The 72,089-nt window shown below is 37.0% G+C and overlaps 3 protein-coding genes across 3 annotated transcripts; 2 read left to right on the forward strand and 1 right to left on the reverse strand.

The window, feature by feature from the left end:
• Positions 1-43: 43 nt before the first annotated feature.
• LOC116031604 (nuclear transcription factor Y subunit A-7-like) lies at positions 44-4,340 on the forward strand. The gene is made up of 7 exons (XM_031273845.1): positions 44-207; positions 354-389; positions 667-740; positions 1,481-1,608; positions 2,932-3,030; positions 3,104-3,268; positions 3,744-4,340. The coding sequence occupies exons 3-7, from the start codon at positions 713-715 to the stop codon at positions 3,927-3,929; spliced, it is 606 nt and encodes a 201-aa protein (XP_031129705.1). The 5' UTR covers positions 44-207; positions 354-389; positions 667-712; the 3' UTR covers positions 3,930-4,340.
• Positions 4,341-18,444: 14,104 nt separating this feature from the next.
• Positions 18,445-54,310, reverse strand: LOC116032644 (callose synthase 10). Its single transcript, XM_031275310.1, has 51 exons — positions 53,881-54,310; positions 53,470-53,567; positions 52,943-53,106; positions 51,836-51,959; positions 51,503-51,613; positions 51,040-51,165; positions 49,844-49,933; positions 49,027-49,124; positions 48,819-48,936; positions 48,066-48,194; positions 44,832-44,908; positions 44,671-44,752; positions 42,549-42,641; positions 42,316-42,418; positions 42,092-42,215; positions 41,821-42,007; positions 41,675-41,727; positions 40,512-40,572; positions 40,341-40,422; positions 39,633-39,682; positions 38,905-38,991; positions 38,702-38,787; positions 38,212-38,239; positions 37,936-38,033; positions 37,736-37,817; positions 37,485-37,645; positions 36,681-36,801; positions 35,550-35,647; positions 35,373-35,463; positions 35,089-35,249; positions 34,803-34,912; positions 34,398-34,532; positions 34,220-34,288; positions 33,954-34,125; positions 33,198-33,303; positions 30,351-30,470; positions 28,977-29,092; positions 28,778-28,861; positions 27,692-27,804; positions 24,123-24,175; positions 23,826-24,002; positions 23,695-23,742; positions 22,199-22,357; positions 21,927-22,040; positions 21,747-21,835; positions 21,461-21,619; positions 21,221-21,323; positions 20,431-20,550; positions 19,583-19,633; positions 19,264-19,446; positions 18,445-19,031 (listed from the first exon to the last, which is right to left on the reverse strand). The coding sequence occupies exons 1-51, from the start codon at positions 54,086-54,088 to the stop codon at positions 18,786-18,788; spliced, it is 5,718 nt and encodes a 1,905-aa protein (XP_031131170.1). The 5' UTR covers positions 54,089-54,310; the 3' UTR covers positions 18,445-18,785.
• A 4,320-nt stretch (positions 54,311-58,630) lies between these two features.
• LOC116033071 lies at positions 58,631-59,020 on the forward strand. The gene is made up of 2 exons (XM_031275825.1): positions 58,631-58,826; positions 58,893-59,020. The coding sequence occupies exons 1-2, from the start codon at positions 58,631-58,633 to the stop codon at positions 59,018-59,020; spliced, it is 324 nt and encodes a 107-aa protein (XP_031131685.1).
• The last annotated feature ends 13,069 nt before the right edge of the window (positions 59,021-72,089 follow it).

Raw genomic sequence — 72,089 nt, forward strand, 5'->3', positions numbered from 1 at the left:
TTAAATACCCAAAAGCAGTAAATTATTGTTCCCATCCCAGTAGTATTTTCCGTTCCTTCCTTTCAGTTTCAATTCTCTCTTGCCCACCCCGCACCAGCTGTTCTCTAGACTGAGACATACATCGCACAGAAATCGCCGGAAGGAAAATAAAGAAAGTACGAGAGGCCTCAATCAGTTCCCGCTCTTCGCCGGTAAACTTTTACAGAGGTAAAATCTTCAGCCAAAGCCCTAATTTCAAATTTGTTTTTGAATATACGTTTGAATTTCAGACGATACATTAAAAAATTAAAAATTCTATGCTTGATCTAATTCCTTCTTATGCTCTTTCTGCAAATCGCCCGAAATTCCATCAGTTGTCGCCGAGCAATTTTGCAGTTTAGCAGTTTCGGGTACGTTATGTTCTAGAAGCTCAAACATTTTTTACTTCTATTTATTTATTTAATTTATTGCTTTGCAATATTAATCATGGCTCGTGTGTTTGAGAGTGACAGAACTTGCTACGAATCACTACTTCTTGGTGTTTTGAATTGTTCCTTAGTTATTGTACTCCGATCAGGCAGTGAAATGTAAATCTGTCCTTGTCATATCAGGGTGTTTAAATCTCTGGTGTCATAGATTATACCGATATATTACTACTGGGACTTTAACAACTGTTTGCTCTGCCAGGTCTGTTGTCAATTCGGGGGGTTTTGCCTTCTTGGTAATCAGTGCAATGACATCTTCAGATCATGACCTTTCAGGTATATCCCATTCTATTATATGGACCTGTTAAGAGTCCTACATCGAAAATATAAGAGAAAATATATAGGTTTATAAGGTCATGGGTTAGACTAACTAATTGATTAGGTTCAATCATTTAGTGTGGTTTGGTCATGGGCATTATAGCCTAGTTGAGTGACCTGGCCAAATTTTAGATTATAACATGGTAGTTAGACTAGCTAATTGATTGGATTCAGTCTTTTAGTGTGGGTGTTGTTACATTATAGCCTAGTTGAGTGATCCTTTACCCAATCTTATCTGTTCTTCTGAACTTGTACTCCATGTTGATGTAATGGGAACTATGAATTCGTAATGACACTATGTGAACGACCATAATATCTTATTCACAACCAATGTTTTCCATAGTATTAGAAAAATTATTTTATTTAATTTGGCATAGCATTTTTAACAATCGATCCCAACATTGTCAATGAAACAGTGAAACCAAGGTTATAGTATACTGTTTATTATAGTCATGTCATTTAAAAGCTTATGGTCAAGACTACTGGCATTTGGCACAACTGTTTAGCATGCCTTCTTACTCCTATAAGCATATTAATCTCTTCTGATCTTGTTTGGTTAAAGTTCTTTTGGCATTTGAAAAATCCTATGCATGCATGATTTTTATGGTATTCTGTTTTCATTCTTTACTCTGTATCTTTTGAACATTGATTATGTGAAATTCAGTGCAATATGTTTCTAATATTTTGACGGATTTCAGATAATAGTGAGACTGGACAGCATGAAAATCAGTCTTCACCTCCATCACAAGTGATGCCTCATCCTGGCACCGTGGCTCCTACTATGCCTTCTGGAATTCTTCCGCAACTTGGAAATGGAAATGCTATGGTAGTATTAGAAGCTAGTGTTGCTATCATTTTACTTCTTGATGATACAACATTTCGTCAAACTTTTGCACCATCTTTTCTTGGTCTGGAAGAATTAGATTTATGCATGAACTGTTGCTAAATGATGCCATTTCTGTTAAACTCTCAGAGTTGCTGACTCCTGCTCAAGTTTTTGAGTTTTTGTGTAGATGCTATTACATGTAGGATGCTAGCTGATAGGCTGATGTTCCCAAGTAGTTTACTTATGTAGTTGCATGTTCATAAAATATTTTTGTGAAGAATATACAATTATATAGCTCACCTTTAGCAGGAGATTTTAGTTGTGGAAAAAAAATCCCTTTTGGGGCATTCTTTCCAAGGGTGCATACTAAGTGTTTTTTTAAAAAAAGGTTATGGTCCTAAGTGTTTGTTTATGCTGACATATGGATCTACCAATGATGGAATGATGCAATAAAATTAAGTTTGTAGATTGTGAGAGATCATCTTGAGGCAAAAAGCTTATTCTATTGCATTTTTAATAACGTCTTACATAATTTGGATGCACTAATAAACCCATTACTTGAAATCATGAGAGTATGATTGAAATCAAATTTTCTTTATAGGCTGCAGGCTGAGGATAGAGGGTAATTTGCTATCAAGCTTTCCTGCTTTGTTAAAAGTTTTAAGGGAAAATTGCATTTTTGGTCCTCTAGTTATACTCGTGGTACATACTTAGTCTCTAAGTTACATACATTACCCTCTTTAACCCGTAAGTTATGTGCAAAATGGAAATTTTAGCCCCTAAAGGACCAAATCAACTACTTTATTAAGTGACATATTGGTGGCAAAAATAGTCCCGAGGGACTAAAATCATGACTTTGCACATAACTTAGGGGTTAAAGATGGTCATGCATATAACTCAGTGACTAAGCCTGTACCACGGGTATAATTGAAGGACCAAAAACGCAATTTTCCCAAAGTTTAATTTGTACAACTTTTAGTTGTAACTTGTAAGAGCTCATACATATTCTGAAATATCAGAAATAAAAGTGATGTTTTAAGGTCTCACAGTACCATAGTTTTCTCTATTGATGCACAGTGCTGAGTCAGATAATTTGTCTTATGTCATTCTGGCCAGTTTGTTGTTCTTTCCCTTTTCACATACCAATTGCCATGAGAGATTGTTCAAGTTATACTTCTAAAGAGTAATAATTAACAATGATATTTAAATCATTTTTCTTGTTAAATAATGTGATTATGGATCTTGATTGTTTCTTTAATAACTTGCATTAACTAAATGCATAATATTGATGATCATCTTGGTTTCTTTACAATATTTTTGCAGGCTCAAACTGCTTATCCTTATCCAGATCCTTATTATAGAAGCATTTTTGCTCCTTATGATACACAGCCATATCCACAATGTTTTCCTGCTCAATCAATGGTATTATCTGTCTCAAGGTTAATAACCTCGTTGATTTGGTAGATTGTGCAAAGGTTGTACTGTGACTTCACAGGTTCATCTTCAGTTGATGGGAGTTCAACAAGCTGGCGTTCCCTTGCCATCAGATGCAGTTGAAGAACCCGTATTTGTTAATGCAAAGCAATATCATGGCATCTTAAGACGTCGACAGTCTCGTGCAAAAGCTGAATCAGAAAAAAAACTTCACAGAAATCGGAAGGTATGTTGTCTGCACTGAATTTTTTAAACTAATTTCATGAAGTTACATCCATCATTCAGATTCCTATAGAAGAAAAAGGATATCTTCTTGTGCAAGTGCTTCTTCCAGCCATTAAGTTGTGGTTACTTTGTTAGCAGTTAATGTCAAGTTTTATCTCGCTGTTTATTACTTTTACTAAGCATGCAGGATGAAGTATATTTTAAAGAGAGTAATGTTCCTTTAGCCTTTGCCTTTCGTATGAAGGATAAGAAGCTAGCTAGATACTAAACTCTCCTGATATTTTGAGTTTACTTATGCCAACCTCTGATATCAGCCTTATCAACAAATTTAATTGAAATGGGTTAAAGGACATGCACTCTGAGGTTACATTCTGTGATGTTTCATTTGGCAATGTTATCTTTACAGAAGATGCACCATGCTCAGATTTTTAGTGCCTTTCACAAGGTTGTTTACAGTAGTGCAAATTATCTTGCAGCCTTACTTGCATGAATCTAGACATTTACATGCACAACGAAGAGCTAGAGGATGTGGCGGTCGGTTTTTGACTTCAAAGAAAAGTGATGAGAACCAACAAAAAGAAGAGGAATTATGCGATAAATCAAAGCCCACCGGCAATCATAATTCTGAAAATTGTGATGTTGCTTCAGAAAATGGCTCTTGATTCCAGTTGCAATCCATCCTGGGACCTTGAAGATAGCACCATCTAATTGAAGTATAGATGTGATGGCAGGCTTTTCAAATTTAGTTCTGTATTATAAGAATCATCAGCAGAAGTAGACTAGGCATATATGCAGCAGTTGATGGATTTAAAAGAAATGATGTTACAAGTAGAAGTCGAGTTTGATAGTGATAGTTTGTTGTTTCATCAACCAGGGAATGATGGGGATCTTTTACTTTTCTATTTAGACATTCTTTTTTGTTTTGCTTCATCAAGTCCACTGCTGGGTTAGAAAATAGATTGTATGATGTAATCCATAGGAGGCTAAGGTTGTAGCACAGAGGAGAGGACACCTTCTCAATGTCAATATGTTGAATAAGGAACCTTAAGAGTTAAATCAGTGTTTCACTTTCACTATTCTTTTGATGGTCGCAGTAGGTGCTAGGCGCTAGTCGGACGGTAGACTAGCGCCTAAGCGGTCTAGGCGGCGACCTATAAAAACAAAAAATTAATTCATGTGTGTGGTGTATGTCATATATTATATTATATTATATATATATATATATATATATATATATATATATATATATATATATATCTTACTTCTCTTACTTATATAAATAAATAAATTTAAATATATATAAATATAATAATAAAATTAACAAGGTCGAGTCGCTCGAGTTAACTCGGCTAACTTTGCCGAGTTAGGCGAGTTAACTCGGCTAAATTCGGCCCAGTCGGTCGAGTTAGGTGCTAGGCGGCCGGCGACTTAGGCGGATGCCTAGGGAGCAATTTGCTTCGGTCTAGGAGCGCCTAGGGGGGGATTTTTACAACAGTGTTCTTTTCTCTGTAAGTCCATCCCTTGTTATTTGCTATGTTTGGCAAACCTAGCTGAAAAGGTAGCTGAAAGCTGAAAAGTAGCTGAAAACTGAAAAGCTATAAGCTCGAAGCTGAAATCTGAAGAGTCGTTAAGCTAGCTGTTATGCTTAAAAGTGTTTGGTAAAATTAGCTTTTTGATAAGCTGATAAATGTAAAAAGACTAAAATGAACATCTTCATACAATTTAAATAGTTTTAAATTTATATAGGTTTGTTTATATATTAAAATATAAAATAGTGAAATCAATATATTTTAATAAAATATAAAGTAAGAACATATATTTGAAAACATATAAAGTAAAACAAAATGTTTATAATTCATAAGATTAGTTCATACAAAAATCAATGTTCAAACACAAATGTCAAATTGAAATTACAATCAAACATATTGAAGAAAAAAAGTCAAAAAGGTTTAGCCAAAAATGTTTTAATTGGGAAGGGTAAATAATGTCATTTCTTTAAAATAATAAGGTTAAAGATGGAAAAAAAATTAGGAAGCTACTAGCTTATTTTGAAACGCTACCTTAGGTAGCGTTAAAAAATAAGCTCTTATTTTAAGCTACTAGCTTATTTTTAGAACATTACCAAACAGAGCTTATAGCTTATTAGTAGCTTAAAATAAGCAATAAGCTCCTAAATAAATCAAAGAGTTAATACCCAAAATTGTCCTCGACTATAGTGATTTTTCTCAATTTTGTCCTAAACGACTTTGGTCTCATAAAGTGATCCCAGACTTTAGTGTTATCACTCAAATTTGTCCTCCGTTAGTGAAACCGTCAAATAGGTGTTAAGTTCAGGGGCAAAATAGCCAATTCATGTTGAAGTCTTCTCTCAGTCAATCCGGTCACTTGGTCTATTTCGTTTGTCTACCGCGACCGGCCATTTTTCCCTTACTGTCGAATCAAAATGCACAAATTAAGAGCCCTAAAACCCATTCAGTTGAACACATTCAAGCAAACCAAGAACTCTCAAGCAACAATTCATACCCTTTCATACATAATTTATACACTACTAACGTGTTCTGACTTTCTTCTTGTTTTGTTGTTGTTGTCGTTGTCGTTGTTCTTGGCAGATGTGGGGTTAAGCAGCAACCAAGAAGCTGCTTCGCCTTTGTGGTCTTCATCTATGGTGGTTTCGCCGGCGTCGTGAGTCAAGAATTCGTCGTCTTCCGGGGTGTCGCCGACAGTGGGTCTGATCATGACGGAGCCTACACCGGTGGTGGCCGGAGGACCGTAGAGGGTGCTGGGGATGGGAAGAATCGAGATGCGGTGGTGGCGGCGCGCCAAGGGGTTGGCGGAGTGGACGTCGGTGTCGCAGGTGGCGTAGAGAGAGGTGGTGTCGGCCTTGCAGAGGAAGGCGACGGCAGTGGCTCACTCACCCAGACGCGCTCGTGGGCGGTGGCCGTCCGATGGATGTGGGCGTCGCAGCCGTCACACAGGTACGCCGTGTTGGTCCAGCAGTAGACGGTGCACGTCGTCGAGCGGCAAACGTCGCATACGCAGGCCCACTTGTTAGTGCTTTTGACGTCTAAATCTTAACTCCCATAGCCTTTCTCCTCGGCCAACATTATTTCAGGGGATGAGTGGGAGAATCTGAAATCGGTGAGGAAAATGATGAAATGCGAGGAGAGAATTCACACCTGATGAAACAACAAGGAGTTCGAATCGATTCATGCCCAATTCTTAGAGATCGAAACAGAGAATTCGCACACGGTGGAGTAAATTGGAATCCAAGAAGATGTAAATTTGAAATTACCAAATTATCCCTTAACTTAACACCTATTTGACGGTTTCACTAACGGAGGACAAATTTGAGTGATAACACTAAAGTCTTGGATCACTTTATGAGACCAAAATCGTTTAGGACAAAATTGAGAAAAACCACTATAGTCGAGGACAATTTTGGGTATTAACTCATAAATCAAAGCTATAGGGTCGGAATTTTAATTCTATCCTTCCCTAACCGTCAGTAAGTATTTATTATCCATCTATCGCGTTCTAGCTCGTCCTCACTAAGCACATAGAGTGCAAGCTAGCTTTTGATAGACGTCTTCCGGTCCGGTAGTAGGTTGCTGAATCTCGATCTCCCATTTCCAACCAAAATCATGTCTGCAATTCAAAATCCTGCATGTACCCATGATTACTGATTTCTGCGAATTGAATGTTCTCAGAATAGAATAAGCCAACTATCCTTCCAGAAATCTATACTGTCTCCGTTCTAGACAAGTTCTGCAATCATATCCTTTCTTGACAATGGGTGTCTCCTTAGCTTGCATATATCATTCCAATAAGGGTTAGACACTCCCTTAACTTCCTTAATTCCTTTAACACTTGCTCTCATGTTTCCCATATACTTGATTGCAAGAAGAGGTTATCCTTCTCAACTTCAAGTTTGCAAGGAAGGCAAGGTTCATGCCCCTGGACTTGCGAATTCCCAACCCTCCACATTCCTTCGGCCCATCAGAGTAACAATTAATATCCCAGCCGACCAGATGTATTTTGGCAAATTATACTGTGCACCACGTACCTAAACGACGTCGTTTTGAGCATTGTAAACTAATCGTCCGTCTTTTTTGGAAATCACGTTTCCCGTTTCGGCCGGTCTCTGTATTTATGTTAATATTCTGTATATTCTAGGCAATCATTCTGTGTATTCTAGGCAACTGTTATGTGTATTCATGTTAGTAACACATGTTGTGATGTGTTTGTGCATTCGAATGTTTAGGAGGATGAGTTCTGTGTATTTTGTGTAAATATTATGTGTATTCATGTTATTAACACAAGTTGTGATGTGTTTGTGCATTCGAATGTTAGAAGGATGAGTTCTGTGTATTTTGCGTCAATATTCTGTGTATTATGGGCAAACATTCTGTGTATTCTAGGCAAACGTTCTGTGTATTCTATATAATGATTATGTGTATTATAGATAACGAATTCCCTGGAGTCATTCGCGTCCACTAACATCTGTGTATTTTGTGTCAATATTCTGTGTATTCTGGCAAACATTCTGTGTATTCTAGGCAAACGTTCTGTGTATTATAGATAATGATTATGTGTATTATAAATAATGAATTCCCTGAGTCATTCGCGTCTGCGTCTACTAACACCAAAACGACGTCGTTTTACATACGTGGTGCACATTGCTATGTGCACCGTGGTGCAGGGTATAACGATTGATGTATTTTTCTTTTTTCCTCTGTACCCCCCATATAAAAGCTCTAATTTTTTGTCAATAGCATCGCATACGCCCACCGGGATGAGAGTAGACTGCATGACAGGACAGACTAAGCCAAAACCTGTCTCTATGCCAGTGAAAGAGATTTGGTTTACCAACCTTTGAGCATTTTGCTTATTGGATAAAAGACTGAAATATGACACTTTTGTTATGCATGGACAAAAATATGACACTTTTAAAACGGTGGACAAAAATAGGAAAAAAGACTTTGGAACATTCGTTTGAAGTTAGAAACGCATGCGGTATGTTCCACTTGCGTTTGTATTGTTTTTTTTTTTTTAAATGTTGACCACAATGCAAGTGGGACTTGCGTTTCAGGTATAAAATACATGAGACGCAAGTTCCACTTGGGTCTCATGTATAATAAATAAATAAATAATTAATCACAGGAGAAACCAATTTGTCTTTCAGTGACAAAACTACTTTGTTCTGGCCCAATCAACTGCTTTAGGAGCATCTTGATCCAGTTAGTCATTGCCCAATCATTATTGTGTGGACCATACTATCAAATAATGTACATTCAACATAAAAATAATGTAGCCAAGGATCTTGTAGTCCAGTGGCATCAAACACTTCCCTTTATATGGGAGGTGGTGGGTTCGAGCCTCAGTGGAGGCAATACTGATTCTTGTGATTCTTGTGCTTCAATAGGTTGTACATTGTGTACATTGTATTCAGTGAATATACATTAAAAATGTACATTTTATTATGGTCCACACAGCTATGAGGCAATACTGATTCTTGTGATTCTTGTGCTTCAATAGGTTGTACATTGTATTCAGGGAATATACATTAAAAATGTATATTTTATTATGGTCCACACAGCTATGTGGACCATGGTCCACACAATAATTTGCCGTCATTGCCTTAGTGATCACTTTGTAACTGACACTGCACAATTAAGCTGATTGGTCAGAATTGGTTAACAGACTGAAGAAGGCAGCTGACTTTGGGGATAAGAGAGATAATTGTGTCCTTGATGAGTTTAAATAATTTAGAGCTTGCTTTGTAAGTGATCCACCAACCAACCAAGTTCCATTTCTGTTTAAAAAGCCTGCGTGAAAACCATCAGGTCCACGGACTTTCAACGGTGCCATATATATATCAAATAGAGCAGCCTTCTTAATCTCATCTTGAGAGAATGAGAGATCAGATTAAGGAGATTCCATGTGGCAACATAAACTACCGGGAATCTGATCTCTTTTCCAGAAATCCTTGCAAACAGCAACCATGCAACGTAACTTCTTTAGTAAAGTGTTTAGAAAAATATTGATGCACCATGTTGCTTGCGCCAGGACGGACTTTAATTTGTCTGTAACAATTCAAGCTGCCCATCGTTGTTTCTAAGTGCATGCATGCGTAGATATTTCTCTCAATGGTCAAACTTTGTATTCCTGTCGCCCGGCCCGATAGCACCCTGGATTGTTGGAACCAGAATAATTCTTGTTGATACAGTAAATGGAATCTCAATCATATCCACTTAATTTCCTCCCTATTTCCTTTCCCGTTAGCCACCTTGCCATGGCTACACTACCAATCTTATTGTTATTAGTCCTTGAAGACTATATATCTACTTCTGCATTAATTGCGACCATCCAAGCTCTCAACACTATCTATTCATCTTCTGTCCACCCGAATCCCACTCACGGACGACTATCCGTTACAGGCATTGACTTGTATCCAACAGAGGGAGACCAGAGAACATTTTATTAAAAAAATTTATTCTGGACTCCACCATAAATAATTCATATACTTTTTAGTTTGGGTTTTATTTTTAAAATTTTACTTTAAAAGAAAAAAAAAAAAAAAAAAAAAACAATCAAACAAACAAGCAAACATCATGGCTATCAGCGACATGCTTTTTCTATGATGTTAATGCTTTTTTTTGCGTTTCGTAATCTATGCTTTCTTATGTTCTAATGTTATATACTTCTATTTCACCATTTCTCATATATCTATCTATCTATACATATATATATATATATATATATATATATAATTCAGTTCCCGTGCAATTGTGCGGTGACTTTAGATACATAATTTTCTTCTTAAGGTGCGTGATTTGTATGCTTAAAGTGCATGAGTGTTAAAACTTAAGGTGCGTGAACCTAAAGTTTAAGGTGCGTGGTTTGTGCTCTTAAGGTGCGTGATTTGTGTACTTAAGGTATGTGACTTGTGTACTTAAGGTGCGTGGTTTGTGTACTTAAGGTGAGCAGCGTATTCTCAACTGAAGATGCACCATTTAAAAACTTTAGGTGCGTGGTTTGTGTACTTAAGGTGCGCAGCGTATTCTCAACTGAAGATGCACCTGTACTTAAGGTGCGCAGCGTATTCTCAACTGAAGATGCACCATTTAAAAACTTTAGGTGCGTGGTTTCAACTGAAGATGCACCATTTAAAAACTTTAGGTGCGTGGTTTCTGTACTTAAGGTGCGCAGCGTATTATCAACTGAAGATGCACCATTTAAAAATTTTAGGTGCGTGGTTTCTGTGCTTAAGGTGCACCGGCCGTTTTAATGGTTAAGGTGAGTACCGCACAACCGCACAGGAAGATATACCCGCACCTGAACCCTTACCTATATATATGAGTGCGTCTAGGTGTGAACCACTCGCCCAGGAACGAAATGAGAACACATGTCATTCATCCATGTGTTCAGATCTAACAAATCAAAAACACTGATTTTTTAAAAAACTTGGTGGCATTTTCGTAAATAATTGAACATCGAAGTGAAAATAGCAGTTTCATATAGTGAAACCTAACTACAAGTAAATTGTATTACAAGTGAAAGTAAAATGTATTACAGGTGCAAGTAAAATGTACACTAAGCATCAATACTAAGTGCACCTAATGTTATAACTAGTCGCATCTAACGTTATAATTAGGTGTATCTAGGTGCACGAATGTTAACAAGCTAAACTACTTGCACTTGTAAGTGAAAATAAGTGCACTTGTAAGTGATTTTACTTTCATTTTTTACTTGCAAATGTGCACCAACTACATGCACTTATAACACAATTACTTGTACCAAAGTTTGAGTTATTTACGAAAATGTTATCGCGTCGTTTTTTTAAAATTACATCTGATTTGTTGATCTGGACACGTAGACAGTTGAGAAACGTTCTCATTTCTTTCCTAGGCGAGGGTTCTCACCTGAGCATGCCCATATATATATACTCCCTCTGTCCCATTTTATCTGTCCTACTTACTATTCATTGGTCAAACAAACTCTGATCTGTCTTCCTTGTTTATTTTCTTTTTTATTTTTTTTTACTTATTTTTAAATTTAATTTTTTGTGTCTAATAGTACTTTTTAGTGTAGTTTCTAAATATATAAATTTTGTATATTAGTTACTAAATTTAAGAGTTAATACCCAATATAGTCCTCGAGTATAGTGGTTTTACTCAATTTAGTCCTAAGTGACTTTTTGTACTCTATTTAGTCCTCGACTTTAATGATTTTACCCACTTTAGTCCTCTGTTAAGAATTCTGTTTGTTGGGTGTTAATAACAAGGTTAACATGGTAATTTCATTTCTATTTTATTTTTTTTATCAAATTAATTATTAATTATATGTTCTATATATATTTACACAATTGCATACTAAAGACAAAGTAAATTATAATACTTTAGGAAAAAAAAGAAAAAACAGTTAGCAAATAATGAGCAATTAGTTAACTTTGGCATATTGAAATTCTGATCACTTTTCAAATGAATTCAAATAGAAGCATTTTTAGTTATTTTCAAATGAATCCAAACACAAAGCAATTAGCAAATAATTAGCAAATAGCATTAACAGTAATGAATTCAAACTCAATCAATTAGCATTCTGTTCCTGTAGTATCAATACATTAGAGATACTAAGATAGAGATAAATTAGGACATATAATTAATAATTAATTTGATAAAAAACAAAATAGAAATGAAATTACCATGTTAACCTTGTTATTAACACCCAACAAACAGAATTCTTAACAGAGGACTAAAGTGAGTAAAACCATTAAAGTCGAGGACTAAATAGAGTACAAAAAGTCACTTAGGACTAAACTGAGTAAAATCACTATAGTCGAGGACTATATTAGGTATTAACTGGTCGTAGCCTTTTGAGGTACAAGCAAATACCCGGAGTATTCCGGGGTTATCGATCCACAGGGAAGCGGGGTATCAAGCACTAGTTACTAATTAATTCACGAGAAGCTATTCCTACGTTAACAATGTGTATTTATCTATAATTATGAAAACAAAATAAATGAAGCAAGGCAAATGGATTTTTATATACAAAAGATTAAGAGCGGGATTTTTGGAGGTCAAAGTGTTTAATCACCTAGTGCCAATCTAAAGTGAAATAATCATTCGGGTTAAACAAGTGTGGATGATTGCAATCTAAAAGGGAAAGATTACTCTCGTAATTCAATCCCGAAATAAGGTAATTGGAATACTCACTCTCGTGAGCTATTCACAACATATAATCAAGAACAAGCAATAAATGGAATACCCACTCTCGTGGGCTATTCACAATAAATCCCTTAATCAACATGTCCTCTCTCGAGGTACAAGAATCAAGTGCAATTGTGGGTGCTCTAATTCATAGACAAATTTAGCAATGAAACAAGTAATTAGGATCCTTAACTACAAGCATCAAGAAATTAAGCCACAATTACAACACAAGTAATAAACCCAAATAGATATTTCATTCAAGCAATTCAAGAACTAGGCACATAGGTTCATAAACACTTATCAATCCAAAAATCCCAAAGGAAAGCTTAGCCTATCATGGCTAAAATAGATTCAACAACAAACAATTCAAGGGAAGATTTACTAAAGCTTAAAATAGAGAAGAGATGAAGAAATTCTCCCGAATATGTCTTCCAAGCTCTTCTCCTCTCTTGTTGTGGCTTCGAATCTTCTTCCTTGCTCTCCTTTTTGGTCCAAATCCGCAGCCAAGCTTAGGGTTTGAAGAGAAAATGATGCTTTTATAGTGGGTGGAGAATGGAGGGCAAAAATGACAATTTTTAGAAGTTTAGAATCGCAGATCTGCGACATTCGACGCATCGAATCCAACATTCGACGCGTCGAATCTTTACAGCGCCGAAACGAGGCCATTCTGCCTCATTTTTGGGATTTTCGACGCGTCGAAAGTTGAGTTCGACGCGTCGAAAATTCCTGTGACGCAGTTCCGACTTGCATCCTGATTTTGACCCTTTTCCCTTTCGAGTTACACTTTGATGTCTTCATAAAAGTTGTAGCCCTTGAAGTCTTCTTTCCAATGGTTTAAGAATCACCTCATTTGGATATTTCTAGGCTGAGATATGGTCCAATTACCGAGGTGTCGCCATATTTAGCAGAAATTACAACTCTTTGATCTTTTGACCATTTTCCGTTTCAATCTACACTTTGATGTCTTCAAAAGAGTTGTAGCCCTTGAAGTCTTCTTTCCAATGGCTCAAGAATCATCTCATTTGGATATTCATAGGAAGAGATATGGTCCGATTACCAAGATGTCGCCATGGCAGCGGAAATTACAACTCTTTGGCTCCTTTGGATTGGCTTTTGTTCACAAATGGTTCTAATGCACTTCTAAACACATCAAAAACATTTAAACCAAGCATTATACCATTTTAAATATGAAAACATGGAAATAAGCATTGGANCTTACTATTCATTGGTCAAACAAACTCTGATCTGTCTTCCTTGTTTATTTTCTTTTTTATTTTTTTTTACTTATTTTTAAATTTAATTTTTTGTGTCTAATAGTACTTTTTAGTGTAGTTTCTAAATATATAAATTTTGTATATTAGTTACTAAATTTAAGAGTTAATACCCAATATAGTCCTCGAGTATAGTGGTTTTACTCAATTTAGTCCTAAGTGACTTTTTGTACTCTATTTAGTCCTCGACTTTAATGATTTTACCCACTTTAGTCCTCTGTTAAGAATTCTGTTTGTTGGGTGTTAATAACAAGGTTAACATGGTAATTTCATTTCTATTTTGTTTTTTATCAAATTAATTATTAATTATATGTCCTAATTTATCTCTATCTTAGTATCTCTAATGTATTGATACTACAGGAACAGAATGCTAATTGATTGAGTTTGAATTCATTACTGTTAATGCTATTTGCTAATTATTTGCTAATTGCTTTGTGTTTGGATTCATTTGAAAATAACTAAAAATGCTTCTATTTGAATTCATTTGAAAAGTGATCAGAATTTCAATATGCCAAAGTTAACTAATTGCTCATTATTTGCTAACTGTTTTTTCTTTTTTTTCCTAAAGTATTATAATTTACTTTGTCTTTAGTATGCAATTGTGTAAATATATATAGAACATATAATTAATAATTAATTTGATAAAAAAAATAAAATAGAAATGAAATTACCATGTTAACCTTGTTATTAACACCCAACAAACAGAATTCTTAACAGAGGACTAAAGTGAGTAAAACCATTAAAGTCGAGGACTAAATAGAGTACAAAAAGTCACTTAGGACTAAACTGAGTAAAATCACTATAGTCGAGGACTATATTAGGTATTAACTGGTCGTAGCCTTTTGAGGTACAAGCAAATACCCGGAGTATTCCGGGGTTATCGATCCACAGGGAAGCGGGGTATCAAGCACTAGTTACTAATTAATTCACGAGAAGCTATTCCTACGTTAACAATGTGTATTTATCTATAATTATGAAAACAAAATAAATGAAGCAAGGCAAATGGATTTTTATATACAAAAGATTAAGAGCGGGATTTTTGGAGGTCAAAGTGTTTAATCACCTAGTGCCAATCTAAAGTGAAATAATCATTCGGGTTAAACAAGTGTGGATGATTGCAATCTAAAAGGGAAAGATTACTCTCGTAATTCAATCCCGAAATAAGGTAATTGGAATACTCACTCTCGTGAGCTATTCACAACATATAATCAAGAACAAGCAATAAATGGAATACCCACTCTCGTGGGCTATTCACAATAAATCCCTTAATCAACATGTCCTCTCTCGAGGTACAAGAATCAAGTGCAATTGTGGGTGCTCTAATTCATAGACAAATTTAGCAATGAAACAAGTAATTAGGATCCTTAACTACAAGCATCAAGAAATTAAGCCACAATTACAACACAAGTAATAAACCCAAATAGATATTTCATTCAAGCAATTCAAGAACTAGGCACATAGGTTCATAAACACTTATCAATCCAAAAATCCCAAAGGAAAGCTTAGCCTATCATGGCTAAAATAGATTCAACAACAAACAATTCAAGGGAAGATTTACTAAAGCTTAAAATAGAGAAGAGATGAAGAAATTCTCCCGAATATGTCTTCCAAGCTCTTCTCCTCTCTTGTTGTGGCTTCGAATCTTCTTCCTTGCTCTCCTTTTTGGTCCAAATCCGCAGCCAAGCTTAGGGTTTGAAGAGAAAATGATGCTTTTATAGTGGGTGGAGAATGGAGGGCAAAAATGACAATTTTTAGAAGTTTAGAATCGCAGATCTGCGACATTCGACGCATCGAATCCAACATTCGACGCGTCGAATCTTTACAGCGCCGAAACGAGGCCATTCTGCCTCATTTTTGGGATTTTCGACGCGTCGAAAGTTGAGTTCGACGCGTCGAAAATTCCTGTGACGCAGTTCCGACTTGCATCCTGATTTTGACCCTTTTCCCTTTCGAGTTACACTTTGATGTCTTCATAAAAGTTGTAGCCCTTGAAGTCTTCTTTCCAATGGTTTAAGAATCACCTCATTTGGATATTTCTAGGCTGAGATATGGTCCAATTACCGAGGTGTCGCCATATTTAGCAGAAATTACAACTCTTTGATCTTTTGACCATTTTCCGTTTCAATCTACACTTTGATGTCTTCAAAAGAGTTGTAGCCCTTGAAGTCTTCTTTCCAATGGCTCAAGAATCATCTCATTTGGATATTCATAGGAAGAGATATGGTCCGATTACCAAGATGTCGCCATGGCAGCGGAAATTACAACTCTTTGGCTCCTTTGGATTGGCTTTTGTTCACAAATGGTTCTAATGCACTTCTAAACACATCAAAAACATTTAAACCAAGCATTATACCATTTTAAATATGAAAACATGGAAATAAGCATTGGACACAACATTTTATCACACAATTAACTATAAAACCTACATAAAAACACAAGTAAAATAGGTACAAATGAGAGTGTATCATTAACTCCTAAATTTAATACTATAAAAATTTGAACTAAAAATAACTTCAGTCAAGGCTCGTTAATCAAACCAGACACATAACATTATATATACAACTTAAATGGTGCACCTTCAGTTGAGAATACGCTGCGCACCTTAAGTACACAAACCACGCACCTCAAGTACACAAGTCACGCACCTTAAGAACACAAATCACGCAACAAAAGTTTTAAAATGACGCACTTTAAGTTTCAACAACTCACGCACATTAACCATACATATCATGCACCTTAAGAAGGAAAATCACGCAACTTAAGCTTTAGGTTCACGCACCTTAAGCTTTAACACTCACACACCTTAAGCATATAAATCACGCACCTTAAGAAGAAAATTACGCACCTAAAGCAACCGCACGAGAAACCCGCAACTGCTATATATATATATATATATATATATATATATATATATATATATATATATTAATCTTACTTAAATCAACATCCAGGATTGCCAAAAAAAATGTGGTGGCATTTTGGTAATTTTTGTATCTAGATCAAATTTAATGTGCGTTTTTTCCTTCTTAATGTGCGTGGTTTTTGTACTTAAGTTGCGTGGAGTTTTGTGCTTAAGGTGCATGGATTGTGTACTTAAGGTGAATAGTTCTTGAAACTTAAGATGCATGAATTTTGTGCTTAAAGTGCGTGTTTGTTTTGCTTAAGGTGCATCTTTTTTTTTTGCTTAAGGTGAGTAGTTGTTGAAACTTAAGGTGCGTCAACCTGAAGCGTAAGGTGCTAGTTTTTTCTTCTTAAGATGCGTGATTTGTATGCTTATGATGCGTCAGTTGTTGAAACTTAAGGTACGTCAACCTAAAACTTAAGGTGTGCGATTTTTCTTCTTTAAGGTGCATTATTTCTGAAGCTTAAGATGCATCAATTTAGAATTTTTTTAAAGAGCATTAATCACCGCACAAGAAGCTTTAAGTGCACCTAAACCCTTCCATATATATATATATATATATATATATATATATATATATATATATATATATATATATATAAAGAAATTATAGTAAATTGATTCATATAACCTAAAATATACCGAGTAACTCTTAACCAAACAATGTAATATTGTATTCAACAAATAAAGTACTCTTACATTTTCAAATTTTCACATTACTTTTCTAGAGGTAATCTTATTACCTAGGGTAATCCAAGATTGAATCAAACACCACTCAAGGGCCGTTTGGTTCAGGTCATCTGAGATTACCTAGGTAATCGAAGTCTGGTAATGTTATATTACCTGGGTAATATTATATTACCTTGTTTAGTTCAAGTTATGAGATTACCTGTATTACTTCAAAGCTGACGTAAGAGTAATGTTTCAACGTAATGTGATTACCCCCTTTTTTTTTAGGTAATCTTAGATTACCTTGAATTATTCCAACTTTGCCCTTGTTAACTAATCCTTATATAATAATAATAATAATAATAATAATAATAATAATAATAATAATAATAATAATAACAATAACAACAACAATAACAATAATATACATGTGTATATTTATTTTTTTTTAATATTAAACACACACACACAAACACAAATATATATATATATTATTGAGGACATTATAGTAAATTAATCCTTATAACCTAAAATATAACCCTTACACACACACACACACACACATATATATATATATATATATTATTGAGGACATTATAGTAAATTAATCCTTATAACCTAAAATATAACCCTTAACCAAACAAAGTAATATTATATTCCACAATCCAAACCAAACACATAATCTTACATTCCTAAAATCTCACATTACTTTCCTGGAGGTAATCCTAGTGAACCAATTGCCCCCGTAGGGTAAATAGTTATGAGGACTAAAGAGAAATGCATGCTGCAATAATAGGCACAGACACTTATATTGAGATCCACATGAAAAAAAGTAGTTTATCAGTGTTCACCATCAAGTTAAATTTAACTTGTTCAAATCTTACTTTTTTAAATTTAAGGAGTAAGATTTGAAAACTCATGTCATGTAGTAAAACCCTTTAAATTATTTATATATATATAACAGATAACTCGTACAAACACATCACACCATTTACGGAAGTGATACAAAAATAATTACTATTGAACTTGTCTGATATATCAACAATATTGGCTAACAAATTCCAAGCTCCCAAAGGATTTGGAAGCTCGGAATCGCATAAAGAAGTGAGGAAAACTCATTGTATTAAAATGTAAGACATAAACAACGCCATTCTATTATCAAGTAATGCATTCATACACAACCCGAAATACACATATAGTAATACATGAAAAAAGTAGTGTATGAGCACATATTTACAAACTTCAGTCAACCGCATAGTCACTAGTTCAGAAAAATAAACCATTCTTGCAGTAGCTAACACGCCCAAGAAAACTCTCAGCATTGCCAACATAAATGTTTTGTAAAAATAAAATAAATGTTACAAGCCAACCTTTGAATATTCACATAATAATATATATAAAAAGAAACAAATGAATGCAAAATATAGGAATACAAAGGTCAACTGTACTAATTTTCCATGGCTGCTTGGTCTAATAAGCTGAAGGCTCCATATTGGCTTTGTTCCCAGCAAGAATGATAGAGATCTCCAACCCACGACTGAAAGCTTGGTTAAATAGTATGCGAGACTGGAAGGTAGAAACAAATGGGAACCAGGACAATACTGCAATAGGAGCAAAGATTATCATTCCCATTCCAGCATCATACATTCGGGCAAATTCTTTTACGGAATCCCACATGCCTAAGCTTCTCACCACCCTCTTCCATGTGATCGCCAGCTATATCATCAACAAATCAGCATTGTTTATAATCATTTCCATTTTTAAGGAGAAAACAGACAGCAATTAAACTTCATAAAACACTGTTACCACTGTATTATGTCCATAAAATGAAGCAACTTAAATTTAAATCACCCAGGAAAGGAAAAAACATGGAAAATCATGATATTCTGGCAACAAAACATGTGACCTCCATTATAGAGGGAAAAAACACATAAAATGATTAACTTACACAAATAATGGCCCATCCAGTAGCAACAAACGCGAGGACACTAGCAAACAAATCTGCAATAGAAAGCCTGGTCAATGCAACAACAAGGCAAAGGGCAGCAACAAGCCCCAAGGCGGTCACTCCTTGAATAAATCGAAGCATGAGCTGGAAGTTTGTGGATTTCTTGGGACTAAATGTAAATATCTACAATGGAAAATAAATTTCACAAGAAAGTTAGTGTTCAGCCAACACAAAACAATGTTAGTGTTCAACCACGACAAAAATGAATAAGAATTAATATGTACAACACAACTAAAGCTGTGCTCCACATGTATATTACCTTAAAGATCATAACTATCCCAATGAGTACAACCCATGAGAATCCATAAACCTAAAATAAAATTAAAATAGTTAGTACTGATAAGACATTTTCAAAACAACACAAGCGTGGTACAGCAGCATCAGTACCATCTTAAAATATTGTATGCACAAAAATTGTTCAGCCAAAAACTAGAGCACGGCACAGAAAGCAAAAGAAAAATGAAAACCAGAATTATCAGAATTCAAGACAAAAATGTTTTAGCTTAGCAGCAGAGATAAACCATTATCAATAAAAAAAAAAAAGGTAGCAATACATGAAGAAAATGACCACAAAATAAAGAATCAGAGATTAATGCCCATCGATAGTCAATTGAAAGCAATAAACATGTGTTGAATTTGAAAGATCCAAAGGCCTGGCGAGTGGAGAATAACAACCACCCTAAGATCCAAAGGAATGAGAAAATATATATTGTACGAAAGTGAATAGAAGGTTTATAAATCTGTGTTAGAAAGGGGAATACACAGCCCTATAAATACATGCTAGAAGACTTCTAATCAGGAAACAAGTTTCCTAAAGACTACCTACTCAAAACCCTAAAACTCCAGGCTGCCTAATATATATCTATATATATTCCATATTACTTATACCATAACAATATGAAATGCTTAGCTGATTCCTACATGTCATTTAATTTAATTTTAAGTGTTTTAACAGATAGATATTCTCTTTTAAATAGATTTAAATACAAGAAAATATACACCATTTCCTACATAATTATGTTCCAGGTTATAGCTTCTACTGTACATGGCAGATATGTAAATCATAATAATTTTTTAAAAAAACAGGAATAACGGAGAGCATCTTACCGCTAGAGAGGTGTCATCCCCTGTCAAGTGCAGCTTATATACAATACCATACTGGAAAATAAAAAATCTCAAACTCAATATTGTTTCCAGTATCCGGCCTCTCAATGTCTGAATATGCATCTGCACAAACAAATAAACTCATGCATCATAAACATCCTTTCTTCCATGTTATTGGGTTTTAAGAAGCCAGAAGAGATATAGATGCATAAAGGGAAGCACAATATAAGATATTTTAAAATCCAAAAAGATGAAGTAGACCCCAAAATCTCAATGAGTAATTTTAACACTTTCATATAACATAGAGAATAGAAAGGAAGTGGATCCCTATATTGTTGTGAAGTAAAAGAGGAATGGAAATAAAACAATTGGGGGTTGGCAATTTAACCAAAAAAAAAATAAATGAAAAATTGGCTGTGACTTCTGCCTAAACAATCAAAACACTGGGTTGGAAATATACTTCCATAAGAGGAAGATATCTCCTCAGTCTTCACTCCATTCCCCTACTGAACCAACATAAGCTCGAACTGCTATAAATAATAATCACAAGTTTTGTAGAAGGGTAAAAAATGAGATTCATTTGCACTTAAGCAGTAAACTAGTCACAGTAAAGTACTGCACTGACAGAAACCAGACAAAAAGAAGAATTACACAAATCGACAAAAACCATTCAATGGAATATAGGAATTAGAAGACGTATTCGCACAGGGATTAAAGGAAAAAGGATAATATCTCCTCATGCAGGGAAAGAGACAAATATGTTGACATCAAAATAGATTACACAAGAATTTACCTGTTCTTCATCCCACCATGATTCCCAACTATTATCTCCCTTCACACCTACTCCCCCCTTGTATAGAAGCCAACTGGTCCAATCATCAAAATCCTCAACAGTCCTACCCATTAAAGGATTTAAAGATAAATTTAACATTTAGATTTAGGAAATATGTAGCAAAAGCAAAACAATTGGTAAACATAATAAAAGAAACTGATCTCTATAAAGAAAATGGGGCACTGGAGAGAAGAACATTACTTTTGCCATTCAAATCCAGATGGATTGAATATATAAGGAGCGAACAGCCATGATATAACAAGGAACCAACTGCTTAGAGTAAGTAGAATAAATGAACTGGCACCTCCTTTTGTGTATCCATATGCAATGTAAACTGTTAGAAGAAGAGCAACTTCTAACCTGTTGATTATTTGCATAATCATAATTAATAACTAATGAAAAAGACAGAAGAAATATTTTTAAAAATAGATAAATACATAAAAGAAAAGAATAAGGATTTGTTGCAATCAAAATGAACAAGACTTACGCCTTGACAAAATGACTTCTAGAGTACAGCCTATAGTTCTCTGCAAACTTGATGTGTCGAACAACAAATCCTCTTCCAGTGGCACGGTACTAGAGGACAAACAGAAAAACAGAAAAAGTCACGTGACTATCATATTACCATAATGCATATTCAAAATATTCCCAGAAAATACATTCATACCTTTGCACCTCCATGGAGAATAGTGCGCCCAAAATAATGAGTTCGGGTCCCTAATGAAAATGTGAAGAAGATAGAACAAAGTTGCATCTGCATTGTTATGAAGCTGAAAACAGCCTGCAATAATATACAACTTGGTAAAATTATATCTTTACAAAACATAAATATCATTGCAGAACTTTGTACCAAACAAAGGCAATTAGAAAGTAAATCCTTGGATCTTTACATTTTAGACAATGACAAGCTACAACACAATTAAAATTTTGAAGGCATACCTTCAACAACCCTTTTTCAAGTATAAAGCCCATTATCATTGGAACTGCAGTGAAAATTCCTATCTGAACAAAAAATTGTGCATTTAGAACAGCATCCAATGCAGTGTTACCCAAAAATCTAGCTCGACGTGAAATTCCCTCATCAAGTCCAGAAAAAGCCTGTTTGAATCAAACAAAACGAAATACATGCTTTCAACAAAGGTAATGGTATTTGAAGGTTCTCAAAAAAAGCGGAAGAAAGAAGATAAATAAATAATAATTGAAGAAGCGAAATTTTAGAAGGCTAGAATTTTAAAAACGAAATTAAAAAATATAAAAGAATAACGGTATTCATCAAAACAGTATTTATTCTAAGAAATTGTTATTTACTAATTAACGAACTACATATAAAATGGTATATATATATTAATAACAGCAAAATGAATTGTTGTATAGCAGCTATATGAAGTAGCAATTTGAAAAAGTTACTTAACATTCTATCCACAGCTAACAAAACAACCTAGTTTCTCAAGTCATTGAAATTTCAGAGTTCACAAATGCTTATATCCAGAAAGCAAAGTTCTCATTTTGGTGCTGTTTTTAATAAATTGTTTTTGAAATAATAATATTTTTGAAGTTTCTTCACCCCAAGACGACTGCAGAAAATTCATATAGAAATACCCTTATTTCAAAACTCTTAGCGTTTGCAACAAATATACAATGAGTCAATGACCAACGACAGCATAATAGAAGAATGCACTATTAACACAAGGCCTCTTCCCATCTAGGATTCAATTAAGTGCAAGTAAGATTTCAAGGAATGAGCCAATAGAACAGACCTTGTTGGCTTGTTCAAGTAAAGGTTGTAACTGAACAAAGGAACTAACTAGTTGTATGCAGCATTTCAAGCAGTGTTGCAAAAATCCTGCATAGCCGCCGATTAATCGGCGCCTAGGCGCTAGGCACCTGTCGGCCGCCTCGTGTATCACCATAATCTGTGGTCTAGGTGGCCGACTAGGCCACTTAGGCACTGACCGCCTAGGCCTCCTAGGCATCGACTAGACCTCCTTGATGCCGACTAGGCCGCCTAGTCAGCCAATTAGCTATTGTTATTTTTTTAAATGGGTGTTATTTCAATAAACACGACATCGTTTTGAGCAAAATAACCATAAATTGTTCAAACTCTAGATGTTTTTTAGGTTAATATTTAATATTTTAGGATTAACATTAAAGCAATAAAAACTAGAATAAAAAAATACATGGGCGCCGGCGCCCCTCGAGCGCCCGAGGAGCGCCTAGCGATTTTTTCAACCATGATTTCAAGATAGCAGGTTAGACATGCATTTTTTTTTTCTTTTACTTGTGTAGATGTAGAGAAAGATATGGTTGTCTTATGACAGATTATAAACTTTTTTGTTTCACATTTCCCCTAGCTATATATAAATTCATGGAAATAAAATTACTTATGCCAAGAAAATAAGTTAGAAATAAGGTAAAGAACATATAATTGTGTTTACCAGATATGTTCTCCCATACAAGAAAATATAAACTGTAAGAACTGTCATCTGCATGCAACACAAGCAAAGTGAGATGATCTTGAGGAGGAACTCATAACAACACAAAGCTTCGTACTAGGAAAGAAAGATACCATTGTACAAACATAGTAGCCAACGGTCGTGAAAAAGAAGGAAAGCATCCTAAAGAAATCAAAGAGCTGGCCAAGCCTGTAAACATCCCTGCTCAGAACTTGCTCCCCATTACCACCAGCCACCTTGCCTTCAAATAAGGCTATCTGATTTAATCCAACATCCCTTCCCTTACCAACCTATATACACAAAAAATTACTATCAAAGCAACAAGAACAAATTCTCCAATTACAATTGAAAGTATAATATTGTTGATCACTTGAACCTGAATATAACTCACAAAAATAAATATAGAGAACCTGAATATATTCATGATGAGTTATGTTGCCTTGCCGTAATGTAGAATTAAATCCTGCAGAATGTCAGTAAGTAAAAAACGATGCAAACATGTATCCTCCTCCCCGGCATTGAAAATAAATAAATGATTCACATAGAACAAAGGACAAACAGTAAAGAAACCAAACACTATTGAAAATAAATAAATGAATCACATGTTTTCTGTTTTCTGTTTTCCAATTTTCCAGAAAACTGGAGAAATTTATCAGTTAGTAAACGGGCCCTGAACTTCTTCACCTATATAAATTTATGTCCTTCAATTTATGTGGCAGTGAAATCCGGAAATGGGGGAAGAGCTTGTCAATGGACTTCCAGGAAAAAAATTGTTTTTTATAGAAACAGTTGGAAAGGACCCATAACCAGCATGATCAAAAAGGGGGATTCAGATGTTGGCCGAAGCTCAACATAATTATATCAGGACTCTGGAGCAGCAAAATATTTTTTGGAAGCAGAATCTAAACAATTTTGGCATAGAAGAGGTGATACAAATTCCCGATTCTTTCACAATTCGGTCAAAAGGAGGAGGAACAACAAGAGTACCAGACTGCAGGAAATGGAGGGGCATTGGGTGAACAAAGGTACAGATATATATATAATCTTGTTTCAAATTACTTCCGAAACCTCTTCATCTCTTTACAAGGTGATATGTCTTCTGTTATTGCGTATAGAGCAAAACATTTCTACTACTAAGAATATTTTCCTCTCTAGAAAAGTTGAGGAGGAAAATCCCCTTGCCCTGATTGGATGAGTCCAGGTTTTTATCAAAATTAATGGGCTTTTCTGGGCACAGTTATTGTCAAGTTCTGCAATCAATTTTTTCATAGTGGCAAGCTTCCAAGAGGCATCAATGAGACACAACTTGTGATGATTCCTAGTAAGGCCAAACTTGAGCCTTTAAATGACATGAGACGTCTCATTGCTCTCTGCAATGTGTTGTACAAAATCGCGGCAAAAGTATTAGCCAACCATTTGAAGGCTATCTTGGGAGAGCTTATTTCTGAAGCATAGATTGCAGTTGTCCCGGGAAGATTAATTACAAGCAACTTCATGATCACCTTTGAAATTCAACACTATCTGAAAAGGAAGACAAACGGAAAAGAAAGCTTTGTGTGGCTCTCAAACTGGATATGAGTAGGGCCAACAACAAAGTGGAATGGAACCTCTTGTGTGCTATCATGGCTAAGTTAGGCTTCAATGATAAATGGATAAGTCTCATTTGGGAATGCAACTCAACAGTTAATTATCATACCCTTATGCAAGGTTTGGAGTTGGGGCCTAACCGCTATCAGCCATCTTCTGTTTGCTAACGATTGCTTTATATTTTATAGGGCAAACTCCTTGGCATGTGATATTTTAAAGCACATACCAAGTTGACCACTGCTTTGGGACAGACCATAAATTATGCTAAATCCTCAATCTCCCTGTAGCAAAACTGTAGGAGAAGACACACAGTGAAGTGAAGGGTAGGCACTTAGGTTTGCCTTCACAGGTGGGGAGAAATAATGGAGAAATCATGGTGTTCAAATAAAGGACAAAGTGATTGGTCGGATTCAAAGTTGAAACCGCAAATATGTATAGAGAGATCCTCTTGAAAAATGTTATACAAGCTATCCCCACATGAATTTGCTAAAGGACTTTGCATCATCTTTGCTCCCCAATGAAATTAGGAAGCTTAGGTTTAAGAAACCTTACAGAATTTAACATGTCCATGTTACAGGAAGCAAGGCTGAAGATTCATCCAAAATCCAAACTCTTTGGTTTCAAAAGTGTTGAATATTAGGAAACCATTATTGAATATTAGGAAACTCCTAGTGGGCTGGACTTAGTTTCCTATTCCTATTAGGGTTTTATTCATATTATGATAGATTTGGTAGATAGTTTAGTATATATAGAGGCATAGAGAACAACCCTATTGTACTCTTTCATTATAATATATTCATACATTCTATTATTCTCTGGTTTCTCTAATACTTTGCTTCCGCCTAACTGGCGGGTGGTTGTTATTCTCCACCCGCCAGGTCTTTCAATCCCTCAATTTCAACATGGTATCAGAGCCTAAATCCTAAAACAAACCCTAGACAAAACCCTAGTTGTTCAGCCACGCGCCGCCGCCTTCGCCAGGGAAGTCCATTGTTTTCCGACCAGATCTCTCTCCTCCGATCTCCGATCAAGACGCCGCTGCCACCATTGGTTTCGTATCAACGAGACGCTCCTGACTGTGTTTACAGATCCTTCGTTGGTCGCCGGTCAACGCCGGTCAACGGCCAGTCAACACTGGTCAACAGTCAACTCCAGTCAACCTCGCCGGTCAACATCTCCAACCACCCCTTGAGATTGCTGTTTTGGCCTTCTTTCGACTTTTTGGTGAAAATTGAAAGCTTCTTTGGGTTTGTTGCCGAACTTCTTCCCATGGTGTTTGTGTTTTCGGTATAGCCGTGCTATTCCTTTATCTCCGGTATGCCTTATCCCATGGATGTTAAGGTTCAACACTACTATAAAAGCCTTTGATTATTTCCCATGTTTCAAGTAAGGCCGTAAGGGGGATGTGACTATCTATAATCAAATGGTGTTATAGTTTACCTGTTTTACTTTGTTTTCCCGATTATCTTTATCTCGTTGCTTTGGATTTATCTTCATTACTGTGGGTTGTACTGCATCCTTTGCTATTCTTTGCTCCCTTTTCGCCTCTACCGCTCTCAATGAAGTTCAATGAAGGCTTTGTTAGCATGTCCTACTCTGTCCTTGGTGTGTTCACCTTTATTCCCAAGGACTCTGTTCAGCTCCATTCTTGGTGCATTCGTCTACATTCCAAGGAAGGGTCAGGCATAGCGCAATCTCTTTTGAAGCCATCCATCCTAGAGTGCTTATGTTGTTGTGGTGGTGTTCGCTTTACCCTTGGTGCCGTCATTCCCAAGGATGTTCATGACAAGCTTCGCCCTTGATGCATTTCCAAGGGTTGTGTATAGCATTGTCCCTCCGAAGCCATCCAGCACTGTTATCCTCTAGTTGCTTTTAATGTTCATTTGTAATTTTGAGTGAGGTAGAGTGTTTGTTTTGATCCAAGCTTGGAACTTTCAAATGTTCCAACTTGAGGGGGAGTGTTGAATATTAGGAAACCATTATTGAATATTAGGAAACTCCTAGTGGGCTGGACTTAGTTTCCTATTCCTATTAGGGTTTCTTATTCATATTATGATAGATTTGGTAGGTAGTTTAGTATATATAGAGGCATAGAGAACAACCCTATTGTACTCTTTCATTATAATATACTCATACATTCTATTATTCTCTGGTTTCTCTAATACTTTGCTTCCGCCTAACTGGCGGGTGGTTGTTATTCTCCCCCCGCCAGGTCTTTCAATCCCTCAATTTCAACAAAAAGTATTTAAAGCAACATATTTTCCCAAGAACTTATTTGGAAGCAACACTTGGTAGCAACCCCAATCTCTTTCTGATGTAATCAGTTCTGATATATTAAATTAATTAATTCATTTCTGTTTTTGGTTTCGAAAATAAAAATAAAAACAAATACCTGCATAAATATCTTCACTGATGTTTATAACACGTGATGCTTTACTAATGCCACCTCGAGTAATATGAAAAATTCGGTCAAAAACATCAGGATGTCCATAGTGCATTCGGACCCTGCAAAATCAAACTTATCACAATTGAATACTCTCCTCTTAAGTTACGCATGTGCGCGCGCGCACACACACATATATATATATGTAATCAATTAAAACATGCATTGCAGACGAGAGAGTGCGCGCGCGCGCGCGCACGCACACACACATATATGTAATCAATTAAAACATGCATTGCAGACGAGAGAGTGCATTGGATGCAAATAAAAGGCCAAGGGATAAAGAAGCAAAGCTAACTAATAAAATTGCTCTTTTTTTATTATCTCTCATAACAGGCTGACAAATAATATTCAGCCAAATAAAGTATGGGTTAAAACAAAAAACAATACAGACATTATTTCTAGTGGGTAGTGGCATTCCTTGATATTTTTGGAGTACCACACTAAGTATAAAAGGATATCAACTTTATTGTTCTAGTTGGATTTAAATAGGTAAATGAGTTTTATTGTATAGGTAGTAGATTAAAAGCTGTACAGCCGCAAGAGGAAATCACAATCCTAAGTAATATGGCATTTCGCTGTTGGGAGTATAGGGAGACTCGAATGATGGAAAAATAAATAAATAAATAAATGAATACATGATAATTGTAGTGGACTGCAGAAAACTTTCTACCTCAATGAAGAATGTTTAATTTTTACCAAATCGCACTGATGTCAAGGAGGAAAAAGGAACTTCACACATTGAGTCATTGAGACACTCACACAAATAAAATCAAACCCCCAGCACATCCTTTAAAATAGTAACGAGGACTCAGTGAAAAATAGTCAGTTGCTTGGCACCAGTGAAGCCACACATTCCAAAGGATTTGTATAGTGGGTGACAGGGAAGGGCAGTGTTGGGATTTGATAAAATACAGGTAAACAATACAAAATTAATTAAGAAATTAAATGTGATGCATTTGCACTGTATTGCTCCTGGAAACTACTATCACATGCCCATTAAATTAATTTATTTCTACATTTAAAAGAACTTACTTGAGAGGCTTAGCCAAAACCCGTTGTCCCAATGTCACAAAGCTGGTCTCTTGGTTGGACATGAACATTGCTAATGATGAGACACTGCATGGCCAATAGCAGTTACAAATTGGTGTTGCAAAAATTATAAAACCGATCACAGAATTCCTAGGCATAATTTATTATAAAAGTATAACATAAATAAATAAATCAAGCAGACCTTCCTGTGAATACATGCTCCCTTACGCCAAGTATGGTGGGTGGCCGAAGTCCATGATTTTCATGGAATTCCTCAAGAAGGTTCCTCATCTTCATTGCCTCCTCAAGGTAGTTATCCTGGTTGAAACAAGGAATATTTATGACAAGGAGAAAGAAATAGATAAAGTCAGCAGCACAAAAATCTTGATGAAATGAAGTAGAAACATGATACACTGCATAAGTGATAAGTCAACTCAACTACTGAAGCCCAGCTTATTTGATACTACAAAATGCAATTGGGAAAAACCTAATAAAGCAGATTATTAAGATTATAGCTTACACAATTCACTTTTTCTGTCTGGCAAAGAAAATGGATCGTGGATTTTAGAACACTTCTTTACATTATTCAAGCCAAAATTAAAACACAACTTAGGGTTTGATGTGGATTATGCACTATCCATAATAACAAACCATAATCATACTTAAAATCATAAGCTTTTAGCAAATGAGGTTATAGTCTGTTTGGGTTCTATTTATCCATCCAATTCTCTTTAGTAGTAATTTTGATATAACCCCTTCTACTGGCATGTCTTTCATAGTTTCATAACAATGTTTACCTAAAAAAGTTATGGTATAATGCCTCTTGCATACTTCCTCCTACAACTCCCACAATAATGTTTTCATTCATCAGTTTTTGGGCCAAAGCAGCTTCAAATACACAATCAATGAATAGTACCATGTGGCACATGTCCAAACAATCATACTTGATAATTTATCATTTTATTTTTAAAACCATATGAACAGTAATCAAATGAAATGTATTCATATAGGTTACATGAACAGTAATAGGTAGCAAAAATGTTAAATCAGACACAACATGCATAAAACACTCTTTGAATAAACATCACACACTTCAAAAATGGAAGAAAAAATTCATGCAAGTATAAACCAAGGCCTCTTTTGAAAGGGAAAAAAAAAAATTAAGGTTATGCAAATGCATTGAGCAACTTTTCATAAACTACATATGGTTAAAATGGCCAATAAATATTGGAGTATAATTTATTAGTCCATATGAATTATGAATTCTAATATATATATATATAAACACATAAATAGGTACAATTTACATTTTTAAAGTTATGCGTATGACGTAGTATCAATGTTCTCATACAGTGATTTTTCTGCTAATATGATTTTGGATGGAGATTTTCATTCTAATACATCAATGACATCTTTGCATTTGTTATTGCTTACTGCCTAACACTCTGCCATCGCCGTAGAGCCAAGTCAAGAGAAGATTAGAATTTTAAGGTCATTTTCATAAGTTTTATAATTAATTAATAGAAGAAAGATACAGACAACACCATCTCAAAATGCAGATGTAACATGTAATCACCTGATTCATGTCAATTGTTTGAATAGCTTCCCCACGGGTAAAAATTATGGCATGGTTTTGGTTTTCTGGCTTTCCTTCCCCTAGCTTTGGATCTCCTGGAAGTTTAACCGAGTATATTTCCTACAGCGAATGCGATGAAATTAAATCCAGAATAATGGCTACCGTGGCAACAGAATGGTTGTCCACTAGGCAACAAAGGCCTACAATGGCAAGGTAAATGGACAGAAAATATCCTCTAAAGAATTTCAGCACACGTTACATACTCATGAACAGGACTGCAGTAGATATTAAAGAAACTAGAATTGCTACATCATGTCCCTTCAAATATCACTAAATACAAATAATGATGTAATTCAAATCAAGCAGTTATGCGCTCGCGCACACACACACACACACACACACATGGATTTTTACCTAGCCAGATGCCCATTAAAACATTATCCTAAGGCTTTGTTTGCAGATAAAGCAAACACAAGCAAACAAAAGCAGCATGATCAGGGAGATCAGATCACCTGATATATCTAAACAATAATGGTTAAGTGAATAATAAATATGAGAAAAGCATACTTCAAGTTGAGGGAGAAGAACAGGGCAGAAAGAGAAAGGTAAAATCCAAGAAAAAGAGAAGGAATGAAAATGAAACTTAAGGAGGAAAACAGGAATGGGTCTATAAGCTTCAACTGTCTTCCATAATTCCATTGCCATTGATAAGCACTAAAATTTCAAACTAAAGACTTGAAATGCATTGCATAATGATTCAATGTTCAGAAATCTCTAACACACCCTTACTCCTCTACTTACAAAATTGTTCCACATTCAGATCAAAATATCCAAATGCCCTCACATCATCACATGAAAGTATGGAAATATGGAATTATCTAAAATGTCTACAAGGTGAGGACATTGAGGGAAATGTGAAAGAAATTTTAAAGTTGAGAGTTAAATGTGTCAAACATAAAAGTCATGGAATATATCTAAAACTGCTACTACACTTGAGGGACCAAAAACACAATTAACTCACATAAAGTAATTAATCAATTATTGGTGTGAGACTGTGAGTTAGTGTCATAGAACGAACTTGACCAAAAGTGCTCAAAAGAAACGTGAACACTCAATGTTCAATAGTACTGTTTAAAAGTAAATAGATATTAAATGTTCAACATGAAATATGCAGCTTTCAAGATTCTGTTCACCAAGTGAAAGGAATGTAGCAGAGGAATACTGTCACAATAAATGAAACACTGAGGAGGTTAAACTCTGTAAGAAACATCATGTTGTACATTCAAAAATATTCCAATGCAAATCCGGCTCACCGGTTCCGGTAAAGGCAAGTCAAATCCGGTTACAGTTGCCCACTTACTAAAAGTGGGAATGGTAGACCAGACTACCCCGTAGTTGCTGGCAGGATCAGTAACCTAGTCCACCTTACCAGCAGTGGTAAAGACTCATCAAGTCTGTTGATAATTGCCTACTTACTAAAAGTAGGGATGGTAGTAGTCTAGACTAGCCCACGGTTCAGTTCCAGTTTGGGTTCGGAACCGCCCGTTTGTGGTTCCAAGATAGCCGGAACCTTATTTGAACAGCTCCTGTCCGGTTCATGAACCGGTGGTTCTGGTTAGAACTTCTAACCGGACTTTTTTTTTAATGTTACTCCGTATTTAGTATTATATTTTATTTTATTTTTTGGTTTTGTTGGAGGTTCGGAAGGGATCAGAGAAAGAAGGGACAGGGAGGGTTTACGTGTGTGTTTGTGTTTTTATTTAGTATTATATATATATATATATATATATATATATATATAGGAACCGGAACAGTCCGTAGTCCGTACGGTTCCGGTTCCGTTCGAACCAGTCGGTTCGAACCGAACCGTGGTCATGCCTAGGTAGTACAAACTACTATGTAGGTATCAGTGGTGAAGTGATACCACCAACCGGTGCCGGTTATGACAATTCAAGTCCGGTTGTAGTTGCCCACTTAAAGTGGAGACAATAGTACAGACTACCCCAAAGTTACTGGCAGGATCAGTAACCTAGCCCACCTAACTGGTGTTGGTATAGAGTTGTCAAGTCCATTGATAGTTGCCTACTTACTAAAAGTAGGCATGGTAATACAAACTACTACGTAGGTATCAACAGTGAAGTGATACCCTAGCACAACCCACTAGTACTGGTAAAGGCACGTCAAGTCCGGTGATCGTTGCCAACTTACCAAAAGTAGGGATGACAGTATAGGCTACCCAATCACTAGAATCCCAGTACTCGTGATTCTTTCTACTGGGCATGCATCCTTGCTCGTCGCCCGTCGGTGTTGGACTTCCTTGGTGGTTTTCTGTGAGTTGGAGGATGGCCTTACATGTCTCTCCTTCCCATTGGAGTCAGATGCTTCCCATCCTGCCTGCTATGCTTTTGTTATTGGCTCAAAATTCTTTGGTTCCCTTGTGGTTTTTTTGTTTGGCCTGCTGTACAGTCTTGATTTGGCGGCCCATGTATGTTTTCTGATTAGCTCAGTTCTATCTTTTTGTTATGATTATCAATCTTTGTTAATTGGTAGGGCAATTGAATGGACCTCTATTTGTCATCAAATGTCAAAATAGCGTCCATCCACTTGTTGTGATCCAACCAGTCTGGCTTCTTTTATTTGCCTTGCTTTAGGCTTACATGCATTTATTTTGCCACCTTAATTATTGTTGGCGGCTCCTATTTTTGTGGACTTTCCTCTTGGACCAGGGTATGCCCCGAGTACTTGTATTCTTTGAGTTAATACTATAATTTACAATTACCCTAAAATATATTCCAATGCATGAATACAGAACACAGCACCTAGAAGTATTTGAAAATAATTGCATACCTGATCTTTACCATGTGCATCAGCCTTAACAAGTTTCGAATAGAATTCCTTTGAAGCTCCAGCATTTTCTTCCACATGTATAAAAGCGACTCTAAGTGCTTCATTCCTAGAAGTAAGCATATATCACAAGATATTAGAATTTCAAATTATACAAACAGTATAGCTTGGAAGCCAAGTAGTTCTTTCATGTTAGGAACTGTTTCAAAAACTAGTTCTAACTTTCTAGTTTTTCATCAACAAATGTTTAACCTTCAATATGAAATGAACTAGCAACACTTCAAAAGAAACTGTTATGTGTTTTAAAAAAGTAATTTATTCATTGTAATAAACTTAGAAACAGTCCGATTACATTTCTTAGTAGTACATAAAAATTTTAGCCTAAAAGAAACTCAAATACCTTTCACGCAAGTATTTTATTCATTGTGATAGATTTAGTAACAGTCCGCTAAGATTATTTATTAGTACTTTATTCAATTTTGAATCTGATATAGACAACCATAACACAGTGGTAATAGACTGTTATAAAAGTGGAAATTTTTAGTCAAGGCAGTTTGATTAGTATCACATTTTATATAAAATTCCGTGTTTCTTGAATGTAATGACTTCAAAAAAGTTGTGGTTTGCTATTAAAGAGATAAGTAGATATAGTCATAACCATCAAATATAACCAAATCAATAATGAAAAATAAACTGCTATACTATACTATTTCAACAAAGGAAAAAGTAAGCAAAAACAGTAATAAGTTATTTAAAAACCTTTGTAATAGTAGAGAAATATCAGCTGCCTCTGGAGCCTTTTTTTGCTTCTGCTGCCCATAAATCTGGCATGAAACCACGTAAGTGAACTTTAAATCAGCTTGCGCTCTTGCTTCATGGGACAACTCAAAACTGTGTGTTGTGGGAAAATTCGTCTGGGAATAAACCCCCTCTGTATAGAGAAGAAAAATGATTTTAAGACTAAGCTTGTTTAAAAAGCATAATAAAGAGAACTAAATAATAGAAGATCAAAAAAAAGCAAGAACCTCCCAGTGGTCTCCTTTCCATAAAACTTTGCAGCATTAAAGCCCTCCTATAATACATCATACCACGTACTGTGAATAAAGCCAAGGAGAAAAAATAATTCTGAAGGTTAGTAAGAATAATAGTAAACCTAAAGACATGTGGAAGCATCAAATCAGGAAAAAAAAAAAAAAAAAACACCTGTCCTAGCAAGAGTTTGGCCCCGATAAGAGGCCCAAAACCGAAGCTCTAAAGCATCACTTGAGCTTTCTTGAAAAACTTCACTATCTGCGGTATCACCTCTACCAATCCGCTCCAAAAAATTTACCCATTCATCTGAAATTATGTATCTAACATAAGCATTAATAATGCCATAATTCGAGAGATACAAATAAAATGTATTGATCAGCCTTAAAATGCTAGCCTAGAATGATACAACATTATGTAAAAAGAATAGTGGGGACCAACTGAACAGCCTAAATATATGTTATGTGGTAATGCAAGAATTAAGCAAAGAGAAGATGCAACAAAACATAAGAACTGAAATACATGAACAAAGTGAAAGACTAGAACAACAAAGAGCAAAATAAGAAGTTCATCACATACCTGGAAATATTTTCTGCAGATAGAAGAGTATAGATATACCATCCTCATTTTCACTTCGCAACTCAGAAGAACTATAAAGCACTGTTTCACTATAGTAAGGTGTGAAGACACTGTTTTCAACCATTTGCACACAAAGACAATTATTAGATATATAGTTTTGTCTACGTATGGACAAGTTAAAGCTCAAAAGCAAATCTTATGAAGCAAACAAATGCATAAACAGATTAGTAAATGAATATCACAAGAACGGCAGCATTGCAAAAACAGATTAGTAAATGAATAATACCAGAATGGCATCATTTGAAAAACTGGCTTCGCTTGAGGCATGTCCATAAATAAAGAATTTGTGAAAAATTCCAATCTTCTTCTTGCTTCAAGGTTACTGGGTATGTTAGCAGCAGAATCCTTTACAGTGAAGAGAAGGTACAACCTTTTAACTTGCTCCTTCTGCAATAAAGAAATAGGAATAAAAAACTTCAGCATATCAGAAACATCCTTACGGACCCAGCTAATGTATGTATTATAGCAGCAACAAAATGACAAATTACAAAGGCAAAGTTAAAATCTTACAGTTTCGGGATCCTTTGGCCACTGCATCCTAGAAAACAGCCGTCCCTCATTTCTTGCCCTTGCCAATATGTTCCATGTATCAAGCTGCTCCCTGAGATACAGAACATGTGTTAACTCTTAAAAACTACTAGTAGTCAATCAAAATATACTACAAAGGAATCATCTCCACAGAAGTACCTCAAGCCAGGTGCTAGGAGATCATGTGTAACAACCTCATACAGTTCATACATGGCTTTGGGAGCACCTTTGGCAAGTTCAGGAGTTTCATTTCGACTCTGAAATAGTATTTCAACATTCATAAAAAAAAATTGAACTCCCAGAACCATTAATGAAAAGCAGAGCTCATTTAAGAAAAGAAGCAACAAATTCAATGCCAGAATAACATAAGAATTATGCATGACCAATTTGCCAAAAAAACCGTATCTTTAAAGAGATAAAAACTGCAATGTTAATTTAGTAGCAATTTTCATAAGAACATATCAGCATATGCAAATACAATGCTCCTCCAAAAAAAATGACCAGAGGCAGCAAAGAGAATTACATGCAACTGGGAATAAACAGAATAAATTTGGAGGTACATCCATTGAAGTAACTATCATTCAAAGGGAATAGTGTTCTTGAAAGCCCACATTACACCCATAAAATAAACTGCAGCTGAATTTTAAGACCATATAAAGCCTTTGATCTCCAGGAAAGGACTATGCCCAAAGTAATTTCTATCATGCGTACTGCGTCTAAGGTGTAGCTTAGTGGTAAGCAACACCCTTTCACTAGCAACAGAAGTCTTAGTTTCAAACACCACCTCCCCCATTCCCAATCAAATGTACCTAAAAAAATCCCAAGCCATCCCTAACTCAAATAATCCTCCTTGTTAGAATCTAAGATTGGGCTGTCATGCACATGGGCCAAACCACACTAAAAGATTGAATCCAATCAACTAGCTAGTCTAACCTATGGCCTTATAAACCCATATGTTTCTCTCTTACTTTTCAATGTGAACTCTTAACACTCCTATAATGCGTAAACAGGGGAAATCTAACTGGAATTTGCGATACGATGGCCAGAAACGGTCACAAAATAGATAGGGAATTTCACTTTTCACCCCATTAAGAACCTAGAGGAGTAAAATATCTTTTCCAACCCTGTTTCTTTATCCATTAATTAACATGAAAAGAATCAGAAATTGGACCACTTTAATTGGCCAGCTCTTTCTAACAAGGAATACTAAGCACAAGTGAAAACAAACAATCCATATAAAGAAATAACATTTCCAACAGGTATATAATCAAAAGGGAAAGGGACAGTTACCAAAAGTCCAGTTAGTGCTGCCAGTTTTGACAATACATTTGGGAGTTTTGTAAGTGTCAAAGCTGTGAAAAGGGAACCTTCTGAAAGACTATTGTTGATCTCTCGGTATATTCTTTCAACCCTGATAAGAAGAGAGCACAGAAGAAAAAACCCCAGAACTTGAAATACTCTCTCAAATTAGATGGCAAATAAAGACACAGATTAACAGCACATTTGACACATGGAATTTGGTCGGAAATGGAAAAGTACTCTCAAGAATAAGCCTATTCCACCATTTGTTAACTCTTTATTATAAGAGTAGTATTACCAGGATGAGTTATTTCCCTTACTTGGGGAGGGTTTGATATTAGGCTGATCCTAAGAACTCAAGAATTCTCTTATAATACTTCAATTCTCCTCATTTAATTAAAGCATAAATAAATAAATATTACGCATGTTAGTGAGTGTGTGTGTATCATCCATCATATACACACACACAATCATACTTACAAATATCTAACTATATATTTATTTTTGTGTGCGTATACATATACATAAATATTTATTTATATATTTACATATGTAATAATTGTGATAGGTGTATTTTTGTCTTTAGAATGATTATTTCATTTCTATACCTTAAACCAACCAAACACTATAATAGAATTCCTAAAGTTCTTCCAATGAAACAAACAATGGAATAAGATTTCTATTGCTAGTCTATTTCATTCCATATGCAATAGGATTTCTATTCACTGAAATTTCATTCCATGAACCAAGCTATAAAATTTCACTTATTAAATACAAAAGATACAAGAATCGCACCAAAGCCTCCCTTCTCCATCAACTAGAGAATATAAAATCTTTTCGATACTGTAATAACACTCCTGAACAGCATAGGCCATGTATTCATCCTTGCATATTCTGTTCCAAAGATCAGCTTGGGAATCTTTGCAATCTAAAGCTAAGTCAATTGCCAGCAAGATCTGAAATAGTAGTTTTCATTATGCAGAGAATTCCAAATAATAATTGCTGAACTATTAGGCAACCAAAAGAAAAACCTTAGCAGCTACTACCTTACTACTGAGTAGGAAAAGTGGCCATTGAACTAGTCTAAGACTTCCAGTGTTGCTGGGCATAGAAAGCAAATCCATTTCTCTAACAAAATACAGCACATAAAGAATAAGTTTTGATTTAAGACAATTCTGATAAAAAGATTCATAAGAGGAACACATAGATATATAGAAGAAAGAAGGCTTAGGCAGCAGTCACTTACCTATTACTAATAAAATCTTCTTCGCGCAAGCTTTTGATGATCTCATTCCAAAATGGAGAAAACAATGCTGCATATGCCTTGCTATCATCTTGAGAACTCTGTAAACACAATGTATAAAAGAAACAATTTATTTCCAATGTACCCAAAAAATAAAAGAACCATAAAGTGTGGAGGCTACCAAATCTCCCAGACAAAATAATAACAATAACAAAAGACAACTAAAAAGATAAAGGAGATTTGAAAAACTACAAGGATGAAGAAAGTAAAAGGCCAGACCTGAGAGGATTGTCCATCAAAAGGCATCCTGTAAAGTCACAAACAAAATGTTTCACTATATAGATTGGATATCAAGAACACACTTTTCTCAAAGATAAATATGTAGCATTTCATGTGACCAGAATGAGAAGAGTACCACAGTGAATTCATTGCAAAAGGATGTACTACCTACTGCTGATTCTATTATTTCATAATAACCATCATCATAAATATAAACAAAAAAAACAAGAAAAAAAAAAAAGAAAAAAAAGTAGCATCTACTCTTGATCCTAAAATTCTTAATAACCCTTCTGTCATTGAGATAACCCACAATTGAGATAACAAAGTAAAAAAGCATAATGAAGCAAACTGAGATGTTGGACAATAAAAAACTTTATGCACTTTCCAACAATGCATTTAGTCAACGGTGGGAAAAAGGGGGGAGGGGGGGGGGGGGGGGCAGAAACAATTATACAAATATGAAGTTAGCCAATCTCAAGATGATGATAACCTCTTTGCCTCAGGAGACACAAGATTCTTGGCAAATGCTTCAGGAAAGCTCTCAAAACGTTTATGAACCATTGCAATCGAACGTATCTGGGTAAAACCAAGTTTGGACAAACTTCAACTCATGTGAGCATAAAAAACAAACAAACTCAAAAAAATAACAGTGAACTGCTGCTAATTTCTGAAATAGGTGAGAGCAATTTAAACCTCTCCTAACCGAGCCCGTGCTCCAATTACACCACCAACAATGGCAGATAGCAGAGTGTACCATATGTGAATATCCATAAGATAAATCTAGAGAAATAGAGAAAATCAGTGCTTGATAATGTGTATATAGTACATGAAAGAAGATTCAGGATCAAACTGGAAGAAACAGAAGAAATAAAAAAAATGAAAGCACATTGTCATGGAGAAATATTAGGATAACAGAGCCTAGAATTGTAGTACTTGAAACCATTACTATTAAAAGGAATGAAAACTAGGCTATTAAATTCTGATAAGAAGTAAGGATTCAAGACAAACCAAAAGCATGATAGGCATTAAAATTATTTGAATTAAGATATGATATACTCCAAAATTGTGATTCTTTGACTAACATCATTCACGTCAATAATGACGCACCTGGTACCAATTACATGTGGATAACAATAATGTCAGAGAAAAATCCCAAAATATAGACAATGGTACAACTATCACAGGAACAATGTTCAATACACTAATGTTGTATGATATTCTAACAGTTGTAAATTTCTCTGCATTTGGGGATTTTGCTCTAGAATTGTCGCTACCTATACCTACCATTTTTTTTGCTATCTTAGCTAAAGTATAATAGATGCCGAACAAAAATTTCTTCCAGGACAGAGGCCTTTAAAAGTTATACTAAGAACAAGTCAGTCTAACAGAATGTAGCAAATCAATCCATAACAATCACTTACAGCAATAACAGGAGCCCACAAGCTGACAATGGTCAATGCATTATTATTATCTGCCATTAGAAACACAAGTTATCAGGTTTCATTTTTATACCCGAAATGTTTCATTACTAGAAATAGGAGGTACAAAACAGGTAATAACTGTTCATGCTTACACTGAAGAAGCTTTAGTTAAAAAGAAAAACAAACAACACTAAGATACAAATATCTGACACACTGTGTACACTCCATTTATTTTTCCTAACCCCCAAATTCAATAGCAAACATATATTCACTTTTAATGTATATGTTTTTTAATTGAATTAATTAGAAGCAACACCAATTTGTTATGAATGCTGCATTCAAACAATGTACAACTGTATTTGCAGGCAACGGACATCACTGGATGTCACGGAACCCCAATATGGGTTTGATTGGTTTCTATTAGGATACAAGGTAAATGCATTTTAAAGAGCCATTGTAATACAAAAGAGTACTAAAATATCAAACTATCTCAATAGCAGAACACATCTGAGAAGTTTTGTTCCAATGCAATTGATGCTTTGTATCTGCATCAGAGAATCGGGCAAGAACAGACATTTGTTTCTCTCAAGATAACTTGTTACCAAGCTATGTTTTACAGCATAATACTTTATGACAGACTAGGATGGCTTTTGTTATTTGGAATATGGAGTACTTTACTAAAAAGTACCAAAATGAAGTGCAACTTACTCTTTGACACAAGATCATGCCATGAGTACGGCAACGAAGGAAGATGTCTAATTACCCTAGTAGGCTCAACCAAGGGTTTAATCTGCAATCATTAATTGACAAGTACATAATATGTTACGATCTCAAAAATCAAGCAAAGACACCAGTTGCAGGGAAAATGTAGTGACTTGCCTGAAGGAAGTAAGCAAAAGTAAATTTGCAAATGAAGATCACCAACCAGTAGAGCACGTACCTGCAGCAATAAAATACAATTTAAACAGATAAATCAAAAATGTACAAAACACAAAAGTTACCAAAGATCAATATCAGAATATTGAGTTACACACGAAAATCATACTATAAAGGATCAAAGAAATTCAGTTTACAATCCCTTATAGTAATTCACAAAATGAGGCTTTACATGCATAATATCAGAAAAAATCACCAGAAATCAAACACAGAAGAACATTGGCAATGATAGTGATATTATCCAGGATAATAAATGTAATTTTACGAAAGAAATTTCAGAAACTTGTAACAAAGATGCTCACAAAATTATAGATAACCAAGCACATATTTTTCTGACAATCAAGCACCTTGGGCTGAAGGAATATGGCTAAACACAGTAAACCCACACAAATCCAAATAGCTCTAAACTTGTATTTCCACACTTGTCAAACTTCATATTAAATCTGTAGCATAATCTGGAAAGTTTGGTTCCTTACTGCAACTGAACTTTTTCATAAGGGTCCATTCCAAGTAAATTGTTGATTATGCCAGAATGTTTAAGTTTATTATTAATCTAGCTGTCAATGTTTTAAAAATTTTCAATTTGATTTTAGTTTAATACCCATTTCTACATTCCACAACAAAATAAAACAATGGGCAATTGGCTTTACTTTTCCTCCACAGTGGGGTCAGTTATTGTCATTTAACATCCAAACAGCCCAATGAAAGTGACATACTAAGCACATATTTTGAACAAATTAGCAGATACCAATTTCATATAAATGATTTAGACAATATACACGTAAAAGACTAAACTAATACCAAATTAATGACAAATACACCTAGAGACTAGGAATACATAATTTACTGGTCAGAAAAATAATTTCACATGACTTTGGGCTAGGAGAAGAGTGAAAAACGCCATGGAACGACTGCTAAGGAGTCTGTCCGAGTTCAAAGACAGTCTTGATTGAACAGAACAACAGTTTCCTTGTCGAAAGGAAACCATTTTTTAATTAAAATAGTAATGTACAGTAACTAACATAAAGTGTATCTTCATGAAGAATTTTTTGAACAAGTAATAGTGCAAAAAAAAATTTGAAAATTTGAGAAGAGAGAGGATAAACTTTATATAGTCTGTGGTCTTCTCAACTAGGCCACGGCCAACAAAATATCGCTCCTGAAAAGAATTAATAATTCATTATTTCATTACTTGAAATGGTTCACAAGAAGTAAGGAGACAGTTTTAACGTTGCATGATGAAGAAAGCTACCTGATAAATCCACTTAAAAAATTGAAAGAATGATTGATCAGACATTTCCGAAAGAGTATGAGTAGCAGGGAACTTGGTTAGTAGCGCAAACACTATACGTATGCCTGCATATACACCCAATGCAAGGACGTATATGCGAAAATATAATGAGTCTGAGTTGTTTCTATTCCTTTCCTCTAAAAGTTTCCTGTAATTGCACAGCATCATAAAATAGTTTTAGCTTTCTTAGAGATGCCATTTAAGAACCTATGATTGAAGGTTAAAGACTCACAGATAAACATAGGTCACAAATGCTGAGCCAAAACCAGTCCAGAAAAACCTTATAACAAGTCTCGATATAGCCATGCCTCTTGCTGTACTATAAGCTCCAAACATAAGGAGAACATCTAAACAGCCTAGACAGACAACAAACAGAACAGTGAAAAGATGAAGAAAAAGAAGAAAGAAAATCATGTTTCACGTTTTATCACTCCATGATAAATTATGACAACTTACTCTCTATGAAATTCATAATTGCAAACGTTGGACCAACACTAAGCAGTGTTTTAAATGAGTTGAGATTTATTTTCTGATCACTGAAGGCCACAATAGTCAAAGCCTGAGCAACAAGAGAAGCAGATACCAAAAGGTTATGTTACACTGCTTTAGTCAACAAAACTAACATAAAGGTAAGGTCACAATATTATGCTTGTATAAATCTGTGCAAGATACATAATATAGATACTTGCCTGGAACATAACAACCAAAAATATCCACAAACGATGAAAGCTTCGGTACAAGTGTAGAAAAGTCCTATGTTCAACAAATGTGCTTTTACCGGTCTGAACAGTTCAGAACCAATAACAGCAAGGCAGTGTTAGAATAAGAAAGAACCTGATGCAGCAAAATTCAATAAAATAACAATTGAATGGTATTCAAGATGAAAAAATTAAGAAGTGCACAAAATCAATCAGTACCTTAAGCCTAAAATTTTTAAAATACACACAAAAATCTAGACAACACGTAATTTAAAGAAGAAGAAGATACTTCAAAAATTGTAAACTCGATAAAATGATGCAAGACAACCAATGAAACAAGCAAAGATAATAAACCCTAGAATCTTTGAATTATAAAAACAGATCATAGCATACACCTTCAATTATCCTTAGAATAAAGAACCAAACCTTTTAGCTAACTCCCTATGATAGGTCTAAATTCTGGATCATGTTAAAGCAGCAAAGAATAATTAACCTTATCTAGTTCCATTACCCTAGAGTAAAAAAATAAACCTTAGAACTACCGATTTTACCCTAAGAAGGCGGCTGACCAACTGGTCGCCTACTTTGGGGAAAAAGGCGATCGGCTACTGTCAAATGGTCACCGGTCAATTTTAGTCCCCAGAGCTAGTAAGAACATTGCTGGAACCCTAATGACCGACTATTACAAGTCTTTTTTTTTCAAGTTCCAAACACATAAGTAAAGAAGTTCAAATGTTGCACTACAACAAAGAAAACAGGGAAGTTTTTCACTTCTACAACCGGCTATTACAGGTCACTAACCGGTTTTTGGGCTTCAATGCATGAAAATGACATGTTAATGCGTTTAATTGCAACTTTTAAAAGTTAAGAGGTCTAATTGACTTTTCTTATAAAGTCCAGGGACATATTTGACCCTTTATCCAATAATAAATGACATCTTGTATGGTAGACAATCACACTCAGCATGTACCTAACATAAAAACAACAAACATACATCTTAACAACTAGTAATTTAGCAATTAACATACATCTTAATTAAGAGATTAAAGAACTGAATCTTGGAACCATCTCCATTTGATAGGTCTAACCCTTCATTTTAAAATAGCATTAGTAATTAACACTATCTCATTTTTTAGATTACCCCAGGATTCCCAGCAAAGAGGTAACCACCAAAAGAAGAAGAGGAAGAAGAAAAAGAGAAGAAGCAACAAGTGGTAACTTAAGACGGAAATATTATCTCACTTCAATATCTCAAACAATCTCAAAGAAACCACATAGTAACCAATCAAATTTCAGTTCTTCTAAAATATCAGCAGTGTGGTTGGTCAGGGTCGATCATAAGAATGTCTTGCGCTTAATCCATAATGATGCACAAAGAAGTAATGATGCGATTTCAAATTTAGAATAGAAATTACAACTCTGAAAAGGAAACTTTGGTTCAAATACTTGACACACCTATGGACTTTCATATAAACATACCATCAATAAAGCATGAAGGAGAGGTGTACAAGGATGCAACAGCAAACAAGGAGAATGAACTTAGAAAGGGGAAAGAAGAAGATAGAGGGAAACTCAACAAAGAGGAGCTAGATGGCAAAATAAATTGGTAGTTGTCAACTTCAACAATTTTAAGGTTCTTTTATTTTTATAATTTATAAATACACTTGCAGAAAGATGTTTTCAAAAACACACAAATTGACGGACCATTGGAGGTGTAAACCGTTAATAATTATAAAAAATAAATAAAAATTAAAAAAAAAATCAAATAAAACCAGGAAGGATGCGCTAAAGATAAAACTGGAATCACAAAGGTGGCTTTGGCTAGATTTCAACCATACTATCAGATCAATATCTCAAGACACTTGGGGAAAAACAAAAAGCCACTGTAAAATATATGCACAATCTCAACTTTTCATCTTCAAACTTAACATAGGATCATCATGAAATAATTCATATCAAGTAAAAAGTATGATAGTCCCTAATCAGGCTTCAAGAAGTGCAATTTAAGAGAATAAAATTATCATGCAGACCAGTAATAAAAGCACCAAACAACATTACTACAATTAAAATCTTACAGTTGGCAAGATTCAGTGAATAGAGAAGGAAAACTAACCCTTTTCCCTTTTCTAGGCCACAACAAAAATGATGAACCCTCCTTCTTAAAAGGCCAGCTCCACTCAAAGCATGCAGGTGACCTGCAGAGCAGTAACCACTGGGAATGAAATTGCAGGAGGAGGTCAAAAGTATCAGTTGATGATCACAAAAGATTCAAACCAAAAGTATTCATTGAAGTCATCATAATTCCGCCACTTTGAATGTGCAGCTTTTCCATTATTGTTGTTGGCAACTTCCTGCGTAGAAAAAGTAAATGATAAATGACACTAAAGATTGACAAAAATTAAAACATGGGTAGTACAATAAAGACAAGATCCACATAAAGTATGTCAACAACAATTTTCTTGATTTTCCAACATTAAAAGGTGTAGTTCTATAAAGAATAAATCAATGTGTTTTAGAGGGTCCCATCCATTTATGCCACACATATGGATGCAATCTAGGGAAAATTTCAAGAGAAAAGTTAAGGAAAATGGGAACACATAAACAATATAAAGGTCAAAGAAAACACTAGTTGCTAAAACTCTGTGGGGGCTCTCTTAAAATGATTGAATTACTTAGGTTGTTAAAAAGCATGGAGCATGATGCACTCTATAGCAGTTGTGCATATTTTTGGATATTGACCTTTCTAGAATTTCCAGTAATTATAAAATAAAATAAATAAGGTAGCTTAGCATATTTAGCAAAAATTAAAAATTCATACGAGTATTGAACACAAAGAGGTTACTTAGTTCAACTTCAACCTAAGCTTTAAAGGTTGGCCTCATTTGAATCCTTTAAGCACTTTATTACTCTTATAATCTACGATTGGACCAAGGTTACTCAACTAGGCAGTAATCCACATGGGTTAAATAACACTAAAAGACCAAATCCAATCAATTAGCTAGTCTAACTCATGGTCTTATAAAGCCATATGTTTCTCTCTTATTTTTCAATGTCCGACTCTTAACAATTACCATTTTGTTCTTCAGAGTAATTCAGTGTATACCCCAAAAACTTTCCAAAAAATATTCTAACAGCCAATGCATATGTAGTTTAATAGAATAATAAATAAATTTAACCTTGTTTATATGTAGCTTGTTGCAAAAAGTGTAAAATAATATGCACATTTGAGTTTATTCCTGTTATAAAATGATGTTCTAGTCAATTTAATTTAATAGAATCCATTACTTCAATTCAATTTTATTGTGTACAAGATTTTGCAGAAAAAACATGGTTAAAAAAATAGCTAGGCGTTCATCGGGCGCTCGAGGGGTGCCTAGGCGGGGATTAATCGGCACCTAGGCGCCCGTGTATTTTTTATTTTTTAAAAATTTGTATATATATGTTTTAACTTTTAAGACTTGATAATTATAAATTATTTAATATTTTAATAGTTAATACTAAAATATTACTTGTAAATATTAACCTAAAAAAGATCTAGAGTTTGAACAATTTAGGGTTATTTCACTCAAAACGATATCGTTTTTAGTGAAATAATCCATTTTAAACAAATGTAAACAATAGCTAATCAGCCGACTAGGCGACCTAGTCGGTGCCTAGGCGGCTTAGCCGGTGCCTAGTCTGCGGCCGCCTAGACCACCGATTATGGTGATACGCTAGGCGGCCGACCAGCGCCTAACGCCTAGGCGGCAATTAATCGGTGCCTAGGCGGGAATTTTGCAACACTGAAAAAGACCAGAAAATCATGCATTACAACTCAGTTTCTTTTCAAAATGTTACACCTTTAACTCAATCTTGCATATAGAAAGGTATGTGTATTAAATTCTCATTAGACCTTCAGTATGCATTGTTTATAAATACACAAAAAATAAACAAATAAATAAATAAACAAAAAGAAGTTAAAGATGAGTATAATATGGTAAATTAAAACTACTATATAATTCTATAATGTGGATAAAAGTTTTAAATGAGCTTCAAAAGTTTCTAATTTATCACAAAGGTGAAATTTGAACTAATAAAAATTCAACAGTTATGAAATTAACTGTTAGAAACTTTTTACAGATTAAATGGAATTACTTGGAAGAATATAATGATTATAAAAGGTTAAAATATTTAAGTAAAACTAGGTATTAAAACTCAGTGTGTCAAGGTGCAATTTATGAAAAAGCATGGCATCCAAGTGAAACTGTCAAAAACCTCAGGAAATCCAAGTGAAGTTCTCCCATTTACAAAAATGGTTGTGTAGTGGTTTAATTGCTTTAGTGAAGTTTGAAAGTGTCATGGAAGAGAAGTAAGCTAGTGTCTTGGTCGCAGACTCTAGTCCAAAAATGTAGTCTAATTTATTACTTCGGAGTCCAGACATAGGCATAATAGCTATTCTGTGAATTGTGATAATCAAGATGTGCTTCTCCCCAGAGTTATGTAATACGACTAATAGGAGTAATTCCTAGATCTGTTTTCACTCATTCCCTTAAATACTGTTGAGAGAGAGAGTTTTTGCATATCTATGTAGTGGAAAAGGTATGTACAGTGCCCAACTTACATGGATAACGATCTAGTTGCCCTGAGCTATCACTGCTCTTACACTACAAGGATTAGCATTTTAAATTCAACAAATTCAATTTTCAATGGCCTCAACTTATTTTCATAAACAGCATTCATCATTCCTGAAGTACTCTCCAATTCTCTTCATTTTCCTCCTTCATGTACATCAAAGCACCACCCACCCTGTTGGACAACATTCAGCCCACCTTGTGTAATATTTTCCCAGGAGACAACAGACCCATAAAGTGAACAAAAAAGTTCAAATCATACCAGTCATCCAAGCTTTGAGATTCTTGCAATTATTTAAGTCCTCTAACCTCTATTAAGCACAAGAGCCAGTAGCAACAAAAGATTAACAGACCATAGGGGAAATGTCTTTGATAGGTCAATTACAACCCCAACTAATCAAAGCAGCTTACATGCTATGGGGCATCAATTGATTAATCTAGCCAACAAGAATATGAAGAAATAATTAACCTAAATATGCTATAAGCATGCCCAGATAACTATCACTAGGTTCAGGATGATCAAGTCTTGGCAACAAGCAATCAATTATAAACTCCATTTATCCACTCTAGCATTCTACAGGAAATGTGCTACAACTTACTTAGCTATATTTTTCAAACCATATCTGGAACAGTCACAGACTCACACCAATACTAAAATTTGTTCTTACAATTCAAGGGCATTAAGGCTACAAAGATGTGGTACTTTTCCATTTGGTTTGAGAGGAACTCACCTACAAATGGTACAAGTAGCACAACAAGAGAGCAGAAACGCTTCATGTTTGTGGGTGTCATATATATAATATATTCCTATTTAACTGATTACTTTGTTTTATGCTCAAATCTGAAATACAAGAAAAAAAAAACATGAAATCAACAAAAATAGTAAAGATTTACTCACTTTTGTCATCGTTTCATATATGGGACAGATAATTTGCTCCAGGAACGAAACAGAACCATTTTCACCAGTACAACTTGCAGCAGGATAAGCTTCTCCATGATCCAATATAGCATCTAATTCCCTAGCCATCTGCACCAGACAAGTCAGCTTAGAAAGTCTTAAGAGAAACACTTGATTAACAAAACACAGAATATGAACTCTGACCTATGAAGGTTTAAAATGTTTCAATGCAATGCGCTTCAAATAACTAATTAAACAACTCCCCCCCCCCTCTTGAAATACATGAATGTTAATTCACCAGCTGCCATGCCTGGATAGCAATTCCATAAATCCTCTTTTTTAATCTTTTAATGAAACTCAACAATATGGAGCTGAGATTGTGTTCATCTATGTTTCTCATCTTTTAAGATGACCCACATCACATTTATTAAGATTATCAATTTCCAGATTTAACACCATGAACACATCCTGTAAGCAGTTCTGCAAGGGATTAAAGAATAATTTCAAAAGTTAAGATTTTGGGGGTTGTGGAGATAGTCATAACTATCAAAAAAGTGCTTTTAGCCAAGAAGACTAAAGAACATTTCTATTCCATAAAAAACCCGAAGTTATCCTGTACAATCAAAGACATCCCTTACAAGATAAATAGTCTGGGGTTGGAAGATGTTTCTAGACATTTGCATACAAATCCAAAATAAAATAAAATCAAACATTCCAAGAGCAAAAGCTACACAAATAGCATCACACACTTACATGGTGGAATATGTAGCAGATGCACTCCGGTAGAAAACGAACATTTGCAGCTTCACCCCATATGCAGAAGTAGAGGGACACCAAAAAAAGTTTTCTATCCCTGTTAATAGCTTCCAGTCTATCCAAATAACATTTCATATGAAATTAGAACTTAATGGTTTGACATATATATATATATATATAATTGAGAAGAAGCAGAACAACTCACTTATTCCACACAAGGCGAATGCGTAAATATCTACACCACTTGATGTAATTGTCAAGGACCTTCAGAAAGACCTCTGTGATAACTTTTTCATCTATTTTCTAACCCAAAAAAAAATCATAATAAATTGCAAAGAGTGATCAGTTATAACTCAATAAATATTCCAATTATAACAAAGCAAAATGAATGCACACAATAAGCCCAGCATAGAGCTAAGGCACGACAGAAGATGTCAAACAAAGTGGAAAGAATAATTACTAGGAATTGAGAAGAGGAGAAAGCTAAGAACAGCAGCAGCTCTTTTTCCACATCCATTCATAAACTAAAACACTTTATAAACTAATTGATTCATCCTAAGAAATATGGTTCAAGTTTTAGAGCATACGAAAGTTGTCACAAAAAGTACACTTGGGACATAGTACATGCCCAATGAATAGTAGTAAGCATTGACATAACTTTGAAACTTCATTACTAACAACTCCAAGCTTGCATCCCATCTTTACCAAAATCCATTCCCTTCATAGTAAGATAAGCTAAATAGTTCTAGCCTAATGTGAGGAGATTTATGTGGCACAAGAATTCAAAACAATGTTAATCTTGATGTGACATTTTCCATATGTTTTAACACTCTAAGTCATAATCTCTCTTATTAATGGAACTGATCATTTATTCCATGAAAGGAGCATTTAACTTCCACCGTAGTGATATGAAAAGAATTTGCATGTTTATGACAGCAAAATTCACCCTCAACTTGTGTGTAGAACATCAAAAGTTAGGAAGTAGATAATCAAAAGTAAAAGTTGGGCCATCAAATACTCACTGGATCAGCCCCATCAGGAATACCAAGCCGTGATTGCATATTGGCTACAGTGAGAATAACATTCTCACGCTGATTCCTTATGTTGTCTTTCTGAGAAAAAAATATATGTATTAGGATTATATGAATCTGGAAGAAGAATAAAAAATACCTAAGATCTTTTTTCCAATGAAAAAGAAAAATCAAAAACAAAAATCCATGGCGTGGATTTCAGTGGATAACTGGATATGTATAGTTTAATTAGGCTACAGGCTTAAGTACTTAACTTATGCATTTCAGTTACATACTAGGAATCTATTTCAAAATTTCACTTGTCTATACCAAAATTTATGTCCAGAAACATAGCAAAACATATTAGAATTAGAACTTAGAATTTTCCATAAAGTCAAATTTGCATATCCGTCTAGGTATTCGGTATTTTTTTCATTTGTATGTATATATGTATCACGTATGTATACTTACACACATAAATATATATCCACACACACAATATATATATATATATATATATATATGAATGTATGTTGTGTCAGTAAGTATGTTTGCCTGCATGTATATCATATATATGCATCTATGCATATGTATATGTGTGTAAAAAAAATGGGTATTTTTGGTATTATAAAAAATAGTTGTTATACTTGAAAAAGCAGGAACAGCTAATACCATTGAACTGATTGAAGGTCTAGAATGGCTATTCCCAATAGCTCATTACAGAAAATATAAAAGAACCAATGCAGAATATGCCTATTTTGCACTGACCTATTCCGTGAACCAAACTTCCTGGAACTGTTTTTAGGAATATGCTCATGACTGAATTCTATAGTCAAACACCTTAATTTAATAATAAGTCATTAATACTAAAGAGTCCATTTACAACATCTGGTGTCAAAAGAGTACTACTGCCACGTGGAAGAAATTATCAATTTGCATTAAAAGCCTTCAATGGCACAATGATCAATAGAAGCCTTGCATTCAACATAACTCCACCAAAAGGAATGGCATATTTGAAAATAATAATAATAAATATAAATAAAACATTAGAAATGTATTATTGGCTTTATTGCTCTTATTTGCTCACATCAATACTTCATTTCAAGTTTACTTGAGGTAAATAAGAAAGAAACCTTTCGGTTTGACTTCAATATCTGAACACAAAACTTTATAGAGGTACACATTAGGGATGTTAAAAACCAATATACCTGAAAGCCAAAGACATATTCTAAAAGATCAAACATGTCCAAATCCCTTTGTCCAGAAATTTCATAATTGGATGGCAGTCGAGGAAAATGTTCTCCATATCTAATTGCTGATATTGCACCCCTGACCTACACAGGATACTCAACACAAAGACCAAGTAAACACACAAGTAATAGCAGAAAGTAACATACTGATAATTAGTAAAGCCTCTCAAACACAGCCGAGATGGCAGGGTTTCTGTCTGTCTTAATAGAAAGAATGTCAAGGAGCATGGAATTGCACCAAGGCAGAAATTAAGAACAGTATCATTTTGTCTATATGGGCACATGTACAAGTATAAGTTGATTTCAGGAAACTCAGATAAGCTAGCAGCCTAGCACTAACTGCACATGTCATGCCCAAATATAGCAAGAAGTCAATAACTCATACAATTGGGAAGAATTCAAATCATTATCGTTTACTTACTTCTGGAAAAAATCCAATAGCATTGGTGAAAGATGTTGCTTCAAGAGGAATAATATTGTATGGAGTGAGTTCTCCTGATAAAGTCGTGTCTGAAGCCTTTATCCTTCGTAACTGATCAAACCATCATGTGGGGGGGAGGAGGAAGTTGGTCAAACTCATAGCAAGACTATGATAAAGTAATTTAGCCGATTCTCTTCAATAACAAATTGTTGAAGAGAAAAAATTAAGAAAAATGACATTTAAATGTCAACACATTAAAGACAATAATTTGGTGTGACAAAAATCTTGAGACAGAAACCGCTTTCAGAGATGCACAAATCAAGGATACTATACCTCATCCATAATAAGTTTTACCACACCCTCTGGAGCAGCATCTTTGCTTAGTGCCTCCATCACTTCAACTAGTGCCCTCAAAGTAGCAAATACCTTCCTCATTTCTGAAAACCTAAGTCCTAACCTGAAACAAGTATATATCAACCAGAAAAAAAAATTAAAAAATAAAAAGCTAAAGCTAAAGCTAAAAAGAAAACAAAAACAAAAACAAAAAAAAAACAAAAACAAAAAAAAAACATTAAAAAAAAAACATAAAAAGGACTTACCTTGAACAACAATAACCTGGAAAGTTTCCAGATCAGTAGAACAAGAGTTCATAATATGAAAATATCTAGTGCTACATTAGAAACAAACAGTAATAATGCTACTTCCAGCTAAGTTCTACAACAATTTGATGCCCAATAATGCCAGAAAAGAAAAATATTCTTATTTTTAAAGTACTAAACTTATTCATCGAAACACTTCATGTTCAAAGGATCCTTTATGGTAACTAAGGACCAAAAACCTTAAGGCAAATGTAGATTGAAATCATTGAATGCACCATTAATAACTAACTTTAATTGGAACACTTCATATTTAAAAGAATCCTAACGCAACTGTAAATTTAAAGCACTACTAGCGAACTCTCTTAAGGTGACCATGGATGAATAATAACCAAGCACATAATGTGGCGAAGACAATCTACAAGATCGTAATAGTAACACATACACAATAGAAAGTAGAAACGTTTGATTAGATCATTTACTTATTCATATATATAAATGCAGTGTGTGTGTGTGTCAAAATTGGTTTAATTCTTTGCTTTTTATCAAATAATGTCTGAAATTAAGTATCCCTAAATGCTCCGTTTCTCAACTTTCGATGAAACTTATGGGAAGTGAAGTGCACAGTGATGGAGGAACATAAAATAAATTAGAATATATCTTCCATCTTGATCAACTTCCTTTTAAGGCTATAATGCCAGCAGCAAGAGTCAGCTGCTAAATGTGGTTCTTGTAAAAGCAATGTAGATGAATCTCTGTGTAATGACATGAAGTATCTAGCCTGTGAAACTGTATTGACATTGGATACTTGACAAAGAACCACAAAAGCAGTAAAAATACTTACTCTCCAAAATTTGCACTAAAATTCCCAGATTCACGTAACTGTTGCTCCTCTCTCTGGATATCATCCACTCTGTTTCGCCGTTTATATTGTTGATAAAATTCCCACAATCGTTCAATATCACGATTCCGATCTATTTGAGCCCCATCCCTCCTGGCAAGTTTTTGCTGAATAAAATGGTGTAAATTATAAATCACAGATTGACTAGCAAAGGAAGTACTAGATTATCAGAAAACAAGTGAATATACAATAAGGGAAATAGAAGAATCCAAACAGATTATGTTTGATGATAGTATAAAATTGATCAGTTTGCCATTCATATATATTAGTTGATAAATTATTGTTAACAAGTTCATCAATATATTTTTCAATAAATATTTATAAAAAAAAAATTAGCAATATTTGTTAATAAATATGATTGATGGATACACGCTTATAATGTTCTGGGACAGTAAAAAGCCCAAGCATGAAGCACCTTGTTAGTGTAATATCCATTTCATATGACAACTAAAATTTCAGAGTTGGGTTACCTTAATAACAGACATTAAGCCAGTCTTAAACTGAAGAACACCTCTGCCATCACTGTTGGGATCCAAATTTTGTGACATGGAATATGCCTGCTCACACACTAATAGAAATAAACTAAGCTCAATAACAATTGGATATTTACTTTCACTGTTTGATAAGTAACAATCAGAGTTCTCAATGTAAGAGGAATTCAATTGCCATTCTTATCATAACATAAACCCTAAATAGAGTAGCAATAGATAATGCAAGAAGCTTTACAGCATTACTATGCATATGGCTTCAAGAATTACTATTCAAAAAGAAAAAAAAAAAAAAAAAAAGTATGCAGAAGTATACAATATGGAGGGATTAAGTACAGGAAATCAAAAAGGCCAGCAAACTGCCTAAACTAGTCTGAGAAATGAGAGACTCACAAATTCTTGCGACATTGGGGTCCTCGTCTTGAATCTCATCGGCGGCTTGAAGAATGGCATTGATATTAGTGGAGCGCTGGAGTGAATCAGGGACGGAACCTGCGATGCCACTGGGAGTCCTCCCGTGTCCGGGACCGCTCTGCCGGAGCTGCTCCCTACGGAGCGTGGCTCGAACCAACCGCTCCCAGTTCTCGTAAACCCTAGACATCTTCTTTCCTCTAACTAAGAAGCCATAAACCCTACCACCTTATAGACGTAACCCAAGCTAAAAATGAAGAATTTGGAAATGAGAACCTCAACTCAGCTCGGATTCAGTATACACATACGATGTTCAAGATCTGATATCAGTTTGAATTTGGATGCACTGATGCAGAAAAAAAGTCCTTCGGGTTTTGGGTTTTTGTTTTTCACTGTTTGAACTTGGAAAGTGCCTTTGAAAGTGCCTTCAAAAGAAAAAAACTTGGAAAGTGCCTTCAACGCGTTAGATTCGTGGTAAAGGAATTCGCAGGAAATGACCGTTTGGACCTTATCATTCATTTGAATTTGCCTAGATACGTGCAATTATGATGAGCTTTTGACTCAAATGGGCAATTTTTGAAGGCATTAAACAAACAAAAATAAGATATTTTTAAATTTTGGATAATTCTCTAAAAAATTTGTTCGAGACTTATGTTTCTGGTTAAAAACATATATTCCAATCAAGTTTCTCACTTTTTTAAAAATTTTTTTTTTTCTATTTAGTACTTGAAACGTAAATCCGACTTGTGTTTTGCGTGAAGATGTAAGCCAAACGCAAGTCCCGCGTTGTATTTTTCTACGCCACAAACGCAAGTCCTACTTGTATTTGTGAAAGAAAATTAAAAACATAATTCATTCTTCTATGTTCTGTGTGTAACCCGGAGACAGCCGCTAACACTCGAGAAGATAACTCGTTGCAGCGATGAAACGACTGTCATCGTCCCAACAATATCGCGGCGGCAGCAAGCTATCCAGCACTGCTAAATCGATCTCAAAAAGCTCATCTTCTTCTTCTTCATCCTCCAAAAATATTTAAACGGAAGTTGTAGTGGGTGAAGCTAGCTAGTACCATAACAATGGAATAAATGAATGGGTAAATATACGAAGTGTGTATATTGATGGATACCCCGATTAGGGTACCCGACCCGAGAAGACCAATACTTGGAACTCGTTGGCTGATCGAGCGGGGAACGAATATGTAGCCTAGGTTGTGTAAATCTGTGTGGCTCAGTCCAAGTAGGCAGTCAGGAGGTGGTACCTGACTGGGTGCATACCAAAAGGCAGTTACCTCGCGCATAATTAGGGATTTGAGGCGAGATATGGGGTTGTTGCTGATAAGTGCCAAAGATACCTATAGAAAATGGTCTAATTAGGGGTAATTGGTGATACTTTGTTGCCCATTTGTGATCAATTTGTGTTGTATAAAGCTCTAATGTGCTAACTCTTGCAAAACTCTATCACATTGTATGCTTGGAAAGATTTCTTATAGGGTTAAAGGGAACCAATGGTTAGATGAAGAAGCAAGAGACAACTCAATGGTTAGATGATGGAGACAACTCAAACTAGCTAAGAGAAAGAGAGATAGAACTATAGGGTATGCTAACATGCTCGCGACAGGCTCTACTCCATACCTAAAATCATAAGTTAAAACAATTAGCGAATATTGCTAAGTAAACCCCACTCCAACACGTAAAGGTACATAATATACTTTTGATATTCAATATAAGTTTTGAGACTGACATATAGCATATGCACACATCCACTAGCCAACTCTATGGAATGTTTTCAAAAGACTTATACACCACAATAGCATTAAACATTTAAACATGAGATCAACACACGAAAGAGATATAAGACCACTACAAGGCTCAAAACTCAAAAAGGTATCATGACGAGACATAACCACAATACTTAACAAAAGAGTACCGCAAGTGCAAGCTCTCTCAAGAGTATTTAGAGATACAAATGTAAGCAAAGAAAGAGATCAATCCACAAAATACCAATCCACCATGATACACTCTCATTTGTACCTATTTTAATTGTGTTTTTATGTATGTTTTATAGTTATTTGTGTGTTAAAATGTTGTCTCCAATGTTTATTTCCTTGTTATTTTATTTAAAGTGGTATAATGCTTGGTTTGAGTGTCTTTGATGTGTTTAGTGGTGCATTATAACCATTTTGGAGCAAAAAGCCAATGCAAAGGAACCAAAAATGTTGGAGAGCCAAAAATCAGTTCAGAGTACTATTCACCGCGGATTCTCGCCGCGGCGAGCCTATTCTCGCCATGGCGAGAGTACTGTTCACCGGACTCTCGCCGCGGCGAAAGTCCTAGAATCTGGACAGCGGATTCAGCGCAGAAATTCCCATTTTGTCCCTGATTTGGATCCCACTATATAATGCTTCATTTCTCTCCAAACCCTAGAGTTGGCTGCTGGTTCTTGTCAGAAAAAGAGGAAAAAGAACAAGGAAAAGAAGCTTCATCATCTCCAAAAGCCAAAGAAGAAATCATCACAACTTTTGAAAAGGAGATCAAAGAAAAGAGCTTGGAGGCATCATTTGGGAGAATATCTTCCTTTCTCTTTTCTATTTTGAACTTTATTGAATATTTGTTGGATCTATTTTAGCCATGTTAGGCTAAACTTTCTTTTGGGATTTTTGGGTATAAAAGTGTTTATGAACCTATGTGCCTAGTTCTTATTTTGTTTTAATGAAATATCTATTTGGGTTTATTGCTTGTGTTGCAATTGTGATTTATGTTATTGATACTTGTAATTAGATGCATATGATTGCTTGTACCCTTGCTAGATTTGTCTATGAATCAAAGAGCACCCGCAATTGCACTTGACTATTGTACCTCGAGAGAGGACAATTTAGTTAAGGGATATATTGTGAATAGCTCACGAGAGTGAGTATTCCAATTGTGAATAGCCCACGAGAGTGGGTATTCCATTTATTGCTTAGTTCCGATTTTAGATTGTGAGTAGCTCACGAGAGTGAGTATTCCAATTACCGTATTTTGGGTTTGAGTTACGAGAGTAACCTTTCCCTTTTAGATGGCAATTCTCCACACTTGTTTAACCCAAATAATTATTTCACTTTAGATTGGCACTAGGTGATTAAACACTTCAACTCCCAAAAATCCCGCTTTTACCTCTTTGAATACAAAAACCCGTTTGCCTTGTTTTAATTATCTTGTTTGCATATTCATAGATAATCATCCATTGTTAACGTAGGAATAGCTTCTTGCGAATATAATTAGTAACTAGTGCTTGATACCCCACTTCCCTGTGGTTCGATAACCCCGGAATACTCCGGGTATTTGTATGTGGTTTTATGCTACGACCACACCACATAGTCCACCGATCACATAACGTGTAGTCATTATAAGCATATCCACCAAATAAAATTGTTGAACCAATGTGGAGGGTTCCCCACCAATCATCAATGGCACAAATAGTACCAAGTGAGTCAGATAAGGCATGACTTCATCGCAGTTAAGCCCTCGGTGAACATCGTTCCCCACACAACGTCTGTCACCTCCGCTCGATAAGCGGACCTTGCCATAATAGAAACAGATATAGAACTTTAAGTATATACACCCCCTATTAGGATTCCAAGTCCAACGGGTTAGTTAATATCTTTTACACACATGATTTGTTTCTACCAGGTGCCCAAAATTCACCAGAGCCAAAGAATAATGTTATAGTAAGTCCCCACATAGTTCCACAACCAGCATAACGATCTCAAAGAAGGATTCAACAACAAGACACATATCTCTCAATCAAAAGATACATAAATATATAGGATTCCAAGAGAATACATATACGAAGTAGAACAAGGGTGGTAACTCAAACTCAATTCAGTAACAAGAATTCCAAGAGAATCATACCAAGTTCAAAGGATTGATGCAAGAACATAACGGGGTGACAAATACTCAATAGAATCATGGATATCAACAAGAAGACATAGAATTCCAATACTCGCAAGATATAGACATTATTAAAGGATAAGATTCTTGAATGAACAATATTCAATAATCAAAGATAAGGATTTCTCAAGACATCATACCACAACGACAAACTGGAACACAATTCACCCTTTGAGATTATGTGTGATGCCAACAACTATGCAGTTGGAGCTGTTTTGGGCCAAAGAGTTGGGAAGCAAAGTCATGTCATATACTATGCTTCAAGAACATTGAATGTTGCGCAGTGCAGTTACTCCACAACTGAGAAAGAACTTTTACCTGTCATTTTTGCTTTAGATAAATTCAGATCTTATTTGCTTGGTTCTAAAGTCATAGTTTTTTTTTAGCATGCAACATTGAAGTATCTTTTGGGAAAAAAAAATTTAAGCATAGGCTAATAAGATGGATTTTATTACTTCAGGAGTTTGCTTTGACAATAAAGGATCGAAAGGGAGCTGAAAATCTAATGGCGGATCATCTAAGTAGATTGGTAAGAGATGAAGATACACTTCTTATTTTTGAAAGTTTTCCTGATGAACAGTTGTTCCAGATGTTTAGTATAGTTCCTTGGTATGCTGATCTTGTTAATTACTTAGTCATTGGAGCTTTACCGGATTACCTTAGCAAGTCTAGAAAAGAAAAAATAAGAAGTGAAACTAAGTATTATGTTTAGGATGTCTCCTTATCGGTTGGTTTTTGGAAAAGTTTGTCATTTGCCCGTAGAGATTGCACCTAAAGCATATTGTGCAGTACAACACTGAAATATGGAGATGAAGAAGGCTGGTGAAGAAAGGAAATTGCAATTGCAAGAATTGGAAGAGTTGAGGTTAGATGCTTATGAAAATTCTAGTCTATACAAGGAGAAATCTAAGATGTTCCATGGCAACATGATTTTGAGAAAAAGTTTTGAGGTAGGACAAAAGATTTTATTATACAATTCTCGTTTGAAGCTTATGCCTGGTAAGCTACGTACTCGTTGGATTGGACCTTTTGTTGTTTCTAACATTTTTCCTTATGGTGCAATAGAGAATAAAAGCATTGATACATGGAAACTTTTTAAGGTTAATGGTCACAGGTTAAAGCCTTTTCATGAGGAAATGACAATTTTGAGTTTGGAAGATGTTGATTTAGCCCTCCCGGAGTATTTTGATTGATAAAGACACACACAAGGTTGCGTTGGGCATAACGACATTAAACAAATGCACTCTTGGGAGGCAACCCAATTCAATAATTCATTTTTTTCTCTTAATTTGTTTTTTTATTTTCAAATATGTTTTCTTAAAATATGCTCAATTTCTTTGTGATTATGTGATGTTTTTATGTGTGCATGCATTGAAGATAATGCATGAATTAAGTGTGGGGGCGAGTGTTGCACACTAATGATTACTTTCTTGTTATTTAGGGATATGTCTTAAGTTATGATATATTTTTGGTTTAGAGTTTTATCACATGAGAGAAGCAAGCATGGTTTTATTTTATATTTATTGTCTCTCTTTTTGATACAAAAGTTATATTTTCAATTCCTTGTTAGTTTTATTGAATGAAAATGTGCAAGACTTGATGCGATTTGAATCTTTTGGTGAGCTTTTGAGCTTAAAGAACAACACTTTGCTCAATTTTCTTTGTTGTGTGATATCAAACATGGCTTGTGCATGCTAGAACTTGCTCTTAAATGCATTTTGAGACCACATTCAAGTGATTTAGAACATGAAGATGAAAATGGCACCTAGGTTGGGTCACTTTTAGCCAAAAAGCCTACCTTGCATTCTAACTCCTAGTGAGCCACTTTGAACTTTGAGCCTTTCTTTTCTTTTAATTGCCACACTACAAGCCGTTTTTTCCCTTTTCTTTGTTAATTTTCCCCAATAAATGTTGAACCCTTGGATTGAAGGAATCATATTGGTCTATTTGCACAAAGTTTCGCTTGTTCTTATTGTCAATAAAGTGTTTACTGTGAGTTCAAGATACAATTGGAAACTGAAAAGTGTAGCTTTTATTGGGAGTTGAATTAATTTTTCCAAGTGATGATTCTCTTTATGTGAAACATTGTTTTTCTTCGAGAAAATTAAAGTTGGGAAATCTGGAAAAGGAAAAGAATGAGGAGAATTGAGGAAAAAGTGTTGGAGAAAAAAATAGAAAAAGAAAAAAAAAAGAGTTTGAATAAAGTTGTATAAAGGCAGCAAAAATGGTATGAATGAAGAAGTAAAAAAGCATGAAAATGAAATGTGAAGGCAATGGAATAATGAAAGTATGTTTAAGGCTTTGTAATTTTCCTAGGGTAAAATTTTGTGTAAAGGCTTATGTGGTTCAATTCTTTCAACTTGTTAAGCCTAAAAATTCCTTTTACCATATCCTTATGCCCTAGCCAAGTTACAACCTTTAATGAAAGACCCTTTGATTCGTGGTTTAATTCATGTTTGTTAGTGGTGTAGATTTGATTTACTTGCAAGCCTATGGGATTATTTGCTATGTTTTGATTGGAGAGTTTGATACACTATACCTTAAACACTATGAGTGTGGGAGTGCTGATTTCTTTGATGATTATAATTGTGGTCCTTGTTAGGGATGACCACGGTTCGGTTCGAACAGGAAGGTTCGAACCGAACCGTGCACTGTTGGAACCGGAACCGGATAAGGTTCCGGTTCCGGTTCCAAACCGGAAAATTAAAAAAAAACTTTTTTTAATTATTATTTATTATTTAGTTAAAGTTTAATTATTATTTGATTAAAGTTTAAACTTTAAAAAACATTTTAAAATTCAACTATAACAATTTTTTTAAAATATAGTTTAACTTTGAAGTTTAAATATTTAATATAACTATTTTAAACACATTTTAGAATGAAAACTTTTCAACAAAAAATATTAATTGTTGAATTTGGACAATTTTAAAAATTAAAAAAAATTACAAATAAAAATTTTAAAAATCCGTTTCGAACCGGAACCGCCGGTTCCAGACCGTACTTGGACGGTTCGGTTTCGGTTCGGCCGATTTCGGAACCGAGAACCGCCGGTTCGGAACCGGAACCGAACCGTGGTCATGCCTAGTCCTTGTGAGGATGACTCCCTTTGCAATGATTTTTCTAATATTTGTGATTATTGATAAGCTCCCAAGATGACTGATTACTTAGGTCTATATTGGGGCAGTTTATTAGCAATTTAGTATCCTTGTGTGACTAATTCATGATATTTTGTGCTTTAATTAGATAACCACATGCAAAGCTACCTTTGGTATATTTTAGGACGTTTTACAGGTCCCGGGAGCCACTCGGCAAGAGAGATGGGCATAATGAGCAAACAAGAGCAGAAAAGAGTCCTGAGATAGCTAGGATGTACCATCCACGCGTGGGGCCAACATGGACGAATTCCAGTAGCCATCCACGTGTCCATCCACGCGTGGATGAGTACATGGATGAGACATGCGGAGGAAATTAAAGTAGGACAATTTTGGGGAGGCTATTTAAGGAAGCTAGATAGGATTTTTCAAGAGTTCTAAATTTTTAGTTCTTAGAGGTTCCCAAAAATTCCATCTTAGAATTTAGATTTCATATCTTAGATTTACATTGAGAGAGATTTCCATTTTGTTTGAAGAATTGAAGATCAAAAGCTTGGATTGAAGTTGTAATTTCATTTTACTAGGTGACTTCTATCTTGAATATTATTTCTAATTTCTATTTCTATTTTGCAATTCATTTTCTTAGATTGAATTAGATTTATGGTTTTGAATCCATGAATATGCTTAGCTAATTCTATCTAGGGATTGAGTTGTGTGAATCTATGCTTGCTTAGTGTGATTTCTCAATTCTTATTGTGGACTTGATTCATTTGATATTAGAAATTTATTCTTATCTATTGATTGTTTATGTGATTTGATCTTGAGTAGATTTGGCCAATCTCTTGAGAGTTTGAGACCTTGACTTTATCATGATATTGATTTGAGTTAGGAGATAGTTTTTGCAACCTTAGATCCTATGGAATTCATGATTGGGAATAGTAGGAATGTGTGAAGCTTAGGTGTTTGATAAAATGTCTCTTAGGGATTTTGGTTACTAAATGGTATTCCTAAGCCTAAGAAGCCTTAGTACACAAATGTGGAAGAGGACTAAGAGAGCATACTCTTGAATAGCCAACACGATTGAATCATTAGTCCACTACTTAAAACACACCGTGAGGCAACATAGATAGCACAATTCATTCCCTTGCTTTCTATTATTTGTTATTTCACTTTTGTTTACCTTATTCGATCACACACATATAAATGTCACTCCACTTTCACCAACAACCTCGCATGTTCCATCACGCATTCCCTTGAATAAAAGCATAGCAATCTCTCGACTTACCTCCTTTGAGACCGACACTCGGGGAGTCAAGACTCTTGGCCGTGCCAAGAATCATCTCCTATCTTGTTTTTTCATGAATTTCTTGTTGCTTTTGTTTTAGTTACTTGCTTCATTTTAGATTTTATGCTTTGATGCTTTCATTGTGAATAAAGGGAGTTTCGCCCATCCCATTGCACGCCAATTGGCTGTTTTCTTGCATTAACGACGTTTCATGTAGCTTGGAGAACAAAGGCAAAATAGATGCTTGGAAGCTAAAATGTGGAAAGGAAGGGATGCTCACTTGGTTGTAATGTCTTATCCCTTCTAATTTTTATGCCTCGTTTTTCAATTCTAGAGTTGTTAAACACGTTCCTTGCACACTTGGTAAAGACGTGATATTTTGCAACCTCAAAATGCTATGTTGTTTATACCCCACCCCCCAGAAGCACTTCTAAAGTGTGGAAAGGGGTTTGCTTGATTTGAAAAAATCGTGCTCCTTTGTTCCACTTGGTCCTCAAGGCAACATCGAGGACAATGTTTATTTTAAAGTGTGAAAAGGATGCACCTTGTGCTTATATTGTTTGTTACTTGATTGATTTGTTGGTCTTGTCTTATGGGTGTGTTTGATCTTTGGAGAGTGTGTCATTGGGGTAAATAAGTTTTGAATGGACATAAATCTTACCTAAGAGCCAATATCAACGAAATATATCCAAACAATATGATAATCCATGTATCTTCCTAAACTGCTCAACCTTCATTCTCATCTTCGTCATTATAATATTACTACTCAAAAAAACTCACCAATATCATCTTCATATTTTTGGGGACCTCAAAATATGGGTAAAGAATAATATATGTATATAAAGGTGAATTGATGATGGCCTGGGCGATGCGATATTTATAGAGAAAGAGAGATGGTGAGAAATGAAGAAAAAGCTATATTTATAGGCTCAAGAGGGAGGAAGGGGAAGAAAAAAATCATCTCATCAACCACTAATTAATTTGAGGTAATAATTTTAATTTAATATGTTTAATGGTGATGTGTGTAACTCCCAATCACCAATCCATCAAATTGATTGGATAATAATAATAATAATAATAATAATAATAACAACAACAACAACAACAACAACAATAATAATAATAATAATAATAGTGATGATTATAATTGATTAAAAATAGATTTGTAACTCCTAATTACCTCTCAAAGATAAGATATTTATACATATCTTACATATATACGTATATAATAAATATATTTTACTTTGGCATTTTTAACATGTATATAAGTATATATATACGCCAACTATATACATACATACATGTGTGTTTGTGTGTGTGTGTGTGTGTGTATATATACACACACACACACACATACTAATCAAAATAGTAATTGTTGGGGATTAGGGAGTTGGGCTTGGCCCACGAAATAACTACGCGAAGCCCAAGGCAGTACGACGAGTAAACCCGGCCCAGGTCGGCCAAACCGGGTGCGGCCAGTGGCGGCTGAACCGGGGGTAGCCGAACTGGGTGCAGCCTGTGGCGACTTAACCGGGTGGGGCAGCCGAACCAGGTGCAGCCTGTGGCGACTGAACCGGGGGTAGCCGAACTGGGTGCAGCCTGTGGCGGCTGAACCAGGTGGGGTAGCCTGTGGCGGCTAAACCGGGTATGGCAACCAAACTGGGTGCAGCCTGTGGCGGTTGAACCGGGTATGGCAACCGAACCGGCGGACGAATCGAGTACAACCTATGGCGGCTGAACCAGCGCAGCAGCCGAACCTGGGGCGGCTGGTGGTGGCGCGACCATGCGCGACAGTGTAGCCCGGGAAGGGAGCGAGGCGGTCGCGGAGGTTTAGAGACGGCAGAAGCGGATAGCGGGGCCCTGAGATCGTGGCCACGAGGATACCGGTACGTGGCGCCATGCGCATGCGTAGCGGGCTGAGTGGGGGGTGTGCGTAAGCTGGAACCTGAGGGAGGGGGTACGTGGTTGGTGGAGGAAGAATTCTATCCTGTGCCGTACGTGTGGACGGCGAAGATAGGGCGGATGGTAGTATAAATAGGTGGGTGCATGGTCTATTTAGGACACGAGAAAAAGGACACAACGACTCCTGTGGTCAAGTGGTTAAGTCTTCTCCCATATCGGTCAACGGTCCCAAGGTCGATCCCTGACATCTAGGTTATTCCTCCCTAGTAAGCGTTTCCCTTAGCTAGTTATTTGTTATAGTATTGCATCGCTGTATACGCATGCGTGTTGGTCATCTTGGACCGTCGCCTTCATCTAGTCTAGCATTGTAATACCGATTTATGGTGGACCCGGAGCGGGGTCAAACGAGCTCACTCCACACCGCTGGAAGTGGAGGCCGCCTTTCCCCGAGGGGCGGCGGTGGATCAAGCGGGTGAGTACCCGAGGGTCGTCTCCCCCCTCCAAATGCCAAGCAAGGATCCCCCTGGGTCAACCGCAGTGTGGGGAGTAGGGGGGTCGTTCTACCGTGTGATCGGGGGTCAGAATGGAACGCTCCAAACTATTAGGGAGAAACTCGAGGAGTACCTCGGCAGCCCACCGAGGAGTCAAAGACTTGGAGGGCGAGAGTACTTGCCGATCTCCTACACAACACGGGGCATTCAACTGTCCCCAAGCGAGGGAAGGTTCTCCCAGGGAGTGGGAGAGGAGAATAGATGCGAAAATTGCGGAGCTCTTCCATTGGAAAGAGAGAGGCAACCTCCCAATGATCCCTAAAATTGCAGTCACCCCACCCTTCACTAGGAGAATCATGAAGGAGCCACTTCCTTCCAATTTCAAACCCCCTAGCGTCAGGCGGTTCGAGGGTTCGGGAGACCCGCAGGAACAAATCATGACATACCACGCCACCATGATGTTAATGGGTGCGTTAGAAGCTATGATGTGTAGGGCCTTCTTTTCCACCTTGGCGGGTCAGGCACAACGCTGGTTCACCAACCTGAAAGGAGGTTCGGTTGACTCTTTCCACGACTTGGCCATATGGTTCATATCCCACTTTATGCGGGGGAGGAAAAGCCGCAAGCATTTTACACACCTTACCACGGTCAAGCAAGGGGTGGAGGAATCTTTAGCGGATTTCCTAGCACGCAGGCGAGTCGAGGAGGCCAATGTAGAGGATATCAACGACAAGTCCGTAATCGTCATGTTCGTGGATGCCCTGCTGGCCGGAGAGCTCTATAAGAGCCTACGACGTAAGACGCCAGACACATACGCCGCCCTTATGGCAAAGGCCGACAGGTATGCTGAGGCTGAAGAAGCGAACCGGCTTAAGGGATGTGAGGAAGAACATCCCGTCAAGAAAACCCGAGTGGTCGACGACCCGGGTAAACTAAGAAAGGGGGCGATTCAAGATAAGATCCCGGGAAGAGGGAGAGGCACAACCGAAGTTGGAGGACATAACTCGTTAGGGATGCCTAGAGCGCCTCCTCCGTGGGCATATCGCCCCCCTCCCAGGGTAGCGACCACCGTTCCGCTCACCCCCTCAATGCTAGGCCTAGCGAAATACTCGCTTATGCCGAGGAGTGCCAGGTAGTCAAAATCCCTGAGTCTCATCCCCGCAATTTCCCACGGCAAGATCGCGAGAGATTTTGTCACTTCCACCATCGGTACGGGCACAACACAGATGAATGCCAGGCCTGGAGGAAGGAAATAGAGGCACTTATCTAATCGGGACAGTTGGGGAATTTCATCGACTAGAACACGATGCACCTCGGAAATGTGTGGAGAAAGGAAACGGGTGATAACCCTAACCCGTCTCCCTCGAAAGATAAACCCACGAGGGAGAACGCGGACAAGGGCAAGCGCCCTGTAATAAACGTAATCTTCGGCGGATAGATCCCAGGGACGAGGAGAAATACGTGGGGTCCGTAGAAGAACCACCTGCCTAAAAAAAGCAGCGGCGTGAGGTCATCACTTTCTCGGATGTCGACTTACCCGGGGGTAGAGTTTCGTCCAAGGAAGCCCTGGTCATTTCGATGGCCATCAACGGAACCCTAGTGAAAAGGGTCTTAGTGGACACCGGAAGTAGCGTGAACGTCATGTATCATGAGGTGTTCGTGAAGTTGGGCTTCGCTCAGGATCAGCTTCGGCCCGTCAAAACCCCATTGGCCGGATTCACCGGAGACACCGTTGAAACCGAAGGAACCATTCGATTACTGGTAGAATTGGGTGCCTTCCCAAAAATAAGGGAAGTATAAATGGATTTCGTGGTAGTAAGGATAACGTGCGCTCACAATATAATCCTTGGGAGGCCAGGGCTGGTGGATATAGGGGGAATATTGTCCATGGAGCACCAATGCCTCAAGTTCTACACACCACAAGGGGTAGGGGCTGCGCGAGGAGACCAGCACCTAGCCCGGGAGTGCCACAAGAAGGCGTGTCAAAAGTTGGTAGCGGAGCAATTGCCCGTCAACATGGTGGAGAAAGAAGTGGAGGGGGAACCCGTGACAAGGGGGTCGGAACCTGCGGCAGAGTTAGAAGAAATAAGTCTAGACCCCGCGCACCTGGATCGAAAGGTTTGGATAGGAAAGGGACTCACGAACGATTTACGCGACCAGATAATACAGGTCCTGCACAAATTCGCAAAGGTATTTGCGTGGGGACCGGAAGATATGCCGGGAGTTGATCGCTCAATTATAGTACATCGACTGGCGGTGGATCCCACTTTCAGACCCGTTAAACAAAAACGTCGCCACCTGTCTGCCGAGCGAAGGGCGTTCGTGAAAAAGGAGGTGAAAACATTGTTATCTATCGGACACATACGAAAGGCAATGTACCCAGAGTGGTTAGCTAATGTAGTCCTTGCCCCCAAGCCACCGACTTGGTGAATGTGCGTGGATTACACAGATCTCAATAAAGCATGCCCCCAAGACCCTTTCCCGCTGCCAAGCACCGACCAACTCGTAGATGAGACGGCCGGGTGCGAACTTTTAAGTTTCATGGACGCCTTCAAGAGGTATCACCAAATTTTTATGGCAGAGAAGGACGAGGAAAAAACGGCCTTTGTAACCCCGGATGGGGTATACTGCTACAAGGTAATGGCTTTTGGGTTGAAGAACTCGGGAGCCACGTTCACGCGAATGGTGGCAGAAGTTTTCAAGGACTTACTAGGAAACATCATGGAAGCATACATGGACGACATGCTCGTCAAAAGCCAAGAAGTTGATACAACCCGCAACACCTCACACGATGATTCGAAGCCATAGAACGACACAACCTGCGTCTGAACCCAAAAAAGTGCGCATTTGCGGTCAAAGGGGGAAAGTTCTTGGGATTCATGGTGACCCATAGAGGTATTGAAGTCAACCCCGAGAAGGCCCGGAACATCCTGAACATGCAACCCCCAACCTCGGTGAAGGATATACGAAGGCTAAACGGGAGGTTGGCGGCCCTGAGTCATTTTATGTCGAAACTGGCGGAGCACTCGCTGCATCTCTTTGAGGTCATGAGGTGAAGAGAAGGCTTCGTATGGAATGCCGAATGCCAGGAGGCATTCGACCATTTCAAAGCTTACCTAGCCTCCGCACCCATTCTGTCAAAACCAGAGAGAGGAGAAACCCTCTATGTATACATGGGCGTGGCCGCGGCGGCAGTAAGCTCGGTTTTCCTATGAGAGGAGACTGGGTTCCAGACACCCATTTATTATGTGAGCCAAGCTTTGCACAACGCCGAATTGAGGTATACCCCACTGGAAAAGACAGTCTATGCATTGGTGCGCACAGTCCGCAAATTGGTATATTACTTCCAATCCCACCATGTAATAGTGCTAACCGACCAGCCTTTGGGGTCGGTCTTGAGGAACCCCGTGTCATTAGGGCGGATGGTAAAATGGGCAGTGGAGTTGACCTAGTACAGTTTGGAGTACAGGCCACAGACGGCCATCAAGGGATAAGCCCTAGCGGATTTCATCGTAGAGTGTACGGCCCAAGGTAGGCCAGGAGAAAAGACAAACAAGTAGGAGACAACCCCGCGGGATTGGGAGTTGTTCACAGATGGGGCCTCCAGCAAAAAAGGTTGTGGAGGTGGCATGGTCCTTATATCACCCGAGGGCTTCAAGGTGTACCGAGCGTTTCATTTCAACTTCCAATTATCAAACAACGAAGCAGAATACGAGGCCCTAATCGGCGGACTAAAACTCGCAAAAACCTTACCGGCGTGCCGCCTGAAGATTAGATCCAACTCCCGACTGGTAGTAGGGCAGGTTAACGACCAGTTCGAGACCCGTGAAAACAGAATGAGGCAATATAAAAAGATAGTCCGACAACTCCTAGCGGGACTAGAACAGTGGGAATTACAACAAATCCCGAGAACAGAAAATGGGGAAGCAGATCTCTTATCTCGCCTAACCCAAGGTGTCGATGAGAATCTAGAATACATATATCGGATCGCACAAGTCATTGAGGTGAGCTGCTCGAGCATTGAGAAAGAGGAGGTACTGGTCACCACTCCCGCCTAGGATGAGTGGATGAACGAGATGGTCTTGTATAAGACCAAAGGCGTCGCCCCAAGCGACCCGACTCGGGCGCGGAAGGTGGCGATGATGGCACCATCATACCGAATTTTGGACGGCGAACTTTTCAAAACATCTTTTGGGGGGCCATTGTTAAAATGCCTCACAAAAGCCGAATCCGAAGCAGTAATGGCAGAAATACACGAAGGCACATGCACTGCTCACCAAGGAGCTAAGACCCTTGCCCGCAAAGTAATTTTGCAAGGGTACTACTGGCCAAGAATCCGGGCTGACTGCTTAGACTATGTGAAGCGGTGCCGAATCTGCCAGCAATTCGCGATTTTACCTGGCCGTCCAACATCTTATTACACCCCGGTCACAGTTGCAATCCCATTCGCGAGATGGGGAATTGACTTATTAGGACCTTTTCCGAAGGGTGTAGGAGGCCTGAAGTTTATAATAGTCGCTGTAGACTATTTTACCAACCCTTTGGCATCCATTACCTCGCACCAATGCCGCAAGTTCGTATGGAAAAACATATTCACCGGGTTTGGTGTGCCCATCCAGATCGTGTCGGACAACGGCAAGCAATTTGATAACCCCGACTTCAGCTATTTCTGCGCTTACTACGGCGTAGAACACACCAGGGTAGCGGTGGCATACCCACAAGCAAAGGGGCAAGTAGAAAACACTAACATCACTATATTGGACGGTATAAAAAAGAAAGTGGAGGCAACAGGGTCCGTGTGGTACGATGAGTTACCCTCGATCCTGTGGGCCTACAGGACTACCCCGAGGAGGGCCACTGAGGACACCCTGTTCGCCCTCGCGTATGTTGAGAGGCCAGAGTGCCGGTGGAGGTGAACGTCCCGTCGAGAAGGGTAACGCAATATGAGCCCGAGGGAAATGACGAACACCTGAAGGTAGAACTAAATCTGCTGGAAGAATGGCGAGAGCAGACCCGCAGAAACCTCGCTGAATATCAAAGGCCAGCCAAGCGATACCACGATTCTCGAGTACGCTGAGGACCTTCCAAGTCGGCGACCTAGTGCTGCGTAGGAGAGAGGCCAGCAAACCCCTACAAGGCGGAAAAATGGCAAAGAGCTGGGAGGGCCCTTACAAAATAGCTTCAATCGTGCGTGACGGATCTTATAAACTGGAATCCATGCAAGGCCACTCCTTAAACCGCCTCTGGAATGCACATCACCTAAGGCTTCTTCCACTAGCGCCAAGTAGACTAAGGAATAGAAGAGTGACATCTCCGCAAGGTAACCTAATAATTGTGTACATACGCATTATTTCCTAATTACGAATAAAGCTGCATTTTTATCGCAAGCCAAGCGAGTCTAAGTTAAGACCTCTTACGTATCAAAAAAAAAAAGGGTGCACGGTGCCAACATGAAGTAGCAGGCTGCCCACGCACTCACATACACCTCTGGGTAAGGGGACGCGATCCCCAAACCCGGCAGGTACATAACTCTACCCGGGCATGCAGGGTAAAGTACGCAACCCGGCATGCAAAAGTTTAAAAAAAAAAAAAGAGTGCACGGTGCCAGCATGAAGTAGCAGGCGGCCCACGCACTCTATATATATATATATATATATATATATATATAGTAGTAATAGTAATAATAAAAAACAAAAGTCCATTAACTCAAAGACAAAATGTCCGAAAGTACAGTTCAAAAAAATGATGAAAAATAAAGAAACTAATCATGCGACCGGGACACTCCCTAGCTCACTCAAGAAGTGGGCGCAGCAGACCCCTCTGCCGAACCAGATACGCTCGAACCCAAAAGCAGGGTGTAACCCTCTAAGCTTGAGGGGTTCACGCTATCACCGATCCCCGTGCCACCAGTGCCCTGATCAGAAGGCGGCGGATCAGATGGATCAGATGGCGCCGCTGGCGGAGTGACCAGGAACCTGTTATCAGAAGATTAGACGTGCGGCGCGGGGTCGAAAGGCTGCTGTAGCGGCAACACCTCGAGCAGCTTCCACCCTGTTATGTTGAAGCTAGAAAAACGGCGTTGCAACTTGGCATACAGGAGCTCCTGCATGTGCTGTTTCCCCAAATAGAACGCCGCCTCACCCTCACGCACAATGCGAGCCTGACCGTCGTCCGTATCCCTCAACCATGTCTCCGCGATGGGGCCTATGGCCAGTCTCCCGCCTGGAGTTATCGCCCAATCCTGAAAAATCTTAATCGGTGGGGGAACCGTAAAGTGCTGAACGTCAAACCAGCCGGCCATGACGTCAACCATAGGCTGACCAGACATGTTAGAAGTAGCCAACCACGATTGTAAGAGGAGAGGCATGCGGGTCAAGGCAAGCTCATCAACAGCCCGCACAAAGTCAGGAGTACCGCGCCAATCTAGGACGTCGCCTTGCATCGCAGCGACGTGGTTGATCTGGCGCTGCTTAACCTGAGCCTAAAGAGTGTGATGCTCTGCCTGAAGACGTTTATAGTCCTCACGAAGAGCAGTGTAGTCCGAGTGTAAGACATCGTGGACAGCGCACACTCTACCATAACGCTCCTCAGATCGGCTCAAATCATTAGCTAGAGCCATACGCACTTGTTCGGATTCTGCGTATTCCCGCATAGCCTCCTGCAGCCGATGGTGCTGTCCGAGAGCCTGCATGGTCAGCTGAAAAAAAAATTAGAGATCACCAGTGCTAGAACAAAAAAGCAGGGGGTGGACACTTTCGTTCATAACGTTACCCGCCAGGTGGGAGCTAAGTGCCTCCATAGGGCTACTATCCATCTAGACTAGAATCGACGCCCATCAGGCACCATATCTTGCACTCCATGTCGTATCGCCTCTATATAATTGGGCTTATAAGGATGCAGCGCTCGGGGAGGTGGCATGCCAACACCACGGGCTGCTAGTGGTTCATGCAGCTCATACTCATCGCGTCGGGGCGACGGAGGGCGGTCGCTGGATGGCGGGGCTGGATCCCTTGCGGGTTCGCGGCTCGGACCTCCAACCTCCACATCCATCATACTAGAATTCCCCCTATCTATTGTAGGATCAGGGAGAACACCCATATCTTCATCGTCCGATGGGGTATTAGAGGCTGCTTGGCCCCGGGTACGGTACACACGATACATATGCGTGGTACTAGTAAGCGGCGCTGAAATACACATGATCAGGCATATTATTCGTATAGCAAACACTAGTAGCGAAATAAAAAAAAAGCGTAGATCAGGATTTACGGAAGGGCATTTGGGTGTTGAGCTGATGAGTGTGGATGGGATCATGATAACGTCGTTGGTCGAAGGGCCCACCATCGCATATGAGAGTCCGATGGCCATCCAAACCAGGATACGAAGGGGGTGTGAAATTACTAATGTGAGGAGACCAAGTATTCGTGAAGCCTAATTGCGCAATATCAGGGGTGAACTCTACGAACACAAACTTCTCTTTCCAATTCTTGAGGGA

The sequence above is a fragment of the Ipomoea triloba genome, chromosome 10 (assembly GCF_003576645.1).
Source record: "Ipomoea triloba cultivar NCNSP0323 chromosome 10, ASM357664v1".
In the NCBI taxonomy this organism is placed as follows: domain Eukaryota; kingdom Viridiplantae; phylum Streptophyta; class Magnoliopsida; order Solanales; family Convolvulaceae; genus Ipomoea; species Ipomoea triloba.

What these genes read in the sequence shown, in the direction of transcription:
- LOC116032644 (XM_031275310.1), bottom strand. Translation starts at nt 54,088, where the DNA reads ATGTCTAGGGTTTACGAGAACTGGGAGCGGTTGGTTCGAGCCACGCTC. An exon ending in TCTGCTACATATTCCACCAT is followed by an intron (nt 48,195 to 48,818) that starts GTAAGTGTGTGA and finishes TGTCTGGTGCAG; the next exon opens with ATGGCTAGGGAATTAGATGC. An exon ending in TTTTTAAGTGGATTTATCAG is followed by an intron (nt 41,728 to 41,820) that starts GTAGCTTTCTTC and finishes AATTCTTTTCAG; the next exon opens with GAGCGATATTTTGTTGGCCG.
- LOC116033071 (XM_031275825.1), top strand. Translation starts at nt 58,631, where the DNA reads ATGGAGATGAAGAAGGCTGGTGAAGAAAGGAAATTGCAATTGCAAGAA. An exon ending in TCGTTTGAAGCTTATGCCTG is followed by an intron (nt 58,827 to 58,892) that starts GTAAGCTACGTA and finishes ATGGTGCAATAG; the next exon opens with AGAATAAAAGCATTGATACA.
- LOC116031604 (XM_031273845.1), top strand. Translation starts at nt 713, where the DNA reads ATGACATCTTCAGATCATGACCTTTCAG. An exon ending in TTCAGATCATGACCTTTCAG is followed by an intron (nt 741 to 1,480) that starts GTATATCCCATT and finishes GACGGATTTCAG; the next exon opens with ATAATAGTGAGACTGGACAG. An exon ending in AACTTCACAGAAATCGGAAG is followed by an intron (nt 3,269 to 3,743) that starts GTATGTTGTCTG and finishes ATTATCTTGCAG; the next exon opens with CCTTACTTGCATGAATCTAG.